The sequence below is a fragment of the Budorcas taxicolor genome, chromosome 22, assembly GCF_023091745.1.
Source record: "Budorcas taxicolor isolate Tak-1 chromosome 22, Takin1.1, whole genome shotgun sequence".
Classification (NCBI taxonomy): Eukaryota; Metazoa; Chordata; class Mammalia; order Artiodactyla; family Bovidae; genus Budorcas; species Budorcas taxicolor.
Window position 1 is genome coordinate 51,158,590 of NC_068931.1, and position 60,511 is coordinate 51,219,100.

General features: G+C 42.0%; 1 protein-coding gene across 1 annotated transcript; it reads right to left on the bottom strand.

Annotated features, from left to right (window-relative positions):
• Nucleotides 1-1,164: 1,164 nt before the first annotated feature.
• Nucleotides 1,165-19,575, bottom strand: MEX3C (mex-3 RNA binding family member C). The gene is made up of 2 exons (XM_052660500.1): nucleotides 18,810-19,575; nucleotides 1,165-2,423 (listed from the first exon to the last, which is right to left on the bottom strand). The coding sequence occupies exons 1-2, from the start codon at nucleotides 19,573-19,575 to the stop codon at nucleotides 1,198-1,200; spliced, it is 1,992 nt and encodes a 663-aa protein (XP_052516460.1). The 3' UTR covers nucleotides 1,165-1,197.
• Between the last annotated feature and the right edge of the window lie 40,936 nt (nucleotides 19,576-60,511).

Consider the following 60,511-nt stretch of genomic DNA (forward strand, 5'->3'; position numbering starts at 1 on the left):
AAGCTCTTTTTTGTTGGGAAAATAACGCTTCAAAAAATAATTAGTAGAAAAACCCACCAGTATAATGTTTTATCCATTCAATGCCAGCAGATTTGGGAACATACTGAGGATGAAAAGTCACAGACATCCACAGGTGAAATGTAAAAAGTGTATCTTAAAGAAATCTTTCCTTGTGATTGGAAACAAGTTTTGAAATGAAGTAAACTGATTGGAGGTCGTCACAGCTGCTTCTGTAAATATGCTAAGGGCATTGTTACCCCGCTCTCCCTCCCCCTCCCCTAAATTACTAAAAAATAAAAATACATTTATAATGTGCAAGACAAATATGGATTGAACATAAAATGTTTCACATTTTGATCTATAGTCTAAAAATTAATCAATAGCTTGATCAGACTAATGAATGGAATGTTCGTATCCTCAATTATTAGCCAATGCAGGTGCACCCCAAAGCCTTTCCTGGAATGGAAAAACCCAGGTGGCCATTTCCACATTCACCGAGGGAGGCAATGGGTAGAATTCACGATCGATACAACTGCATTCCTGCTCCACTGATCAGACCAGCCGGGAGCACTCTGGGCGAGATGAAGGTCAATGTAGCAGTTTTTGTCCCAAATTATAACCAGTGATCGAGTAAACTGCCATCAGCCCTACTATTACCAATAAGTAACCACAATGCATTAAAAAGTTACTTGCAATCCTGCAGAATTAGGCATAAGTTGTTGTAAAATAAAAAACAAACGGACCTGTTTTGTCAAAACTGGCAGTGTAAAGAAGGCAGCCCTGGAAGTGTCTGAGTCATCTGTAATGCCGCGTACCCTCCATAAACTCTTAATGTGGTTAGGCTTTGGGACCCATCATTTGGAAATCTTAGACGCATACACTTTTCTCATAGGTTCACACAACCTACGATTATCTTCACTCAGCCGAGTTGAACGTCAGCTTTAGCAATTCTTACACAAGCTATGTCTCTGGGTCTACAGGATAAGATTAATAATTCAAACCAAACTAAGACAAGAGACCACTTAGGTTTAGTGTTACCATAGCAGCCTTTTATAAGTTTACTAACAACTTTAGCCTAATCCCAATAAAGCCTGATAACAGTCATAAGAATTCATTAGGAAGTTTACTGGGGGTACCATTATACCCATGCCTTTACGAGTCCATATAGAGATATAGTATTTATGTATATATATATAGTTAAGAGTGAATTTGGATTGCCTGAGTAACAGCTGTCTGGCAAACTGGACATGATGGTGTTCTCTTTTCACAGATCTTGTTGGCACATTCCATGCAGAAGAGGTTGTGGCCACATGGAACTAGGGCAGCAATAACTTCGTTCTCAAAGCAAATCACACAGTCGTGCTTTCGTCTTGATTCTGGAGGTGAGCTAGAGGTGGAACCACCGTTGGAAGAGGAGTAACTATTGGTACCATTAGAAAAAGCAGGGATGTATATTGGAAGGCCAGCATGGCTGCCTGTACTAGGTGGGTCGCTCCTAACCCTCCGAGCAAGTGGGTGTTCAATGCTCTCAGGAAAGGTAGGAGACAGACGAGGAGTAGATGGCTGACTTCCTCTACGCTGAGTCTTCATGTTACCAGGAGGATCACTCCCAAAGCCAGAGAGTGGGTTAACTGGTTCAAACGGAGTCCAGATAGTTTGAGCGGATGTTGGTAGAGAGTCAAAGGCAGGAGAATCAACCGCAAGGTCTTCTGAGCCTACAGAAGGTAGTGTATCTCCAAACCAAAAGTTTCCTGTGCTAAATGGGCTTGTTGGACTAAAGTCAGCCAGCCTATTGCTTCCAAAGTAGGAATCTGTGGAACCGCTTCCCAGGGAACTGGAACTATCATTTCGATAATTGGAGATCATTCTGGCGCGGCTAGGAGGAACGGGATTGGAGGAGAGCCACGCAGAGCCCAGAGTGCCACCTTCAAAGCTGACATCGGTACCGTTGTAATGGAAGTCATTCTCTTCGTTGAGCTCAATGTAGTTTCCCGTGCGCATGGCAATATGCATCTCAATCTCTTCTCGGGCTCGGTCAACATTCTCGGGCATCCCTGTCACTTCAAAGACGGGCTCCTTGTCCCTGCTCGGAGTCACTATGTACGTGTGGGTCTGCTGCTGGATTCTTTTGATGGTTGCTCCTTTGGGTCCGACCACCAGCCCTACGACGCGATAGGGCACTCGGACTTGAACGGTGGTCTGACCCGGCAGATTAGGGCTGCAGGACAGCCCGCCCAGGGCAGGGCCATTTTTGTTTCGAGATGCACGAATCATGGAGAAGTGCTCTGCAGCTGACAGGATTTCTCGTTTGGCCATGGCAACATCTTCTTTCCGTCCAGTGACAACAAAAATGGGCTCTTCACCACGAACCGGTGTTTTGATATACGTGTTCGTCTTGGCTCTCAGCGCTTTAATTTTACAACCTGTTAGAAAGAAAATATTTTTTAAGTATCAACATCTACTTCAACAATATTGATAAAGACAAATTACAGAAAGCTCCTTTCAGGATAACAGTCTGGTTTGGGGCAGTTTTTCCGTCCCTCTTTAAGTCTGAGCGTATTTCTTATCACTAAATGCTGATAAAGCTTTCCTAGTTCCACTATGACTCCTGGGTCCTGAGGGTACTTTCCTGTGACCTCTCATTCTCAGCAAAGAGGAGACGCCTCCACTGAAGGCCTTTAACTCAGAGGACAGGCTTATAGTTTTCCTCCTCTTGTTATTAGTCATTGCGAATGATGCATGAAATACATGAAATAAGCCAGCTACACTATGAGTGGATTTGACTTTCAGAACACTGATAGTTTACTACCTTGCAGGGTGTTGGTGGCAAATAAAAAATATTAATGTACAATGTGAGACGATACCTATCATCTTATTTAATCTACATAACAACCCTAAGGACGAGACTGTTACACTCCTCTTATTGCTAAGGAAAATAAAGCGCAGAAATATTGTGTAACATGCCTGAGTTCACTCAGCAAGTAAGGGGCAGAGCCAGAGTTAAACCTAGTCTGACTTCATAGTCTATAGTCTTTTTTATTGGTCCTAGAACCTCAAATTCCACAGAACTATACTGATGATAAAAGTTCTCCAACTGACTTCCACTTAACTGTCTTGTCATTTTACTTCAACATCATTCTCTCCTCTGTAAAACTCAATTGATGACAATAGGAAAGTGCTCAAAGTTAGCACATCATCTCATTTCTGTTCCATCAGTTGGATTTCAGGCTTAACTAAGAATCAGTTGTCTTTATCCCCATCTGTTTATGCTAACTGAACTCATGCATTAACTAAATTAATAATTACATAAAGCAGTGATATATAAATACAAGACATGGAATTTGTATCAAAATTGATTATTTTTAAAAATTTCAATAATGATGAGTACTTAAAGAAAAAAAAAGATGCTGTTGAACGATGGGTGAGACAACTGTAAAATCTTGGGGTAAAAAAACTGACCCAGAGTAATTCTGTGTTCATTGTGAAGTTCTTGCTAAATTCAAAAGAAACATATTGGAAATTGTATGGAGTATGGTCATTGGATGTGGTTTTATTGAAGGACTATAATGGCTGGCAGTCCCATTCTCAAATAAAAGGCTCTGGTTCTAAATCCTAAGTATATTTAAGTTAAATAAATAAAATATCTGAGATACATATGTATAACTACCCAAAGATTACTTTTTGGAGTAATCAGCCATTACCAGTGCCAACTGTGTAACATTGGAGGGTTTCGAACAGTAACTTAAGATGCCAGATATACGCTAAGGCGTAAGACTCTGGGGTTATGCTTTTCAAAGATCTCAATGTGAAGCTTGCCAGAACAGATTTCTTCTTGTGACTGTATCATGCTATTTCTAGTTTCTCAAAATAAAGCAGTTAGATGCTACTGAAAAACACACGCCACAACCTGAGCAGATGGTTTTCTTAAAACTTTTTTTTCCTGTCCTCAACAAACCCGTAATGTACAAAAGCTAATTCTTTCTGGACATCATTCCTAACTTGTGTGACTGCACTAGTACCCTCGACCCCACCTGAAATAGGTCTCCTTTCCTCCATTCTCGCCTCACTCCAATCAGCTCTCTACCTACACTTTAGGTAGATGATGCTTCCTGAAAAGCGCTGATCAAAGGCTCACTTCTTTGCATAAGGCTTTAATGACTCCCTCTTACCATAAGGATAAAGTCCAGACAGTGCGGCACGCAGAAGCTGGCCCTGTGCCTGGACCTACCTCTCTATCGCCTTATCCCCTACCCCTCCTTTCCCCTTCCTCACTCCTTAAACTCTGTGGTGTGCTTCCACCATATTCATCGCCTATCCATGCTCCTTGCTTCCATGATCAGCCCCTTTGCTACCAGCTCTGCTTAATTCCTGATGGCCCTTCAGATTTTCGTTTATTAGGTGCCTTATTCTCCGTGAAGCTTTCGCTCCTTTCCCTGAGTCAGGTTTACTTTAACCTGAAGGTTGTATCTGAGAAGACCAGGGGGGTGGGGGTGGGTCGGGTGGTACAGCTTAAAGCGAAACTGCAAGAAATGCACTTAGTGGAGGAACTGGAGGAGCTGAGAAGGGCAGAGGGACAGGGTGGGCTGGTGGCTAGCAAGAAGTTACTACAGTTAGTCTAAGTTATACTACTGTAAAACACAAGTTATTACAGAGTGCCGCTATAAGTTTATATCTACAATGAACTACAAGATTAAATCGACAGTGTGACTTCTGAGTATAGGAAAATCTATTCCTACTCTGCTCCACCACAGAAAGTGACTTAGAAGACCATAAAACTTCCACATTCACTTATCATTCACGCAGGCTGAATCTAGGAAACTCTCTCATGTAGCAGAGGTGGTGTTGCTTGAGGCCGAGAACTACAATCATTTCCATTGGCCAGTGTGTGACTGATGGAGAGACTCCTAGGAAAGTCTGAAGGGGTGGTGAGAACGCCTAATTCTTCCTATTGCACCCTCAGAAGAGTTACTATCATTATTTGGATACATGAGATTCTTCTCTGCACTATAACCTAACAAGAAGGCAGTCTGCTAGAATCACACATTTCTAACAAAGAGGGTCCTGGTCATCCTAGAGAAAAATACTTGGCAAACTCTATTAAGGACCAACCGAGAGTTAGCTTGAGGGTCTAGGGTTGGCCCTTCTCAACCCTTACTATAGTGGACATTAGAAAGCTAAATTAAGAAACTTCTCAAAATGCTTCTGAGACAATAAGCAACTGTCAGATGAACCTTAGTAGAATACTTTGTTTGATACCCAGTAGGTATAATATTGGAGGAGGGCATGGCAACCCACTCCAGTATTCTTGCCTGGAGAATCCCCATGGACAGAGAAGCTTGGCAGGCTACAGTCCATGGGGTTGCAGAGCTGGACACAACTGAGCGACAAATACGCACACGCCTAAATCGGATACTACTGAGCCTATGGTTGTTACTAATGAAAATGTGTTTGATAGTCTCATTAGGAAGCCAGAGAAGACAGAATGTGGACTACCTCTGAGATAGGGATGTAAGATAGCCCACCCTGCCCAAAAGGCCTACTTAGCAAAAACAAGCTAAAAAAAAAGATTATTTACAATTCACATCACAAATGGCTAATTTCTCTTACACAGGTACCCATATACTTGCCCTTTTATCTCAAAACACCAAAAACCACAGAAAAAATAGGTAAAATAGCTCATAGAAAAGGAAACATAAATGGCTCTGAACACGAATTGAGGTGTCATTTCCCACCTAATAAGACTGTCAAATATCAAAAACAAACTGTGCCAGTAAGAATGGGGGGAAAGCCCTCATACTTAGCTGCAGAGTACAAACTGCATGAGGGCAGTATGCACTACCCATCAAAATCACAACTTCCTGCATCCTTCTGCCCCTGCAATCCCACTCAGAATCAAGTCTGTAGGAATACTTGCCCAGGCACGAATAACCTCTGTATTCCTGTTTGTATTAGTGGGAAGTTGGTACAGCTATGTAAGGGAATACTTCGCGGTCACAAAACTGGGAGACTAAGGGAAACAGGGTAGGAAGGTGACTTAATTTCCCTGATACTTTTAAATTCTTACAAATTTTGGAACCATACAAATGCATTATTTTTTTTTAAGAAATGTTGTTAAATTAGAAAATTTTAAAAATCAGAGATGAAGAAGTGACAAGATTTTACTAGATTAAATAAGCACGTCAATCAGACTTTTGATTAGTTCTGAGATTTAGAAAAAAAAAAATGAACAGCAGGGTAAATGATTTCATAACCTCAAAGTTGAATAAAGCATTTTAAGTCTAAGAGGTAGGGACTAACAATTGTTTTCTCATAGCTACAAATAAATATATGGCAAGCTGTATACCAGACTGTATAGAGATTAAGAACCAGGACAGCACTAATGACTTTCATGGTTACCATTTTATTTTGATTTGGAAGTAAATTCCCCCAATAAAGTCTCTAACTTACCTCCCTCCTGAAGGAACCCATTTCCCCTTTCTGCATCACTGTGGCTAGGGCTGTGATTCACCTTAAAACTCTTTAGCTGCAGCCAGAATTCTGGTCTTCTCACTTCCTGGTATAGCAAAAGGTTGGGTCTGGCTTCCCCAGGGTAGAGTGTCTCCTACCAGCTGCCTGAGCAGTTAAAAGGGAGAGGGCCTTTGTTGCTGGGAGACGAGTTTAAAGAAAAGGAATTGAAATGGTCTTCAGTGTTTCTCAAATCATGGTTTGCATTAATAGGCTCCAAATGTTTTGATGAAATATGTTGTCATTGACTGCAAAATAAAATGTTCTTTTGATGGGGAAGGGGGAGTGTCACAGAAAAGCTTAAAAGCACTAGACTAGACCTTTAAGGCCGCTTTTTAATTCCATGAAACATGTGGAATGATATACTTAGAAGAATCAGATACAAAATTACAGTCTGCAATGTCGATATAATTACAGTCCAAATCAATTCACCTTAAAACAGGAAGATGATCCAGATCACAGGGGTGGGCCTTACCTAATCACAAGTTCTTTGGAAGAGCTTTCTCCAGTGGGCTGCAGAAGTCGTCAGATGTGCTCTGGCTTTTTTGGAAGAAAGCAACCTACGCTTGACCTGCCCGTGGAGGCCTCATGGCAAGGAACTGTAGGTGGCCTGAGAGCTAGGAGGACAATGGAGGCCTCAATCCAGAAACCTTGTTCTGTTCTTTACTTTTATTATCTGCTTTAGTTTTCTAATGCTGCCAATAACAAGTTACCTCACACAGTGCTTTCAATGTCACAAATTTTTTATTTTACACTTCTGATGTGGTTTCTGACAAGGGTTTCAACAGGGCTAAAATCAAGGTGTTTGCAGGACTGCGTTCCTCTCTGGAAGCTCCAGGGAAGAGCTTGCTCACTTGGCTTACTGGTAGAATTGCGTTGCTTATCATCACAGGGCTGAGCTCCCTGTGTTCTCGCTGTCTGTCTGCTCAAGGCCATTCCCTGCCTCAGGAGGCCACCAACACAGCTTGTGGCTCTGTCTCTCCATCTTCAGAGTCAGCAATGGGGACCGAACCCTTCTTGTACTTCAAATCTCTCCCAATCTCGTTTCTGACCCAGCTGGGAAAGTTGTGCTGAAGGACTCATGTGATTACACTGGACCCACCCAGCTGATCTCAGATAACCTTTTCACCTCAAGGTCCATCTCTCCATCTACATAGAGTTTCCGGGGATATAGGGTGTAGGCATCTTCAGGGAAAGGGGATTTATTCTGCCTACCACAACACCAATTTCCTGTTCCTCCAATTATTTCTCCATTCTCCCAGGGCCCTGGCTTTTGAGCAAAGGAAAGTATTGGATTCAGAAAAATCTTAAACCCTAACCCAAGAATAGTGACCCACTGTCCAGAGCAGTAGCGAGATACAAGTACAAGAAAAGTTTGGGGATCACAGGCACTGAAGTAGGGTGAAGGGATAAACCACTGATAAAAATCAAAATAGGTAGAAAAGAAATATATAAGCCAGGGTGATGATGAAGACAGGGTGTTGAGAGATGAGTGATTTGGTAAGAAATGGACAAGTAAACCTCATTTCCACGTGTCCTGTGGGATGTGACTAAGTGTTCCTAGCTAAACCACTCCTCCTTCAGCCTAGAACATCCACCAGCCTGATGCTTCAACTTACCAATTCAAGAATCAAGTGCCCTATAAAGGTGCAGGTGGCTAATTCCAGGTGATATACAGAAACTACAATAATTTCTGCTCTCCAGGAGCTGACAGTGTAGAAAGGAAACAGTCATGAAAACAATACTGAGACAAGGTAATGAACAGGCATACAAAGCAGTGGCAGCACAGACCAGGACAGGGCTCTACTGCTTACGGAAGGCGAGAGAAGGCCTCAAACACATTTGAACTTAGGTGTGAAGAAGGTGGTTCTGTCAGGTGGAAAGGAGAGTCAAGAGAACTGGAAGTGCCAAAGCAGGAATCGAGAGCCCAAGATGGCAGTCTGGATACCACACCCGGCTCAGTGCTATGGGAGCTTTAAGTAACTGGAGGGCAGAATGCTAGGGGAGCAAGTCAGATGGGGGATGATTTAGTCTAACAAAGGCAGGGGAGTTTAAACTCTATCTGGTAGGTGCAAAGAACTTGTTTTGTTTTTTGAAGAAAGGAACCCCAAATGCTATGTGAAGTGTTGCTGATTTTCAACAGAGCGTTTTGTTTTCCAGAAATAAAATTCACTTTATTTTCCACTCATTTCATAAATTAGCTACAAATATAAAGTGATTTAAGAAAGCTAAAACCCTTATAAACACACCAAAGCTAAGGTCTGTATATTTTCACTATGGGTCATCCTCAGGTATATCTTTCTTCAGAAATTCTCCCCAAGAGGTTTTATTTTAAAAGGGAAATCAATGTACACACACATACACAAACATACCTGCTTTAATAAAAATAGGGAGGGGAGAGTGAAGTAGTTCTTTTTACCTTCAAGAAAATTAGAATGCTGGGCTTGATATTAAAAATTACCTCCCCATCCCACCTCCCTGTCCCCATCCTTCTCCTAATTAAGTGGCCATCACCTATCTTCTCCCAGACTTCATCATCCCCTAAACATGGCTGGTTCCTCCTGTCTCTACTCAGATATTTCCCTAAATAACCTGGAAAATCCTCCTAGCACTGCCCCCTCACCGTGTACCTTCTGAGTGACAAACACCGTCATTGGAAAAGATGAGACTGTGTGTTGAAGGCTCTAAGAACTCAAGAGTAATACAAATATAGATATGACTATTACTATCACAGCTACAGCTTACTAATACTATTCCAAGGTCTAGTTTAAAGGAAATGTAAGGATCAAAACACTGATTATCTGCTGGACTGGGCTCTAATCTACCACCAGTTTGCTTGTGGTTTTAATGTTAGGTCATTCAACCTCTACGTCCTTTCCAATGCTTTTATTTTTGACCAAGTCCCTCTTCTCCTGGGACATACAAAATCACTTATTTCTGAAAGCTATAAAGCACGTGGGACAATCTCACATGTATACACATCTAGCCTTGCTTTCCTCAAGAAAAGCAGGTAAGAGCTGGAAGCACAAGACTTTGAATAGACCATCACGAACCACCTTTGTGAACTCTTAACAGGCCACTAAACCTCTCTCTCTCCTTCTTGGGTGTGTGCTAAGTTGCTTCAGTCACGTCTGATTCTTGGCGATCATAGCAGGCCAGGCCCTCTGTCCATGGGATGCCCCAAGCAAGAGTACTGGCGTGGGCTGCCCTGCCCTCCTCCAGGGGATCTTTCTGGCCTACGGATTGAATCTATGTCTCTTAAATGCTCTCCTGCACTGGCAGGTGGGTTTTCTTTACCACCTGCCCTGAAGACCACCTGAGTGTCACCTGGAAAGCCCAGAAACTGTAATGAAAGTTACTTCTCTCACTTGGTTGTTGCAAAGATTAAATGAAATAACATATTAAAATACTCATCTCAGTGACCGTTATTCAAGTAGGTGCTCAGTAAAGGAGAGCTTTTTAGGCTCTCTAGCCCCTCTCCCCACTCCACCCCCACCAGTTCAAGTATTTCATAAGTAAAATGAGCCAACAGGCTTGCCTTTGAAATAATAAACGTGTAGAGCACTTTTCAGTTTTCAAAACTCTCCTATATTTTCATTTAATCATCGCAACAGAGTGATGACTAGCTTGATAGCTTTAGGAAGGATGGGAAACAAACTGAAAGAGGTTGGAAAGATCTCCCAGCTGGAAAGCCCAACCTCAAACACAAGTTGTCTCCACACTCCTCTCACTACTCCATACTATTTTTCTCTAAAAGCATTAGAGAAACACATTATTTTATATGTATATTTCATGATATATTAGAATTAATGACAGGGGATCATATTCTTTAATGATTGTACATATAAGTAAGACCCTTTCCTCTTGGAATAATCTTGACAGGCTATTCAAAAGCTCCTACAATTTTATAAGGACTCAATTTTTCAGTATTATTAGCTTCAAAGACTGGTGAATATCAGATAAACCCAGTAAGAGAGTGTTTCTTACACACACAACTTAACATTTAAATAAACTGTTTAGATTAACAACGTAATAGATTCTTAAATGTACAATACAGAAATAGCTTTCCTTTCCCTGCTCAAGGGTCCTTCTTGTAGCTCCAGTCAAAAATTGATGAAATTTTGTTAAGAATACGGTTTCACATTAGATATCACTTCGTCAACACTTCAAACAGTTTTATGTGACTTTTTAGTTTTGCTTATTACCAGTATTCATACAGACATGTAATACCCTAAATCAAGGAGCATCTAGAACAAACAGATCCGAACAACTTTTGATTGACTGACTCCTCAGGTAAAGGGTTGGAGATAAAGGCAAGAGGAAAGAAAACCTCACAATATGAAAACTATAGTGATAAATACTAAAATGGCAAGTCTCTAGTCCAACAGTTCAGTTCAAAAAAATAAACAGCAAGTATCTGCTACATTTCAGGTAATTTAACTGAGATTAAGAGGACTGAGATTCAGTTCTGCCCTCACTGACCTGTATCCAACTTCAAGCATCAAAAGGATTTGTCGTCTATACGTGTTCATGTACAGATACTGATCTATCATTTTCTTTTCTTATACCACTGGCTTGTGGCGGTGTTCCAGTCCTTTATATCCTCGCCGCTTTGTCTGCTTGTTTACCACTTACAGAGTTGAGAGCACTGAAGTCTCTAATTTTGTTAGCTTGAGACCCTGGGTAAGTTACTTACGTCTCCACAGACCTGTTTCCTTATCTGTATGGTTGCAATAAGAATGGATCAAATGAGATGACATACTACTGACACATTTAAATGTTATTATTTTTAAAGAAAAACTCAAATGAGTCGATTTTCTCTAGGAAGTTAAAAACATTAAATCCTTAAATCCTAAAGATAAAACTTATATTTAGATTATGAAAAATATGTTTAAGATATTAATTTTACAAAACTGGGAGGAGATATGTTGAAGTCAATCTAATTGGTAATTTTAAATCTGGTTTTCATGATTTTAGGAACTTTTCTTGGGCAAAGATAATATAAGGGTTACAAGAGATAATCTAGTCCAATCTCACTTTATTTGTGGAGAAAACTGAAGCCAAGAATTGCCCAAAGTTACAAACTAACGACTGAAATGCGCCAATTCCCTAAAGCCGCCACTTTCTCAACCTGCCCTTCTTTTCCCAGTTGATTCTTACAAGTGGAGAATTCCTAAAATATATGAAGTATTTTTAAAAACAGAGGTTAAACTAAATTTAAAATCCACCCCCCACTTTTTCACTTAATTTAGACAAGAGGATCCACATACGCAACAAAAAAGGGTTCCACTTGGCCTTTCACTAAACCTGTGACACCTAGAAGTGGGTGTCAATTAAGAGATGAGAGATTGAACAATTTTCCTAACTGGGGATTTTAAAATTATGTTCATGTCCATTAGAGGATGTTAATAGAAACTCAGAATTACTTCTGTTTGGGAACTATATAATGGAATCAGATTCATGTGTAAATGATTCTCTTTCAGACTATAGATGGAACAAGTTTTTCCCCCAAGAGGAAACTGAGACTCAGTGAGCTTAAGTGATTTGTCCATGGTCACAGGCAACAAATGGTAAAACCATGTCTCTAAACAAGTTTAACTCCAAGTTCAATGTCCTTGCTGCAGGTACTGGTGGAAAGGTAGAAGATAAGCCAAAGGCGAGGGGACAGCGGTATAGAAAGGAGGTCAGCCCAAAGGGCAAACATTTTACACTGGTAACCTTCTAGAAGTTTGCAACTAGTCCCTCTCCACTCTTCTCTAACTGTGTTTAAGATGAAGCTTTATGCTTATCTTCAACTATATCTGCAGTTCGTTAAATAATTTTCTTTATTATTTTAAGGCCTAGTCTTATTTTATTGCATGATACCACTTTACTTATGGTCAAACCAGGCATACAATGAACTGCAGTTTCTGCTTATTGGACAAAGGCAACAAGCCATGCCCACATGAATTGTTCTTAAATCCTGAACCCTGGCATGAAAGAGGTGGTACAACTATGTAGTGTAACTTAGAATTCTTAGAATCAATCACTGAAATAAAGACTCAAAAGGATTCAAAATAACACTGCGCTGTACATATTCAATTTAGTATAGTTTGGCTTGGTATTACTAATGTTAGAAAATAATTTAAAAAGCTTAAATATCATGTGTAATCACTATAAATGTCTATAGGGTACCTAATGGTAGTATGGGGAGAAGAGTTAAAGACTAAACATGCATCATGGTATATAAGCCATTTGGGAAGGATTAAGATGCAGTTTGATAAACATATCATTTTAGAATCACCTGAAGATCAATGAGGTTTTAAAATAGATTATTCATAATCTCTTCGGAGTTTCCTAAAGGAGTTTGTGTTCGTTTTTTTTTTTTTCTTTTGACCACAGCATGTGGGTTGTGGGATCAGATGAGCCCTCTGTAGTGGAAGCCCAGAGTCTTAACCAGTGGATTGCCAGGGAAGTTCCTCAAGGAGTTTTAAATTGCAAACACACTTTCCTATTTAGTATCTTAAGAACATTTTTATCTCTCTCTTTTTGAGTTGAAATTACAAATGCTATTAAGGCATAAATTACACTAAAAAAATTCAGCCACAATACCATAGACTTAATACTGTGATAGTCATCATGGCTGTTCATGAACATTCTGGCTCTCTCCTGTGGGCACATGATTGTAATGCAATTTCTCACCCACTTGAAGTTAGGAGTGGCCAGATAACTTGTTCTGATTAATGAAACATGAGTGGATGTGATCACCACGCTACTTCAGGTCTAACATTTAAAGACCAATGTGTGCTACGCCACCGTCTCATCCTTCAGGCAAAGAGAGGAAGACCAGCCACACTTGAAATGGTGGCTGCTTTGCTGGTCTAAGACCCTGAATGACCAAAATGAGCACAGCCCCTGTGAAAAAGAAATAAATCACTGGTCATTTTAATACTGAGATGTTGGGGTTCTTTGTTATTACAGCATCATTTATGCCTATCTGGATAGAAGTGCCATGTGTCTAACAGGCATTTAGATATCAGTTCCTTTCAGTTCTGTCACATTAGAAGGATACAGTAATGTGTTAAACTGTCTGCTAAAGCAGAGAAAAGGTGAACGAGACGAACAATTAATTTCAGATTTAACTTAACAACAGTAGTATGCGCTTATCATTTAGTTTCATATATGTCAATTTATTTGTGTACAATTCACAGTCCCTAGAGGTACTGTAGATACGCCTATACCCAGCTGAAGAAGGGGAATCTGAATCCTAGGGAGTGATTTGTCCAACGCCACAAAGTGACTTACTGGCACAGAGTAATCAGAATTTAGGAAATTTAACTTCTGATTGCTATCTCTTTCCAACATATCACAGCTGAGCAAGGACTGCTAAGGGCAATTTGGGACAGCTTTCAACACATATTTTTATAGTAAAACATATATTCTAAAATAATTTGTCTTCAGTTTAAGACACAAGCAACAAATTCTTCCATCTGTGCAAATATTAAATTGATTCAAAACCAGACCCACAAACTATTAAGCACAATCTTATAACTAAATTCCACCTTTCTTTGAAAATGTAAGATGTAAGAACTATCTAGAATCCCAACCCATAGACATTGCTGGAAATATTCCTTGAGGAAATCTCTATAGGTCTCAAATACTTGACTCCCTGCATCAGTTTTAGGTCACTGGCATTTCTACCAGGGGACGGAAAACACACCGTTGAATTACCACTTAATTTTCCATTTCCTCCTTAGTGAATCAAAATAGTTCATTAGCTGAATAAGGCAGGAAGAAAAGGCAGTGGATTCCCCACCCATCTGCAAAACAATTAAGGTTCCAGAGCTAATATAAACTATAATTTGGATCTTAAAGTCTAAAAAAATGACAATGTTTAATTTTTTAGCATGTATATACATACAAATTAACTTTCTGAATTATAAATGATAGCGAATATCTAGTTAGACATAATAGAAATAGAATGTTAGAACGATGCGTGTGCCTTCTGGACACCAAAATTTTATTAAGTAAATTAATTTGGACAGTGATGATATTTTAAGCTATGCATATTAGAAACAGCATCCTAAATCACGTTTAGGACTGAAATTGACCCAAAATATTCTTCCTGAGCAAGATGCTTACTGAGGCAGCAATGCAGAATTGAGAACTTTATCCCCATTATCAAACAATTGGTCTAACCCCAAGTTCCACTACCTGAGCAAGGTATCTATTAGCCCCTCAGTTTCTATGTCTGTAAAATGGGGATAACCACCTACCAGAGTTAAATGGCAGGTAGTATAGTACCTGGAAGAGTGAATGCCAACAACCCTCCCCTCAAAAGAAAAAGACACTGTGCTTTAGTATTATTCGGAAACTATTTCTCCTCATGAAATAGATGTTTCTTCTTAAACAGGGAATTTATGTACAATACCAAACTTTCTCTTTTTAGAACCTGAAAACTTGTTCCACTGTAGGAAACTGGGGAAAATTTTCCCAAGGATGTATTTAAGACAACAATGTGTCATATTGTCTGTTTGAAAAAGTGGCAATATACACAATCACTGGGGATCAGTGGAAACAGAAGTAGCTCAATTAAGAAAAAAAATTTATAAGGTCTAGCTCAGTAATAGCCAAAACAGGGTACAAGAAAAGTCACTGAGGTGCAGGAAAAAAAATCAAAACACTCCAATTTCCATCTTTAATTCATCCTTTTAAACTGTTTACATGTTTAAAAAATGTATAGTATATCAGCATATGTATTATTCATAAATATTCACATATTGAGATTATTAGCTTAAATATTTTTTGACAGAGTGTACAACAAAAAAAGAGGCTTCTGCAATGGTTCAGCAACAAAGAATCTGCCTGCAAGGAAACGTGGGTTCCATCCCACGTTGGGTCAGGAAGATCCTCTGGTATAGGGAATGGCAACCTATCCAGTATTCTTGCCTGAAAAATACCATGGACAGGTGCGCCCGCGCGCACACAGACACACACACGCAGAGCCAGAAATAGCTTTTCTCAACTAGGTTAGAGAACACACATATACCATCAAGGAAATCACTCATGAAAATAGTTTAAGATGTACACTGATCTTAAACTGTACTATAAAACCTTTACAAGTCTTTAAAACAACTGAACTTACGACATTCAATATTTATTTATACCATTGTTAAGTAGGATTGTACTTTAATTCATTTTTCAGTCTAAGTGCTTCTCAATGATTATACAAATTGGAGCAAAGTCCACTGATTTAAATTAAATGTCCTGTTAACCGCTGTGGCTCTATCTCGCAGGTCCTACATTTTTTAAAAGTTAGGTCTTAAATCTGTTGTCAGGTTTACTTTTGATGTCTACATTCCAGAGCTTCTTTGATTATCAACAAGCCTCTTTAGTTCCTGGTTTTATTTTCCAGGACTGCTGGTTTCAAAATGAGATGCAAACTTAAAAAGGGGGACCAATTTAACATTTGCAAATGACCGTATGCTGCTGGGGAGTGTAAATATGAGGTCAACACTGCCAACTTTCATGGCTATCAGAAGCAGTCGCTTGTTTTTCTGAAAGACACTGGAACTGGAGGCCGTCGACATGAGCTGGTAGTCTATATGACTCAGAATTCCATTTGTCCTACTCTGCTTCAGAGCTGAAGTCACAGAAGTCTCCATCTGTGACATAATTATCTCCAAAACCAACTAAAAGATGTCAAACAGAAAATTATGACTTCAGGTAATGAATAAAAACGGCAGGAAGGGATAATTCTTAAGGAAGAAAATTTTGTTACAAAGCAAGAAGTAAATTAAATGATATGCCCTGTTTATTGGCTTAGGGAAAGGGGACATTATCACACTGTAAAAGGATGCAAACATTAGAAGTTGCCTGGTTCTGTGCGAGTGGGAAAGTAACTTTCCAGGTTTTATAGTGGTGCTGCTGAGGGTGGGGTGGCAAAGGGGTCAATGATCCACTAGTTGAATGGGTCGGAACAGGAAAAGGGTAAAACTTTTTGCTCTTAAGATAAGATAATCTTGAGAATGATGACATACTTTTAACAGTACTGTCAACTCTGGGAAAATATTAAGTGCAAAAGAAACAGTCAGCAACTTGTCTCTATGTCCTAAGACATAAATAGATTCACGTTTCCTTATTAACTAATAAGCTCTGCCCTAAGAGGAAAAACTAAAAACTTTATTTCATTGCTATAATTTGCTGCAAGATAAAAACCTGGAATTCAGTTTACTTTTAGATAATAGAGTGGTAAAAAGGTAACAGTCTGCCTAATGAAGGGCCATTTTACCATGCTTTATAGGGTATAATACAGAAGACAAAAATTCGTATTAAATTAAACAAAAGCTATCAGTATCTCGTCCCTTAGTAAAACGCCTCTAAGCGTTCTTTTCCTTTGTTATCCTGAACTGTCACCATAAGCAAACTTGAAGCAACTTGTGCTGAGGAAATACCAGCCTAGAAGCGCCTGAACACACCTTGCCATCGCCTTTTCCCCACTCTGCTAAGTATCAGACTCTAAGTATCAAAACAAACAGTCCCCCTCACAACTTTCCAACCGTACCTAGAGATTATTTCTCCACCTCTCCTCACCGTGTCCCTCAGTCTTTCTTCCACCTTCCATTTGTTAAAGTCCTATCCATTCTCCAAGGCCCCCCACAGCTGATACATGTACGACTTTGTCACACACTATAGTTAATGACATTAATTACAGATTAGATTAGTGCCACTCCGTTGTTTATATTAGACTGTTGGCTTCTTAAGGGCAGCAAGTTAGTTGGAACAAACCTCACATTCCCAACTGCCATAAACTCAAATGCCTGGCAGAATGTAAGCTTGATATACAGCAATTCCCGGATGCTGTTAATGGAATAACCAACTCATTCTGGATCTATAATTTGAGATGTTATAATTTTATCCTATGTGAGGTGAAATAGTTCTCTCCTGACTAGCATCTTCAGTACTGGAAAAACAAAACAAAAGCAAACCAAACAAACAAAAAAGGCAGGCAAAATTTATTCACCAAACTATGGGAATAAACTCTAAAGGGAATGGCAGCAGCTTTGAACACTGTCTTTAAGTACCAGGCAGTCTGAAATAGGCTTCTCCATCCAGATTTCAGATGGATGGATTTTTCATATTAAAATCCTAGAGTTAAGAAATGAGCCAACTCTGATATTTGAAACCACCATTTCGACAGACCTTATTTATGTGTACTTTAGACCACTTGGGAAAGATGAGATCATTTAAGCAGCAGCGCCATCATTTCTTTTTATTTGACCCCAACAATGCTCTCAACCTAACAGTAGACAGACATGCATCAACCAGGTTCAATCATATTGTAATAAGTCAGCTGCAGAGAATATTCACTCCTTTAATAAGTGGGGGGGGGGGGGGGGGGGAGCTACACTAAAGAGCATAGGACCTTCCCTAAAAATGTCGGATAGAGAGGTACTCTGGGCATCCCCTTCCCCCACCTTCACAAATCTACTCCTGGAATCTGAGACATAGGTCCTTTGTCTGAACAATGTGGGAGGAGTCTGTCTGCAGTACTGGTGTGCGGGCAAGAGGAGAATCTACTAAAAACTGTATAAACGTAGAAAGTTCCTTAACTGAATTACTTTATTGTCCAATTTTCCTTCATCGTGTTACCCTAAAGCGTTCTAAAAGGTAGCCACTCGGTCTTTTCGAGTTAAAATGTATTGGAATACCGTTAAGATCGATCAACAGAGTTAGCTAAGAAGCTAAGTTTCTGAACAGCGAAGAGGTGGAGGGGGGGTGGCGGTAAGAACGACCACTTGAACATCCCCTCTTCCCTCGCGAATGAGCTTCGTCCCCCCTCCAAGCCTCCATTTCTGTCAGTTTCTTCTTCCCAGAAAGCCGTCGTAGGGCAGGCTGAGAGCGTTTTACAAAGACAGTAGTCGGCTGCGCAAACTTGCGATCTCGAAGCTTTTCGTGCACGACACCGAATCCACAACCGACCCGACCTTTTACCACCTCAGGTTGTTTCTGGTGCCACGCCAGCCGGGGTGTTCCAGGAATACAGCCCGAGTCAAGGGGACACCGCCGGGCTGGGTGGCTCGAGAAACTTATCGCCTTGTATCGTGCAGGAGGAGAGGGACACCGTTGGGGGCGGGGGGTTCGCAAGGTGACCCATCTTCTCGTCTGGCAGCCCCTCGGGTTCCTCCCACACCCCTTCCCGGTGGACCTAGGGGCCTCGCCAGGTTCGCCTTTGCAGCCCCAAGCTCCTTTCTTTCGTCTCCCCACCCACGCCCGGGGCCCAGCCCGGCTGGACACCCCCCCGCCAACCCCCCACTCGCACTCACCCTGGCGACCGACAATCTCGGCGACATGCTCGGAGCTGGGCACCGGGACGCACTCGGTGGTGTTAACGCTCTTCCTCCGGAGCAGGGCCGCCTGCTCCCCGTTCAGGGCTGCCGCCGCCGCCGCCGCCCCGCAGCCGCCGGGTCCGTAGGCGTGGGACAGCATCGCCGCCATCATGCCCTGGGCATCGTCCCCTCCGTAGAGCACCCCCGCCGCCGCCGCCGCCGCGGCCGCCTCCCGGGCATCGAAGCCGGCAGCGGGCAGCAGCACCGACCCCAGGGACCCGCCCGGGATCGGCTGGGTCTGAGAGGCGGCGGCCGCGGGCGGCGACAGCAGCAGCAGGGACGGCCGGCCCTCCTCCTCTGCCTCCTCCAGCTCCTCCTCCTCCAGCAGGTCTCCGTCCAGCTCCGCGTCCTCCCCCTCCTCGTCGTCGTCGTCGTCGTCCTCCTCCAGCTCCAGCTCGGCCGCCTCCGAGACCCCGGGTCGGCCGGGCGGCGCCCGCTCGTCGGGTGATGGCCCCGCCGCCCGCCGGGCCGGGCCCTGCGCCGCCGCGGCCCGGATCGCCGGGGCGCCGGGTTCCGCCGGGCTGGGGTCGTCGAGGCCCAGCGCGGCCAGGCGTTCCCTCAGCAGGAGCCCGTCCCCCTCGAGCTCCGGGCCGCCCGCGGGGGGCGGCGGCGGCGGAGGCAGCGGCGGCGGCGGCGGGGGCGGCTGCGGCAGCGGGGCCGGGGCCGCCGCCAGGGCCAGGGCCGCGGAGCTGCCGCTCGGCATCGCGGCGGCGCGCTGTCAATGGCGGCGGCGGCGGCGGCGGCGGCCGCGTCAGGCGCGGCGGGCGGCGAGCCCCATGGCGGACGGGGCCCCGGCCCTGCTCAGCGCGCAAACACTTTTCCTCAGAGGAGGTGGCGGGGCCGAGCGACCCGGGCCGAGCAGCGCCAGGGCCGCCCGGAAAGCGGAGAGGGCGGGGTGGAGGGGCAAGGGAAGGAGGCAGAGGCAGGTAACTAGGTGGGTGGGTGGGGACGGCAGCGGGGCGGGCAGAAGGAGGCTCGGCCGCGGCGCCCCTCTCAGGGATTCTTTTGTTTCATGGCCTCAACCAGCCCCCGGCGCGCGCGGCGGCGGCGGCGGCGGCGACGCCCCACGCCGCTCTCCTAAGGAAGCCGGCGCGCTCTGATTGGCCGCTTTTAATCTCCGGGAGCCCGCCCTCTCCTCCCCGCGGCCTTCTAACTCCTGTCCCTAGCCCCACCCCACCCACCCGCTTCTTGGGCCCCGCCCCGCTCCTCCCCAGAGCTTTCTGATTGGGTGACCGGGACGAGCCTGCCCCTCAAAGCCTTCTCCGGCCGTCCTCTGCCCTCCCCCCCCACCCCGCCCTCCCCGTTCCCTACTGGCTCACTAGGAGAGGGACTGTGATTGTTCGCTTTACATGTCACTCTTTGTGACGTAGCCAGGTGGAGGCGGGGCGAAAGCAAGGCCGCAGAGGGCTGAAACTGGGAGCCTTCTGGAGGGAGTTCTCGCGCAGGCGCGTGCAGTCCAAGCGCACACCTGGCCGTCTGCGGTCCTGGGCATCCTTGGGGCCCACCTGGGTGGGGTCTTTCAGTTCCCAGTGGGGGCGGCTTTGGAGGTGTAGCGTAGGCATGGGCCCAGAGGGCATGGTTGAAAGAGGTGCTTTCCCTCTTTATAGGGCCTAGGGAGAGAGTCATCCCAGGAGGGGCCAGTGAGGTGTCCTCCTATCCCGCCGCGGGGGTGGTTTCCTGAGCCGCGTGGCTCCTGGGCCTTCCCTGCACCACCCCGGGAAGCTCCTCCTTCCCGGGCGGGGCCCTCCCACGCCCTGCCGGCTCGCCTTCCAATACCAGCCCGGTTGGTTCCATCAGGAACCTTCAATGCTGAACTCCAGTTCTTTGGGGGCTTTTCTTCCTCCAAGACGTTCTTCCCACAGTATTGTCCGGGTGGTACCACACAGTGGGTATATTTTAGAGGGATTTATTTTTAAATAATTTGTTAAAAACAAATCTTATTACTTTCCTTCATCTCGGGCTGTGACTGTCATCCCCCACTCCCTTGCTCCCCTTTCCCTCCGCCCCTGTTAGAATGTCCTCAGGGAATCATCCCCAGGTTAGTCTTAATCACTAGCGTCGTCTTACGAAGGTGAACAGCGTAATGTAATTTTAAGGTTTCTAGTGTCACCGTTATAAAGGAAGCAATTTTAATAAATATAAAGAGTTCAATATATTCCAAATATCATTTCACGATGCAATCAATATGAAGTTACTAATATATTTTATAGATTATTTTCACGCTGAATCTTTGGAAATGGTATTTTGCTTTAGGATAGCTCAATATTCACTTCACGCTGGCCATATTTCAAGGACAAAATAGTAGTGTTAGACTTCTTGAATTCTGAGTTATAAATTGATACCCTAATTTGAATTTATTATATCTTGCTCCCTGAAACTTGTTTCTTATGATGAACTTGAATATGAGTGCCTAATTTTCTAAATTGCCTGAGGTGCTACAGATACACTCTAACAGAAGGCTAAGGTATGTCTTCCCTTGCTCTATTTCATGCCCTTGTAGCCGTGCAACAATTCTACTTAAATTTATCCACCCCTCTGAGAAATTGAGTATTTCCTGCCATATCAATAAGCCAGGGTGTCATCAGTTCAGTTCAGTTCAGTCGCTCAGTCGTGTCCTACTCTTTGCGACCCCATGAATTGCAGCTCGCCAGGCCTCCCTGTCCATCACCATCTCCCGGAGTTCACTCAGACTCACGTCCATTGCGTCCATTGAGTCTGCAATGCCATTCGGCCATCTCACCCTCTGTCGTCCCTTTCTCCTCCTGTCCCCAAACCCTCCCAGCATCAGACTCTTTTCCAGTGAGTCAACTCTTCGCATGAGGTGGCCAAAGTACTGGAGTTTCAGCTTTAGCATCATTCCTTCCAAAGAACACCCAGGACTGATCTTTAGGATGGACTGGTTGGATCTCCTTGCAGTCCATGAGACTCTCAAGAGTCTTCTCCAACACCACAGTTCAAAAGTATCAATTCTTTGGCACTCAGCCTTCTTCACAGTCCAACTCTCACATCCATACATGACCACTGGAAAAACCATAGCCTTGACTAGACGGACCTTCGTCGGCAAAGTAATGTCTCTGCTTTTTGAATATACTATCTAGGTTGGTCATAACTTTCCTTCCAAGGAGTAAGCGTCTTTTAATTTCATGGCCGCAGTCACCAACTGCAGTGATTTTGAAGCCCCCCAAAATAAAGTCTGACGCTGTTTCCACTGTTTCCCTATCTATTTCCCATGAAGTGATGGGACCAGATGCCATGATCTTCGTTTTCTGAATGTAGAGCTTAAAGCCAACTTTTTCACTCTCCTCTTTTACTTTCATCAAGAGGCTTTTGAGTTCCTCTTCCCTTTCTGCCAGAAGGGTGGTGTCATCTGCATATCTGAGGTGATTGATATTTCTCCCGGCAATCTTGATTCCAGCTTGTGCTTCTTCCAGCCCAGCGTTTCTCATGATGTACTCTGCATATAAGTTAAATAAGCAGGGTGACAATAGACAGCCTTGACGTACTCCTTGGAACCAGTCTGTTGTTCCATGTCCAGTTCTAACTGTTGCTTCCTGACCTGCATATAGGTTTCTCAAGAGGCAGGTCAAGTGGTCTGGTATTCCCATCTCTTTCAGAATTTTCCACAGTTATTGTGATCCACACAGTCAAAGGCTTTGGCATAGTCAATAAAGCAGAAATAGATGTTTTTCTGGAACTCTCTTGCTTTTCGATGATTCAGCGGATGTTGGCAATTTGATTTCTGGTTCCTCTGCCTTTTCTAAAACCAGTTTGAACATCAGGGAGTTCACGGTTCACATATTGCTGAAGCCTGGCTTGGAGAATTTTGAGCATTACTTTACTAGCGTGTGAGATGAGTGCAATTGTGTGGTAGTTTGAGCATTCTTTGGCATTGCCTTTCTTTGGGATTGGAATGAAAACTGACCTTTTCCAGGCCTGTGGCCACTGCTGAGTTTTCCAAATTTGCTGGCATATTGAGTGCAGCACTTTCACAGCTTCATTTTCCAGGATTTGAAATAGCTCCATCGGAATTCCATCACCTCCACTAGCTTTGTTAGTAGTGATGCTTTCTAAAGGCCCACTTGCCTTCACATTCCAGGATGTCTGGCTCTAGGTGAGTGATCACACCATCGTGATTATCTTGGTCGTGAAGATCTTTTTTGTACAGTTCTTCTGTGTATTCTTGCCACCTCTTCTTAATGTCTTCTGCTTCTGTTAGGTCCATACCATTTCTGTCCTTTATTGAGCCCATCTTTGCATGAAATGTTCCCTTGGTATCTCTAATTTTCTTGAAGACATCTCTAGTCTTTCCTGTTGTGTTGTTTTCCTCTATTTCTTTGCGTTGATCACTGAGGAAGGCTTTCTTATCTCTCCTTGCTATTCTTTGGAACTCTTTATTCAAGTGGGTATATCTTTCCTTTTCTCCTTTGCTTTTCGCCTCTCTTCTTTTCACAGCTATTTGTAAGGCCTCCCCAGACAGCCATTTTGCTTTTTTGCATTTCTTTTCCATGGGGATGGTCTTGATCCCTGTCTCCTGTACAATGTCACGAACCTCAGTCCATAGTTCATCAGGCACTCTATCTATCAGATCTAGTCCCTTAAATCTATTTCTCTCTTCCGCATCAGCAATTCCAGCTCTCCAGGGCAAGCAGGAAGCAGAACAATACCTGCCATCTGGCAACTGTTAGGCTGCAACCACTCCCTATGGTGAGCACTGAGGAAGAGCTCAGGATACTAGCTCCAGATAGGTAAGATGCATGAATGGAATGATTTCAGTGAGCCCAGACTCTTGCATTTTCCTATACATAGAAAAGTGCTAAATTCCTTAACTTGAGGTATCTGGTTTTCTTTAATTCACAAAAATACTTTTGATGTTCAGACTACCTGCCCTTCGTTGCAAACTTCTATATAAGCTGACTCCTCCCTGGCCCTCTCCCGCCTCCCTGGAGCAGTTCTCTCAGGGTCGCTTGAGATGACCTGTCTCCTAGGCTTGAAGCCCTAAAATTTCCCACTGAATAAAATATAACTCCCAACTTTTAGGTTGTGACTATTTTTCAGGTTGACACTTCCAGTCATAGACATAGAGCATTTTATCTAGCACCAACCTTTTCTGTTACTCCACTGTCCTTCTATAACCCTATAAAGTTGCCTCTCTGACAACTCATTTATAGCAGTGGCCTCTGCTTGGCAAAGTGGCCTCTCAGTCTTGGTTATATAACAAAGTCAAGAAGGGCTTTTAAAAATGGCAAATGAAGAGCAGGAAGAGGAAAGTCTTGGATTTTGTTATTAAGTGCATCTAGAGTGGGAACCTGGACATGCTTTTTTTAAAACTACACAGAGTTGAGCATACTGATCCGGGGTGTGAGTTTGAGGTTTACAGTAGAAAATCTTGCTATTTACTGAAAAGTGATCTTTTTCTCCCCTACCTTCCCAATTTGGAGACGGAAATGGCAACCCACTCTAGTATTCTTGCCTGGAGAATTTCTTGGACAGAGGAGCCTGGTGGACCACAGTCCACAGGGTCACAAAGAGTCTGACACAACTGAAGCGACTTAGCCATGCACACACCTTCCCAATTAGGTACTATTTTCATGGATTTACTGTGTTTATACCCTTTGGGTGATATATCCCAAGGACATAATATTTTGTGGCATCTTAATGAAGGTACTGAATATATTTTTAAAAAATTTACCAGTGAATAGCTTGTGTAACTAGACATTTACTTATAGACTATGCAACTATGTTTGCTGTCTGATATTTCTGTATAAGCAATAAACACTATTTGAAGGATAGATTTTTCTAGCAGAGCAAATCTCATTTCAAGGGAGAAACTAAAACTCATAGTGGCTACTCCCAGGATATTTTTGTCAGGAGGAAATGCATAGCAGAATTACAAATGAAACTCAGAAGTTCCTTTCCCTACCTCTTTTCATGACTTGTCATTTATTGCTCACCCCTTGGCCCTACATTCACTTCCCAAGAACTCCAAGCAAAAGCTGTAGCAAAAGTGAGTTCCTCATATAGCTTTCTTTCAAGAGGGCGGAGTTGTAGATAAGATCCACTCAGCTAAGATTTTTTTAAAAATGCTAAGTGGTTTAATTTATGTGTTTTTAACATAAAAATTGCTTCCTGCTTCAGTCTCATGTAATAAATGAGGTTTCCTAAGTTCCTATACACAAATGTATACATTCATGCATTACTTTATATTTGATCAATATTGTGATTTATGAGCAAAGTAGGAATTATTGAAGTTCAGAGACCTTCCCATTTGGGTCTAAATGTATTGTCTTGTATTAAATTTTGTTTATGAAGCAAATTTAAGATTTGGTTTTGCTCTAAATACATGACTAAGTTTCTTTCATTTAAATCCACTTAACACGCTGTTCCTCTCCACCCTTCCACAACCACACAGCATTAATTTGTACCTGATTTAGTTTTCCCTTTCATTGTCTGTTGTTTAGGACATAGGTTCACACACTGGGACAAAGGGATTGCTTTAAAGATCCCGGGACTAAAAGAAAGTACAGAAATGGCTACATTTTATCAGCTAGCAGGCTGACTGCTAAAACCTGATTGTAAGGATGTTAAGGTTGGAACAACTGCAAACTAAACAGACCTCCACAAAGATGTTTGTCCTAGTAAGGAGAAATTTAGATAATAACTTTGAAGCCATGTTGTAAAAACAACCACAGAAGTGTGGTGAAAGACTTGGCTGACACTGTCACCTAGAACCCCCAAAGAAACATCTGCTTTGTTTTAATCAGAATGAGTTTCTTTAGGGTAGAATGTCCCCTAAAGAGCCTCTTCATGAAAGTGAAAGAGGAGAGTGAAAAAGCTGACTTAAAATTCAACATTCAAATAACTCAGATCATGGCATCTGGTCCCATCACTTCATGGCAAATAGGTGGGAAAACAATGGAAACAGTGACAGACTTTATTTTCTTGAGCTCCAAAATCACTGAAGTTGGTGATTGCAGCCACGAAATTTAAAGACGCTTGCTCCTTGGAAGAAAAGCTATGGCAAATCTAGACAGCATGATTAAAAAGCAGAGACATGACTTTACTAACAAAGGTCCATCTAGTCAAAGCTATGGTTTTTCCAGTAGTCATGTATATGGGTGTGAGAGTTGGACCATAAAGGAAGCTGAGCGCCAGAGAATTGATGCTTTTGAACTGCAGTGTTGGAGAAGACTCTTGAGAGTCCCTTGGACAGCAAGGAGATGAAACCAGCCCATCCTAAGGGAAATCAGCCCTGAATATTCATTGGAAGGACTGATGCTGAAGCTGAAGTTCCAATACTTTGGCCACTTGATGAGAAGAATTGACTCATTTGAAAAGACCCTGATGCTGGGACAGATTGAAGGCAAAAGGAGAAGGGGATGACAGAGGATAGTTGGATGGCATTGCTGACTCGATGAGCATGAGTTTGAGCAAGCTCCGGGAGTTGCTGATGGACAGGGAAGCCTGGTGTGCTACAGTCCATGGGGTCACAAAGAGTCGGACATGACTGAGCGACTGAACTGAACTGAACTGAGGATGTCCCCTGGGAACAGGAATACTCAGGTCCATGGTAAATCTTACTCAATGAACATGTCTTTCTCCTGCTTCAATAGCTTCCAACTATTTGGGAATAAAGTTTCCTACTTGAAATTCCTAGGCCTTCCACATGCTGGGACATTCTTCTAAGTGCTTCAAATTGTTATATAAATGCACTCAAATCTCTCCTATATCAAGGAAACTCTTCCTTGATATTGCATCTGCCTCTTGTGACCACTTGGTTCTCTCCTCCAAATCAACTTCTCCAGTAGCTGCCTGCTCTCCTTTACTGCACAATGCAGAGTGCTTGTGGCCTCTTGCTGCTTCATTGAAATTATCCTCATATTGTCATGTACCCAATGAGCACTTGTTGTCCTTATTTTGCTTCACCTTTCCAAGTCAGGATTGGACACCAATGACTGTTCCTCAAAGCACTGTCTTCCTTTGCCTGCCTTCTGCCTTCCTTCGCCTGCCTGCTGCCTTCCTTCCTGCTCCATATTCCTGCTTCAGCCTTCACAGGCTTAGTGTCCCAATCTCTCTTGAGGTATTTATCGAGGATTTGTCTTGGGCTGGCTTTCTGCTTACACCATACTCTCCACCTAAACATCTTATCCTTTCCTAAGATTTCTGCCACCTTATTGACAAATTCCAGACTTCTTGTCACTCCTGATCTCTCCATTGAGCATCAGACCTAGAAATCCAGTGTTTTAGATATGTTTCCAGTTGGCAATTAGAATTCAACTCAACTTTCCAAACTGAAACCTCAGTTAAAATGCTTTTTAGCTTCATTTTGGATAGTACAACTCATCTACTCATTTCTTCTGGCCCTGAGCCTGGTGGCCATTCTTGACTTCTCTTTCAACCTCCATAGCCAGTCAGGCCAGATCTTGTGATTCATACCTCTCAACTCTCAAATACATCTATCTTTCTCCATCTTTACCACTATTACCATGGTCTAGGCCACTATCATTTAAACCATGAACTATTGCAATAGTCCCCCAAACAATATCCTTACAGCCATCCTTGCTTTCCTCCAACATATCTTTCATGCTGCAGCTGGAATGATTTTAATGCAAGTTTACTCCACCCCCTTCTCTGTTGTTGTCCTTAGGATTAACACACCAGTTTCTTAACATCACTTAGAAAATTTTCTGCATCTGGGCCCTGTTTAACTCTTTAGCCTCATTTCCTGCTATTCTTCCTCTTGCGTTCTTGGCCTCATCCATAGAGGCATTCGAGGAGCCATTCATGTATTCTGTATACATACTCTTATTTTGCCTCAGGGCCTTGAGTATGGCTCTCTTCTGCCCACTCTCAGCTTAGCTAACTCCTACTTGTCTTTCAGAGCTCAGCTTATGTATCACTTCCTTTACGATGTCCTCCTTAACCATCTAGGTAAGATTCGGTGGCCTTGCAATAGGCACCAATTGCATCCTGCATGTCCCTAGCCACACTCTGCATACCTTGCTTAATTGTCTCTTTTCCATTTTCATCCTAATAAAGCCAGTACCTACATCATCCCTGGTGCATAAGAGAGGCCAGTATGTACTTACTAATTGAAATAGTAAGTATTTGGAAGTAAGTTTATTTGGAAGAATATCTTCCAAATAAACTCAGTACTTTAGCTACTTTGAGCTTTTGACCGTTTTTCAAAGACTCTGTGTGGTCTCCCATCTTTGGACCTTTGCTTGTGCTATTTTTTCTGCCCTGATTGCTTTCACCTTTTATCTCTACTCTCCCCATCTCTACCTGTTTTAAGGCCTCAGCTTAAAATGTTGACTTCTTTTGACATATTTTCCTAATCACTACAATCCAGGGTAGTACTTCCCTCCCTCTCCCCTGGAAAATGCACATGAAGGTGACGTTTTGCTTATATCTTCGGAATGCTTAAGTAACTCCCTTTACAGTCTATCCATGGATCTTTTGGGGTTGCATAGACCTGTGACTCAGACTAGCTAGCTATTCACTAACCCACTTCCTCTTCTTCCTGAGCACACAGCCGGACTACATTTCCTGGCTGCTATTGCAAACTGGGGCAGCCATAGACTCAGTTTTACATAGGGTGTGACAATTGCAGACCTAGCCCTGAAGAATCCCTCACTCAGTATCTTCCACATCCTCTTCCCATCTGTGATATAGATGAGCATGATGACCACATGTTAAAAATGGCAGAGTCACAAGACAAAAGGTACATCACCACATGGGGGGAAAGATGCCCTGCAATCTGATTTGGTGTTTTAAACTTTGTGTGAAATAAAAAAAAAATTTTTATTGAGTTTGCGGTATTATACATTTTTGTGTACATTTGTTACACTGGTTAACCTATCTTAACTTATATAAAATGCTAGGTTAACAGGGAACTCAGCTCAATATTCTATAATAACCTAAATGGGAAAAGGATTTGAAAAAGAATAAATACTTGTATGGGTATAACTGAATCACTTTGCTGTACTCCTGTAGCTAACGCATCATTGATGATCAACTATAGTCCAATATGAGACAAAAATTAAAAACCAACACTGGGTTGAAAACCTGTGGTTTGCTGTATACCATGGAGCTCAACCTGGTGCTCTGTGACAACCTAGAGGGGTGGGATGGTGTGGGAGGGAGGCTCAAGAGGGAGGGGATATGTGTATACTTATGACTGATTCGTGATGTTGTACGGCAGAAATCAACATAACATTGTAAAGTGATTATTCTCTAATTTAAAAAAATCAGAAAAAACCCCTGTGGTTTGTAAGGAAAAAGTAAAATGATCAGTGATTAAGGGGTTAAGAGGGGAAAAGGATAAATATGTGGGGCACAGAGGATTTTTAAGGCAGTGAAACTATTCTGTATGTGATCACAATGGTAGATACATGTCATAATACATTTGTCAAGATGCATAGAAGATACAGTCCCAAGAGAAAACCACTGGCTTTGGGTGATGACCATGTGTCAATGCAGGCTGCAGATTGTAACAAATGTCCTTCTGGTGCAGACTGTTGATAGTGGGGGAGGTTATGCTCTGTGAAGCCAGGGCATGCACGGAACTCTTTGTACTTTCTGCTCAGTTTTGCTGTGATCCTAAAACTGATTTTAAACAATAAAATCTATTAAAGCAAAAAATGCACAAAAACATAAATGTTTTGTACATTTATGGTACTTAATTTGAGCTATTCATTTGCTCTGATCACAAACTGCCTGGGGCTATCCCACTTTGTAGCCTTTGTGTGTGTGCGCTAAGTCACTTCAGTTGTGTTCAACTCTTTGCGACCCTATGGACTGTAGCCTGCCAGACTCCTCTGTCCATGGGATTCTCTAGGCAGGAATACTGGAGTGGGTTACCATGCCCTCCTCCAGGGAATCTTCCCCACCCAGGGATCAAATTTGAGTCTTTTATGTCTCCTGCATTGGGAGGCAAGTTCTTTACCACTAGGACCACCTGGGAAGCCACTTTGTAGCCTAGAGCCTGATAATATTTATTGTCAATCCACAAAGATGACATAGCAATCCTAAATGTATATGTACTAAATAACAGAGCTTAAAAGTATATGGAAAACAAATGAATCAACAAAAACAGAAAAACTGATCAGGCTAAAAGGAGAAATAGACAAATTTACAACTGTAATTGGGGTCTTCCCTTTCCAGCAATTGATAGTGCTATTAGACAAAATTATCAAAAATATAGAAGGACTGAGTATTACCACCAGCCAACAGAATCTAATTAATATTTGTAGATTGCTGCATACAACAGTATGATATGCATTGCTTTCAAGTGCCTATACAACATAGACTATATCCTAGTCTGTAAAACTAATTTCAGGAGATTTAAAAGAAATGAAATCATATATAGCATGCTCTCTGACAATAAGAGAATCAAACTAGAAATCAACAACAAAGAAAACAAAATAATATCAAAATACCTAGAAATTATACACTTCTAAAAGTGCATTGAACTGGAGGAAAATGAAAAGAAAACATACCAAAATTCGTGGGACACAGCCAAAGCAGAGATGAGAGGATAATGTATGGCACCAAATGGTTGTATTAGAAAAGAAAAAGATCTAGAATCAGTAATTTAAATTCTTATCTAAAAAAAAGAACAAAATAAACCGAAAGGCAGAAAGAAGGAACTAGTGCATAGCTGGAATCAATTACATTGAAAATAGGAAAACAGAAAAATCAATGCAAAAACTGGATTCTTGCCCCAAATTCAATAAAACTGATAAATCTTTGGTAAGAATGACAAATCTGAGAGAAAACACAAATCAACAATATCATTAATGAAACAGACAATAGCACTATAGATTCTGCAACCACCAACAGGATAAAGGAGAATACTGAAAATAATTTTATATTTAAAAATTTGACAACTTGGAAGAAGTGGGCCAGTTCCTCAAAATCCACCAACTATCAAAATGCAACCAAGACAATTAAGGTAACTGAACTCTTGAAAAGGAAAGGAAAAGCTCCTTTCAGGAAATTTCCCAAACCTAATGGTTTCACCGGAAAATCCTGCTAAATACTTGAAGAGGAATATAAGACCATGTTACACAATATCATCTAGAAAACAGAAGGGGAGGGAATACTTTGCAATCATTTATGAGGTCAGTAGAGATGCTAAAACCAAAGACAATGCAAAGAAAACAAAGCTACTGACAAAATCTCTCATGAACAAGGACACAAAAGTCTCAACAAAGTATTATCAAATAAAATTTAACAACAACACATAAGAAGAATAATATACCAGCACCAAGTGGCATTTCTTTCATGTATTTATGGCTGTTTCAATATTTAATGGAGTAGTAAGGGTGGCTCAGTGGTAAAAAATCAGGCTGTCAGTGCAGGAGACTTGGGTTCAATCCTTGGGTCAGGAGGATCCCTTGAAGGAGGAAATGGCTACCTACTCCAGTGTTCTTGCCAGGGAAATCCTGTGGACAGAGGAGCCTGGCTGGCTACAGTCCATGGAGTTGTATAAGAGTCGGACATGGCTTAGCGACTGAACAACAGCAAACATATGTTCACACAAAAACTTGTAAAGCACAAAGAGAATAAAATATAAAAAAAAATGTGTACAGGAATGTTTGTTGCAGCATTATTCATAATGGCCAAAGAGCAGAAACAACCCAAACATTCTCAACTGATGGGTGGACAGAGTGTGGTATATTCATACAATGGAATAGTATCCAGCCATGAAAAAGAATGAAGTACTGAGATATGCTATGACGCACATGAACCTTATAAACATTGGGCCAAGTTCAAGAAGTCAGTTGCAAAAGGCCACATATTGTATAGATCTATTTATATAAATACTCAGGATAGGCAAATACATAAAAATCAGAAAGCAGATTAGTGGCTACCAGGCACTAGAGAAAGAGAAAGGGAGTGACTGTTGAGGAGTCTATTTTTGGAGTAATTAAAATATTCTGAGATTAGTGGTGATGGTTCAAAAACCTTGTGATTGTACTAAAAACCATGAACTTATATGTTTAAATGTGTGGATTATCATACTGCAATTTATATCTTGAAAAGTCAGTCAATGTAATCTACCATATCAACTGTCCAAAGAAGAAAAATCATATTATCCTGTCAATTGGTGCAGAAAAAGCGTATCACAAAATCCCATATCCATTCATGATAAAAAAAGTCTCAGAAAACAAAGAATGGAGGGAAACTTCCCCTTGATTTACAAAAAGCCTTTAGCCACCATCATAATTAATGACAAAAGACTGAATACTTTTGCCCTAAAATAAAAAATGAGGCAAAAATGTCCACTCTCATTTGCCATAGTACTAGGAGTTTTAATCAGAGGAATAAAGCAAGAAGAGATTTCAAAAATATACAGACTGGAAAGGAACAAATATTTATTTATATGTTTGAATGATCAAATATAAATAAAAAGTAGAAGAGAAATTTCAGTGAAAAATTTCAAGTTTCAAAATAAAAGGAGAAAAACCACCAGAATTGATCTCCAAATTATATGGAGCTGATTCTGAAAAGCTCAATGTAAAAGAGTAGCTATCACAAAAAAGTACAGTCAAGAAAAGCAAAAAAAAAAAAAAAAAAAAAAGATGCCGAAAAACCCCCCAAACCAGGGGCTTCCCTGGTGGTCCAGTGGTTAAGACTTCACCTTCCAATGCAGGTGGTGTGATTTCAGTCCCTGGTTGGGGAACTAAGATTCCCACATGGTTGGAGGTGGTGGGGTGGAGGGGGAAGGAACATAAACAATAGAAGCAATATTGTAACACATTCAATAAAGATTTTAAAAATGAAAGTGAAAGTTGCTCAGTCGCGTCTGACTCTTTGCGACCCCACGGACTATACAGTCCATGGAATTTTCCAGGCCAGAATACTGGAGTGGGTAGCCTTTCCCTTTTCCAGGGGATCTTCCCAACCCAGGGATTAAACTGAAGTCTCCCACATTGCTGGTGGATTCTCTACTAACTGAGGTATGAGAAAAAATGATCCACATCAAAAAACAAACAAAAAAATAGCCAAAGAAGAAGAAAAAAGGCACAACATATAGGCACCAAAAAGTTGAGAAAAGTAGAGAAGAATCTAATTGGCCAAATAGTTAAGCCCATTGAAACAGAATGATATGCTATGGCATATAGAGTACAAAAATATGTAAAACAGTAAAAATTCATTAGCAAAGTAAAACTAGAGAAACTAAAGAAGAAAATGAAGTCCAAATTGTATAAAACAGGGAAAGAGAAAAATAATGAGATGAATCTGGAATCAATAAATAAATATTAGTTGATCGAGAAGCTAAGGAAAATGTCTATAAGATTAAAAAAATCTGATAGTACATTGCAAATTAACCACATGATTTGAATACATCTTAAATTTATGTTTAATAATAAACTATATACAGAAATTTGATTAATAAATATACAAGTATTCTTTTTTCTTAAATTTCTTCTCTTAGTTTGGATGGCATCAACATGACTTAAGAGTCTTTACTGTCTTGTGGCCTTCACTTTTGATTATCTATTTTAAAAGTGAAATCATTCTGAAAGGATGGTTTTTCTAACTTCCGCAGTTTGTCAATTCAGAATTCAGCATCTCACCACTAAGTTCTAACCCACTGGAGCACAATGCAGTTTTGAATAGGGTGGTCAGGGTAGATCAGTTGAGAAGGTGAATGTCTGAGCAAAGACTTAGAGGTTAAAGAGTTAGCCAAGTGGAAATCTGGGGGCAGCATGTTCCAGGAAGAGTCTCACATCTAGTGCAAAGGTCTGAATTGGGAGTAGATCACACAGACCTTTGTAGGCTGTTTAATAGGCTTTAGTTTTATATGTGAAATGAGAAGCCATTGGTGAATTTGCAGCAAAGAAGTGATATTTTCAAAGGTGTGGAGGATCCTTACTGTAGGAGGCGTGAATAGGAGTGGAGTCATAAGGAACCATAGGATTTGGGACGTATTTTTGAAGAAAGTGCAAACTGACTCCAAGATCTTGACCTGAGAAACCAGAAAGATGGCGATGCCATCAGAAGGGGTTGTTGCAGGCAGACCAAACCTGGGCTGAGTGTAGGGTTTCATGACCTGCGTGGCCTCTCTTGCAGCTTGCGTCCAAAGGCCTGTTTTCTGATTTGATGTTTCTCATGATCCCTCCTGCCAGCTTTCCTCTTCAGCTTTGCAACCTTCAAAGTCTTAGCTTTAGGGAGGAGAAGCCTAGTGTTCTAGGCAGCCTATTGGCTGGTTCCTCTTCCTCAGTATTTCATTATAAATCTGCTAAACATTCTCCCTCTGGGACAGTGGTCCTAGAGAGGATGTAAATGACTCCTAGTTGGAAAAGAAAAAACCCTACTAATGCTTTCAAATTTTCCTTAAAATTTTTTCATAAGATTAATTTAAAAATATTTTTCTTAAAATTTAACTTTTATTTTTAATGTTTTTACATATATTTTTGGCTGTGCTGGGTCTCCATTGCTGCACACGGGCTTTTTTCTAGTTGCGGCGAGCAGGGGGTCTACTCTCTAGTTGCAACGAGCAGGCCTCTCATTGCAGTGGCTTCTCTTGTTGCAGAGCATAAGCTCTAGGGTGTGCTAGCTTAAGCATTTGCAGCTTCTCGGCTTCTAGAGCACCAGCTCAGTAGTTGCGGTGCATGGGCTTCGTTGCTCTATGGCACATGGGATCTTCCCAGATCAGGGATTGAACTGGTGTCTCCTGCATTGGCAGGCGGATTCTTTGCCACTGAGCCACCAGGGAAGCCCCTAATTTAACCTTTAGAAGCAATTTAAAGCTCATTTTGCAGTACTAGAGGATTACATTTCTGTAGATAAAGAGAATATGGAAGCTTCACTTCTTCCAGTTCTTAGCAGAATATTTGAATCTTGACCATGAAAAATTCCTCTTAAAGATGAGCAGGAAATACACTTTTCTTATCAATCTAATCTCTGACTTCTTTTTAAAAAACGTTTTGCCAAAATGAGATGTTTAATAAAAATTAATATATTTAATAAGATAAAAATATTCATTTTACTTTTCTGTTTTTTCCTTTAAAAACATTTAATTTATATATTTTTAATTGAAGGATAATTGCTTTACAGTATTGTGTTGATTTCTGCCAAACATCAAGATGAATCAGTCATAGGTTTTAGCCAAAGGTCCGTAGCCAAAGGTTCATAGCATAAGGTCCATCTAGTCAAAACTATGGTTTTTCCGGTGGTCATGTATACGGATATACGAGCTGAACCATAAAAGAAGGCTGAGTGCCAAAGAATTGATGCTTTTGAACTGTGGTGTTGGAGAAGACTCTTGAGTGTCCCTTGGACTGCAAGGAGATCCAGCCAGTCCATCCTAAAGAAAATCAGTCCTGAATATTTATTGGAAAGACTGATGCTGAAGCTGAAACTCCAATACTTTGGCCACCTGATGTGAAGAACTGACTCATTGGAAAAGACCCTGATGCTGGGAGGGACTGAAAGCAGGAGAAGGGCACAACAGAGGATGAGATGATTGGATGGCATCACCGACTCGATGGACATGAGTTTGAGCAAGCTCCGGGAGTTGGTGATGGACAGGGAGCCCTGGGTGCTGCAGTCCATGGAGTTGCAGAGTCAGACATGAGTGAGCAACTGAACTGAACTGATTGCATTGATTTCTACCAAACATCAAGATGAATCAGCCATAGGTTTACCCGTGTCCCCATTGGCTTCTTTATTTTAGGTCATGTGCAGGAGTTGTTGAGTTTACAGTGGACAGAATGAATTTTGAAATACACCAACTGTCCACTAGGACCTGGGTTGAAGCCATGAACTTAATTTTATTCAGGTCCCTGTGTAATCATGATCGAGGCATTGGTCCCTACAGTCAAATTTGCACTGAAGTCATTACACAGCAAAATCTTCCCAAGGCTACATTTTTATGTTTCATTTTCAGACTGTTGGTACCAATGGAGCAATTAAAATTTGTGAATAATGTCTGTTTCTCCCTTGATAAATAATGTGGATGGCCTGCAGTCTGTTCATATTCATGGCAAGGGATTTAACAGGCTATTGTGTTAGTAACAATGTGGATGCAAATTATAAACATTTATCATCCGAAAGTTTCATACAGTTTTCAAAGCAATATCAGTTGAAACAGATGCTCTAACCCCCCTAAATAAAACAATCTTTAGATGATTTTCCCATACTCTCCAAAACCATTTTGTCTCTCACTGACTTCTATTTATTATATCAAATGAAATTGTAAAATCTACTAAAAAGTGATGATTAATGGATAAAAAGTTTAATGCAATGTCCTCTATAATTGATTTCCTATCTCTGTAGATGCTATGAGCTATTACTATATCAATAACACCATCCATATGCTGGAATATAATATGTTCCCTCTGCCTATTTATCAGCGTGTTTATTAGGAGGTGAACTACTTATAGCTAGTGAAAATTTCCTGATATAATTATCTATTTATTTCAGAAATTTACAACTGATACTATCTTCACTCCTGAAAATCACTGATCCTAACAGGAAATTCCAAAGATTTGGAAATCTTAAAACTGAATGGATATTTTTCCAAGAGGGGAAAACTCTTCAAGAATCATTATTTAAGTCTCCTAACACAGCAGGTTGGAGGAGACAGACATGGATCAAAAAATATATTTTTTTTAATTTAAAAATTTTTATTATTGGCCGTGCTGTGACTTGTGGGATTTTAGTTCTCTGACTAAGGATTGAACTTGCGCCCCCTGCCATGGAAGTGCAGAGTCCTAACTACTGGACCACCAGGAAATTCCTGACTAATTTCTTCTTATGAGGACTTGGACTGAGCATGTGGGAATACAAAGAAACGTAAACTGTGGACTTGACCTCAAGAGGCTCAGAATCTAGTCAGGATAGTCAAAAGTTAAAAATCTGGCAAGACAGTCAAAAGTTGAAACGTGCGTGGGCAGAGAAGATGGTAATCTATTAAATAATAATTAAATGGATGTTGGAGAAGCATATTTTAGGTATTTTGAAAAGGAATATTATTTTTGTGATAGTCAAGAAAGACTTTATGGAAGAAGTGGAATTAGGTAGCGATTCAGGAGATGAACTCTGAAGAGTTTTAAAGGAGCAGGTAGGCAGCATGTTGGTGAGAAACACCCCACGTGAAGGAATAAGAGAAGCCTGAAGTCTTGGGAGTAGGGGTGGCAGGACTGTGAGGTGAGTAGACAAGTCTGATTAACGTGAGGGATAAATCTGTGGCTGTGAGAAGAAGCACAGCCTGGTCACATGGAGAAGGTGAAGGCATTTAGGCTCCACTGTGAGGCCCTTCTACCGTGGGGAGGTTGGTTTCTTGTGTTAAGTTTCAGGCAGAATGGAGATAAAGTCCCAGCTCCACCATATATGAACAGTGTTTTACTTAGTGATTTAACTTTTTTGAACTTCAGTTTGCCTTCTTGCCAACGGAGATTATATCCACCACACAGAGTTACCACGGCTGCATAAATAACATTTCACCATCACATTGGCCGTCATCCCTCCCTAGTAAGTGGGTGGGGCGGGGAGACCGCAATAAGTGCTTGTGAGGAGGAAAATGACATCATTAAAGGGATGGACGTGGTGTTAGGGAAATGCCAGTTTTGTGATGGTGTGCAGGGTGAACTGAAGGAGAGGCGCGTGTGTGTATTGAAGGTGAGAGGAGGCAGGAAACCAAGCTTATCAGGCTATACACAAAGAGACAGGGTCCTAACTAGCCATCCTGGCTGTGGCCAAGCCAGTAGAAATGATGAAGGGACTGTCAGAAGGGAGGAATGAAGGGATTTGGTGAAAATAGGGCCAAAGGTAAAAAATGAAATCCAGAAGAAAAATTGATTTCAGGATGAAGACAGAAGTATCAAACTAGTAGCAGAAAGCATTGTTTTAAAACCTTCCAGTGGATGTTTGTTTTTGCTTTGTTTTGCTTTGTCTGCCCAGTACCTGCTCTTTCCTTCGGGTTAGCTGCTATCTTCTCTCTCTAAACACGTCTTTATCTGGAAAATCGGAGCCCTTTATTGTCTTGGCACAATGGTTGGTCTGGAGATCAGGCCAGCCAGAATCCTTCCTTAGGATTTTTCTACCTGAAGATAAATCCACTTGACCTCTCTGAGTATAGAAACTAGCAGGATTTCTAGAGAAAGCTGATGGTAGGAATGCAGGAAGCCAAATGGAAAGCATAGGAAATCAGAGGAGAAGCAGAAGGAGGAATTGGAGGTTTGGTAATGTTGATAGTAGTTTCATTTCCCAAGATCCACAGGGTTGCCCTGATTTTGGTAGGATCTTCTTAAAAATTTCTGTGAACTACAATCCTTCTAACAAACCCCTTTCTGTTTAAGCTAAGTTATACAACAGAAACACCAATAGATGTGACTGTGCAAAAGTTAATGCTTCTGCAAGCCAAAGTACTTTAAACAAAATCAAGTCAAATAAACTAGACAACATTTGCAACAAATACAATATATCAGAAAAGGTAACTATTCTTATTGCATGGAGAGAGATTACATATCAGTAAGAAAATGTTACTGTTCCAGGAAAAAAGTGAGCAGAAGTCATGAACAGACCTTTTGCAGAAGAAGAAATACAAAAGGTCAATAAGTAAAAATCTGCCCCAATAACAAGCACAGAAATATAAATCAAATCAGCATCCACTGACAGATGACTAGATGATGTTGCAGAGACAGGGCAAAAATAGAGACGCGAAGTAGAGAATGGGCTTGGGGACACGGGGAGAAGGAGAGGGTGGGCTGAACTGAGAGAGTGGCATTGACATATATGAAAGTGAAAGTGTTAGTCACTCAGTCGAGCTGGATTCTTTGTGACCCCATAGACTGTAGCCCTCCAGGCTCTTCTGTCCATGGAATTCTCCAGGCAAGAATCCTGGAGTGCACTGCCATTGCCTTCTCCAGGGGATCTTCCTGACCCAGGGATTGAACCCGGGTCTTCTACATTGCAGGCAGATTCTTTACCACTGAGCCACCAGAGAAGCCCGTATATACTTGTTTACACCACCATGTATAAAACAGATAACTAGTGGGAAGATGCTGTATACACAGGGAGCTCAGTGCGGTGCTCTGTGATGACCTAGAAAGGTGGGATGCGGGGTGGAAGGGAGGTTCAGGAGGGAGGGGATGTATGCACATTTATAGCTGATTCTCATTGTTGTACACCAGAAACTAACACAACATACAAGGGGACATATATATACCTATGGCTGATTCATGCTGATATTTGGCAGAAACCAACAAAATTCTGTAAAGCAATTATCCTTCAATTAAAAAATAAATCAAAAGAGCAACATATGCTCTTCATTAATCAAATTGCAAGGTGAAAAATATGGTAAAAATGCTTGCATACAATGTATGTGTTTGTATTATTCTACTTTTCTTGAGGGCTTTTCTGCTTTATGTGTTAAGAGCCTTAAAAATGTTCATAACTTTTGTTTGAAATATTCTTCTAGGAATGATCCTAAGGGTATACTCAAAGGTATACACAAAGATATACATATCCAGGTGGTTAATTGGAGTGATATTAGCCTAGCTGTAAATGCCTAATTGGGTGATGGTTTGATAAATAATGAGGAATGGGAAGTCATATGATGAAAAATTACGAGCCAATGTAAATCCCATTTTTGGAAAATGTTCCTTGACATGGGAAATGCTCATTATATAACATTAACGGAAATCAAGTAGAATGCAAAATGATGATATGGTCCCAATTATTATTATTTTATGTATATGTGTATGTATATATGTTTTAGGATGTGAAATGGGACTTTTTCTATTATCTGGAACTTTCTTGGCCAAAGCCCAAAGCTGAGTAATTGATACAAAGTATCCTTACATTCTCAAGAAGGGGGTTAGATACAGTCCCACAGTATTTACATTAAAAACAAAAGCAAAATGGAATGAAATGTAGTAGTCACTGTTACTATAAGGAACAGTCTATATGAGATTTCTCACAAAGGATTATTTGAAGTGAATTTTTTAGGGTAGCATGTGCTTTTTGGCATAGACCCTGGTGCCTGATGCTGCCTTGGAGGTATCTGAAGGTGGGAAGTTCGTTGGAGCAGTCCGCAATCATAGGCTAAGAGAGAGGAGTAGCAGCATCCACAGGCCATCCTTTCCCCCTTGGATTCTTCCATGGGGTGAGTGGGGTGGGGTGAGGAGAATGAATGATCAGACCGCTCATTACCTCCTTCTCCACTCCAAGTCTCTGAACTACAGAGAGGCCTGGGCTTAGGGAAGAGAGAAGCATTGACTTGATCGAGAGTGAACGAGACCTTTTCATTCCTGCACAAGAAAAACAGTTCCCCTACCTGAAGGTGACAGAAAGAAAAGCTATGGCTGTGTTTGAATCATGGCTAAAGGCAGAGAATGGAGAAGTGCAAACTGGAAGGAAACGGTAGGAAAAAATGTCAAGCCGCTTCATCTTTGTACTCCGCCGTGTCCGTCCTGTGAAGTCATCACTCCTGATCACTTCCATCCATCTTGAAAAAAAAATTTGTCAATATGTTGTCTGAAATCATCTCTGAGTGGTGAGAGCACTTAAATGCTTTCTTTATATTTTCTTCTGTATTTTTCAAATTTTCCAAAATAAAACATGTATACTTTTATAAGAATAAGAAAAGACATAAAAAAAGATGGAAATGGCTCAAAAGAGAAGAACCAAAACCAAAGGTTTAAAAGATGAATTATCTCCTACTTAGTCTAATGAGTATGTTATTTCTGGATTTCTCTTGAGATGTCTTCATATCTCTCTCTCTTTTCACAGTCATGTCACCACATGAGTGCTGAACCTTCCTCCTCCATGTTAGAAGATTGCAGTGACTTCATAATTGCTGTGTTTTCCTCCTAGCAACCACCACATGACTGATGGAGCAAAATCTTAAAACATTTTCAACTCTTGGATTCTCTCATTGCTTCCTGCAATAGCAACCCATTTCAGTACTCTTGCCTGGAAAATCCCATGGGCGGAGGAATCCGGTAGGCTGCAGTCCATGGGGTCGCTAAGAGTCGGACACAACCGAGTGACTTCACTTTCACACTTCACTTTCATGCATTGGAGAAGGAAATGGCAACCCACTCCAGTGTTCTTGCCTGGAGTATCCCAGGGATGGAGGAGCCTGGTAGGCTGCCATCTATGGGGTTGCAGAGTCAGACACGACTGAAGCGACTTCGCAGCAGCGGCATTGCTTTCTGACTGTTCCAAGATGGCCCTCTAGCTTCAATCAAGAACAGTTTATTTACACTCCCTTTACAGTAGGACAGTTTCTTTACAGTACGCTAAGCTGATCCCTACTTGGGCTTTTGTCAATTTCTGACATCCAAAGTATCCTTTCAATGTATTTAAATTACAACTGTTTCCTGGAACTCATCTTAGTTCCCACCCTTTCAGTCATTTCAGGAGGCAAGAGGCACTTGCTTTGGAGGCTGGTTAAGTGGTAAATAGAATTCTCTACTTTTCTGTGCGGTAAATTGGATTTACCGGAAGACAGAAATTCTACAGGTGATGGGGCCATGCAGTGTGCTTTTGTGTGTATGTCCTTATGTCATTCACTGCATTGTTTAGCACATGATAATTTCAGAAAATATTGTTGCATTGATTGAATTTAAGTAGTCATCACAAAACTAATCTATTAGTTCATCACCAGAACTACTAGAATTTGGGTACTTAAAATAGCCCATTCAGTTCCTTTCTTGAATTTTGAAAACAAGTTTCTAAATAATCTTTCTTTTCATCTGTGGTATATGGTCATGTAAAAGTAATTTGACACCATAATATCTAAAATATAAAATAAGAGAGTGGATTTAGAGAAAATAACCCATATTAGACCCATTCGTATTTGTATTTGAAATTTAAAATGAATTAGTACGTTCATATTACAGTTGTCATTTAAAAATTACTTTTTTTGAGCCTCCTAACAATAGTCACTAAAAACGTAGAAAACTTTTTCGCCCTTTTCCTTCCTTGATCACCTAGGAAAAGATTTTTCTTTTGACCTTTCTGAACAGATCCAAAGGAAAAAAATAGAGGCTCCTACTTGTTTTCTCCACACTTACTGTTTTGTTTGTAAGTAAGTTTACCCTTGGATTCCCAGGTGCCTCAGTGGTAAAGAGTCCATCTGCCAGTGCAGGAGATGCAGGATACATGGGTTCAATCCCTGGGTAGGGGAGATCCCCTGGATAAGGAAATGGCCACCCACTCCAGTATTCTTACCTGGAAAATGCCACGGACAGAGGAGCCTGGAAGTCTACAGTCTGTGGGGTCCCAAAGCCTCAGATGTGACTGAACAGCTTAGCACACACATTTACCCTTACTCAGTGCAAGGCAAGGGCTAAATAGCTTGCAAAAAAGAAAACGAAATTGGACAAAGACAAAGGTCAAGTTTCCTCTTAAGTCTATAAGACAGCCATGTCCAATGGGACTGACACACACGATGCTTTTTGTGGGCTGAGTATTTCGGAAGCCATGACATAGTATTAAATTTGATTTAACTTCATTAATAAACATAGTACTGATCACAATACTGATCTACGTTAGCTTTTTCAAGGTTTTGTTTTTAATTCCTTATTTGACCTCACATTGAAACCCATGGACACATTTTCTTTAGTTCCCACCCCCTTCTGCTGGAATGCCCAACTCCATCGTCCTCAGCAGTGGCAGTGCAGTAGATCAGGCCTGTCGGCCGGGTTGGAGATCCCTGGAGGGCCCTAAACCCAGAGGCAGCTTGTCCCCCCCCCCCCCCCCCCCCCACCCCCGCTCCAACTCTGAACTCTCCTCCCTGTACAGCCTGGTTTTACCTCCCAGAGTCACATCCTTTCTACTCCCTTTTCTTAAAAGTGAAGCACGCTAGACTTCCGTCGTATCCCTACCATGGGGTTGGCAGGCTGCAGAAGGTGAAAGCCTGGCTGTTGCTCCTGATGGCAGAGGCAGAGGTATGTTCACAGCTGGAACTCAGAACTCATTTAACCATAGAAACCATGGAAACCAAGGCATTTTGTTAGCTAGGTTCTAGAGTACACACAGAGCTCCGGATGAAGTATGGAAGTGAAATGCACTTGTGTGAGTTCTCCTGGGCATCTACTGACTCCTTTAGAGTGTTTCCTTAGGAGAGTGGCTTTGCATTCCAAGTCATTGACTGTAAACTCTCTTTGTGTAGAGGGAGCCCAAGGGGCAGAGGTTGAAATTGTTAGCTGGCTGTGAACCCAGGCAGGGGTGGGTCCCTCTGAGGGACTCAGCCCTCTTTACCACGACTCCAGGCCCAAGACTTCTGAGCAACTAGGGAAATGAGGAGGCGATTTAGAAGGAGCACAAGAAAGGGAAATAACAGAGTTGAGTGGGGAGAGGGTGCCCAAGAACGTGGTGCAAGAACCATGGGCAGGAGGGGCAGGCGGTTTGGGAAAAGTATTGGCGAAGGTTTCCAGAAGGGCTTTTGGCCCAGTCCCTAGAGATGGTAACAGTGTTATATTGTTAAGTTAGTTTTTATGGACTTGAGTCAGACACTGGTGGGAAGCTTATCACAAAAACACAAGTGGAGCAAAGAATTGTATCTTTAGTTCTGTAAGAAATGGAGGCCAAGGGTAGAATTATCTTGTGTATGGCAGGCATTCTGCTGTTCAGTTGGAACAAAATAAATTTGCAGCTACAGTTAAGGCCACCCCAACCTGGAGGCAATAGGAGGTGAAAGCAGGAATCCTTATAAAATGATGAAAGAACTAGAGCCGCCGTAAAGTAGGGGGAAGAGTCCTCACGGCCATTTATGACTCTGACCTCCCCCATAGGAGGAAGAGAGAGCCGGGCCACTGGCATCCAGACATTGAGATGCAGGTCTCTGATCTAGGTGTAGCAAATAATTTACTGATCTGGTGACTCTTTTGATTGTGTCCTGGGGGAACCTGGGTGCTTTGATATACCCCTTGGTGTTTAGGAGAGGCAGAGATATGTTTATGTTAGTGGTAAAAAACCTGCCTGCCAACGCAGGGGAAACGCAAGAGACACAGGTTCTGTCCCTGAGTCGGGAAGATCCCCTGGAGAAGGAAATGGCAACCCAGCCCAAAATTCTTGCCTGGAAAATTCCGTGGACAGAGAAGCCTGGTGGGCTACAGTCTATGGGGTTTCAGAAGAGTCAGACACAACTGAGCGCGCACACACATGCATGGTGTATCAGCCCTCAGTGAGTGTTACTGATAGCCTAAATAAAACTAAATAAAATAGAATTAATATATAATGAGACTATACTTTGAGGTTCGGACAAAAGGCAGAAAGAATTGTTGCTGTAAAACTGAAGACACACTGTGTTGGTTTTGAAGCTGATTTTAGCCTTTGTTTATCATCATAGCTGTTGAATGTTCCCATCCAGTCTTTTCCTTCAGGGGAACTGAATAGAATCAGGAAGAGACACCAACCTTTGCGGTGACATTTAACATTTATTTTATGGTCTTTCAAAGTGGTCTTCTGGGGGCTTCCCTAGTGGTCCAGTGTTAAAAATCTGCCTTGCAGTACAGAGGATACTGGTTCGAACCCCAGTCTGGGAAGATCCTACATGTTGCGGGGCAACTAAGCCCGTGAGCCACAACTACAGAAGCCCGTGAGCCCCAGGGCCCGTGCTCCACAACAAGAGAAGCCGCTGCGATGAGGAGCCTGCACATCACGACTAGAGAGTAGCCCCTGCTCACTGCAACTAGAGAAAGCCTGTGGGCAGCAAAGAAGACCCAGCACAGCCAAAAATAGTAAAAATGTTTTAAAAGTGGCCTCCTGGGGCTCTGAGCCTTCTCTCCTAACCGAGAGTGTGGTGGGTATTAAGGTAGAGGATGAGTAGATGCCAGAATCTCGAAAGTGATGGAGATAGTGGTGGTATTGGTGGTGGTGATGGGTGTGTGCATCCATGCGTGCTAAGTCAGGAGGGATGTTTAAGGAGAGATGTTTCTTCTAGCCATTGACTCCTATAGCTGGAAGGAGTTTTCCCAAGTGTTGGGAGTGGAGTATGGCTGCAGAAATTGGCCTGACTATCCCCTCCAAAATTCAGCCTATGTGTTAACCTTTCGGCACGTGAGTTGGAGGTGGAAGGCAGACTAGCTTGCTCTAGTTTAGGTGGATTATAACAGACAAAAATGTATGCAAACAAAGTATGTACTTCATAAATGCCAAATGCTCTTACTGAAAGCACCACTTATCACCGTTTGTTTATTTGTTTCTGGCTGCGCTGGTTTCCGTTGCTGCACGTGGGTCTTCTCCAGTTGCACTGAGTGGGGACTACTCTCTAGTTGCCGTGCGCAGACTTCTCATGGTGGCTTCTTGTTTGCGAGCCTGGGCTTCAGTAGTTGTGACCCACGAGCGTAGTTGCTCCATGGCCTGTGGGATGTTCCTGGACCAGGGATGGAAACTGTGTCCCTTGCATTGGCAAGCAGATTCTTAACCGTTGGACCACCCAAGAAGTCCCTCCTTTTCTTCATTTCTACTGTTGCTACCTTAGTACAGGCCCACGTGAACTTCTGCCTGGGATTTTGCAGTGGCCTTCTGCCTGAGCTCATTCCAGCTTCATCCTTGTAAAATCTATCTTCCCTGTGGCAACTATGTAAGATATTCATAGTGCAAGCCTAGCTGTATTAGTACAATAAGTTCCACCGACCCTGCCCTCCAGTTTCTCACTTTTCTTTTTCCACTGCCTTGGTCAACAAAAGCTTTTTGTTTCACTCACAGACCAAGTCCAGGCACTTGCATCAGTAGCTAAGACAGCTTTGATAATGAGAAAGAGAGATGGTCAGTGTCCACTGATTTAATCTTTAAGATCATCTTCAACACTTTATTTCCTACAAGATGAAGCAAAGTTTTGCAGGTTGTCATTCACTGCCCTCCTAACCTTTTAAACTCCACCCTCCCCTCCCCTATCCCCCACAACTAAAACTCCATAAAAAGAATTACTGCTTCAGCCAGATTTTTCTATAATATAGTTACCTGCAAATCTTTCTCCAATGGCGGCTTTTTTGCACAGATCTTTCTGCCTACAGAGCCCTTCACTTCTTTTCTGTCCATTCACTCGAACCAACCCTCAAGGGATTCTAATTTACACTGATGTTTTGCTCTTCTAGCATCTAAGTCTTTGCACAACTTAAAAAAAATCGCTTATCACTAATTGCTTTATATTGATATTTGATTCTTCATAAGTAGGTCCTACCTCTGTTACTAGATTTTAAGCTCTGTGGGGAACGAGGTTCAAGCTTCAAGCCTCTGAGTGCACCTAGCTCATTGTTTTGCCTTAGGTGGGTCCTCTGCATGTGTTTGTAGATTTCTTTTTACAGGATCCATCTCTTGAATCATGATAGCCCCACATTTTGGTGAATTTTCAATAAAAGGGTTCAAAGAAGACAAAGTCAATAAATTTAAGTTTCCAAATGTAAAAGTTAATTGAGGTTAGATTCCTCAATCCTCACAAAGGGGATAATCACTTTTCTAAGGTGCCTAGCAATAGTCTTAAGTTCTCCTGAGCAAGTCCAGGGAAATTGTAACTTTTGTGTCAATGAAAATTATAATTACTCAGTACAATAGCAATGCCATGGAAATCATGAATATTACAATTCATACATCTGTGAAATTGCTATTTCAAGGTGCATGAAAGATACAAACTCAGAACAAAGGAGAACAAGAAAAAATTTGAACCTAGATTTCTGGTGGCAATAAAGAAGTTACTGAAATTCCCTGGAGTTCCAGTGGTTAGGACTCTGCACTCCCACACTGCAGGGAGCACAGATTTGATCCCTGGTCAGGGATCCTACATGCTGTATGGTTTGGCCAAAAAGGAAAGGAAAAAAAAAAAAATCAGTTACTTTAAAAGTCTGGGATTTAAAGTTTTCTTTCTCTATATAGTCTTATTTATTTTTGAGTGTTTCACCTTAAATTGGAGTTCATGAACAAGGAAACTTCTGTTATTTTCATATATTTTATCTTTCTGCTTCCAAGATTCTGTCTCTATTTTCATGGTTTTATTATGATTTTAATGAACATTTCAGTCAATCCCCTGATCATCTTGACCCATTAGCCTTTTTTCTTCTAGAGGTTTTAGACGAAAGTTCCATTTCATTTATCTTCTCATAAAATTTAGTATTCTTTCCATTGTAGGTGGTGTTTTGTACTTGACTTATACAAAAAAGGAATTTATTGGTTCATCTTAATTGAAAGTGTAAGGCTAGATCAAGTTTCGGGCACAGCTGAAGTAAGTGGCAAAGAGATGTCATAACTGGTTTCTCACCATCTTTGTCTTCTGCCAAGTGCTCCCTTTACTCCTGTGTTTAGTCTCTCAGTCGTGTCTGACTCTTTGTGACCCCATGGACTGTCGTAGCCTGCCAGACTCCTCTGTCCATGAGGATTCTCCAGGCAAGAGTACTGGAGTGGGTTTCCATGCCCTCCTCCAGGGGATCTTCCCAACCCACGGATTGAACCCCAGGTCTCCCGCATTGCGGGCAGGGTCTTTACCATCTGAGCCACCAGGGAAGCCCTTACTCCTAAGCTTAATGTAGTAGCAAGGGAGGAGCAACGGTTTGGGGTCCTATATCTTCTCTAGTTTTAAGACAGTGGGAACGAGTGATGCTCTCCTAGATATCCCATGGATGGATCTCATTGGCTTTCAGGGGTTTTGTACCCACCCATAAATCAACCATCATGACCTTGATTTACTTAAATGGGATAAAGAGGCATGATAGGCACCACCTGGTCTCAAGGGTGTAAACTGCTCCGCTAGAATCTGATGGACTGACAATGTGGGTGAATTGGCATTAATCTTTGTAGAAACCCATCTACTGAGCTGTCAGGAGCCGTCAACCTTGGTGACCACTTCTTCTCTAAATCATTGATTTCTTCGACTTTCATGATGCTTCGGTCTCCTGGTCCCTCTTTTATCTTGTCACACTCTCTCTGGCTGTTAAATGTTCAAGCCTCTCAAGGGTGGATCCTAGACACTCTTCTAACTGGCTTCTATTTGAGTTGATTTCATTCATAAGCAAGGCTTCAATGACCACCCAAGACCTGAGGATTTGAAATTTCCTCTGAAACCCAGAGGAAACTGCAACCTCTTCTATGTCCAACTGCCCACTGAATTTTCTATTTGATTCTCTTAAAGTCATTTCAAACCACAGTGTGCAAAACCACATCCCCTGTTCCCCAAATAAACCTGTCCTGGGCACAGGTTTTCTGTTGTGGTGAACTGAATCTATCCAGTTGAGCAAGTCAGAAATCTTTAACACGGCCCTCAACCTCACTCCTTGTTCCTTAGCTGATCTATCACTAAATCCTACAAGTTTTGCTTCCTCAGTATCTCTCAAATTCTTCCACTTTTCTCCATCGTTATTGCCACCTCCTTAGTCCACGCCGTTATCTTCAATCATCTAATTACTGTGCATTTTCTTAGCTCACTTTCAGTGTGTTTCTGCCTCGTTTCTGTCTATGGTTTTATTTTGTAGTTGCAGTGCATTTCTTCAAAGTGCAAGCTCAGTGACTTTGCATTGTCTCAAGATACAGAACAAAACCCTTACTCTGGTCTACAAACCTTTGCCGGTACGCTTCCTTCCTAGCTCCTCATCACCTGACTCTCCATACTCCCCTCTTGCCCTTTCCATGCCATCATAGTAGCATTCTTTTACTTTCTTGACACATCGTGGTAGACACAATAACGGTCCTCCAGAGATGTGCATAGCCTACTCACCAAGACATCCGAATGTGACTTTATATGGAAAAGGAACTTTGCAGATGTGATCAAGTTAGGGGTCTTGAGACAGGAAAATTACCCTCTATTATCCAGGTAGTCCCAGGATAATCAGAAGGGTCCTTATAAGAGCAAAGGAGGAGAACTGAAGGCAGAGAAGGACATGTGCCGGTGGAAGCAGAGGTCAGAGTGGTATAAGCAGGGGACTGTGCATCAAGGAACACCGGTGGGGACTTCCCTGATGGTTCAGTTGTTAAGACTCTGTGCTTCCAATACAGGGGTCGTGGGTTCTATCCCTGGTCAGGAAACTAAGATCCCATATGCCCTGTAAGCACAGCCAAAAAATAAATATAATTACAATAAGAATAATAAAATAATTTTTAAAAAAGGAACACAGGTAGTCTTTGGTAACTGGAAGAGGCAGAAGATAATACTTCCTCTAGTAGGCAGACAACCTTATTGACTCCTCAATTTTAAGGCTTCAGAACTGTAAAATAAATTTGATTCATTTGAAGCGACTGGAACAGTGATAATTTGTTACAGCACCAAGAATAAACTGATATACACACCCCTGAGCTGAAGATTTTCCATTTGTCCTTCCAGATTGTTCTCCACCTTTCTTTGTGCGCCTCTGTGCCCCAAGGCTGACCTGCATGTTCTGCCTCAATGAGATTTCTTAACTTCTGCTGTGGCTGGGCTTGACCAATGGGAGATACCCCCAGGAAGCTGGAGGGCAGAAGGAATGTGAAGTTGGGCTGTTTGTCTCCTTTCCTACCGCCCTGTCGGGTCTCTGTGGGCTGGTTGTATCCCCTCTACTGAAGGCCACAGCTCCTGTTACATGGCCCTCCCACGTGTCTGTCTATTCTAGATTAAAATAACTGCCAATAACTGCCTTATTCTCTTGTGCCTTTAAGCTGGGGTGGTGGTGGCATGGTGGTTGCTAACAGTTGGCTGCAAGTGGCTAGCCTAGGGTACCGTACCATTCTGTACCATCTTCCCTATACCCTGGCCTCATCTTGTAAACACTCCTTAAATTTCCTGGTCCAGAGAAGCTGTGTCTTTCCGCACAGGAGGCTGACTAAAACAGGCCTTATTTTCTTCTGCTATGCCTCAGGGCCTTGGTACATGCTTGTGTCTTTGCCAGGAAAGCCTTTCTTCCTATCTGTGGTCTCGTGCTGGGTTAATCTTCAGAATCTTAAACAGCAGTTCCCCTAGACAAAGTCAGATATTACACCATCACCTAACACTATGTATCTATACTTCTGATCACTTACAGTTGCTTATGAGTTCTTTTGATTACTGTTTCTCTTTCCTTCTGGAGCCACATTATCCTATATGGTGGCCACTAGCTGCATGTGGTTATGGAGCACTTGGAAGTGGGTAGCTTCACTGACTAATTGAATTTTAATGATTAACTTTGATTAAATTTTCAGATGGTAAAGAATTTGCCTGCAATGAATACCTCAGTTTGATCCACGAGTATGGGAGATCCCTTGGAGAAGACAGTGGCAACCCATTCCAGTATACTTGCCTAGAGAATTTCACGGACGGACCATAGGGTTGCAAATAGTCGGACATGACTGAGCTACTAACACTTTGATTAATTTAAACTTAAGAACTATTAATAAAGTTATCAGAAAGCTTTTAAGAATATTTATAAAATCTTAAGGCATGGGAACCTACTTTATCAATGAATATTTATGAAATATAAATATAGATACAGTTTTTCCTAACAAAAATTTAGTGTCTAAATAGATATGGGACATAAAAAAACCCCACTAGATTTCAAAGACTTAATACAAAACAGTGTAAAATATATAATTAATAATTTTAAATATTGATTACATACTGAAATGACATCATTGGGATCTGTTGAATCAAATCAAATATATTACCAAAATCAATGTCCCTTGTTTCTTATTACCTTTTCTAAACATGGCAACTAAAAAATTTGGAATTCCGTATGCGACTCACATTGTTATTTCTCTTGGTAAGTGCTTCTCCAGACTAGAGCATGAAGTTCAAGAGGGCCATTTTCTCTTTCTCTTTCTCTTTGCATACTGCCTGATGCTTCTTAGATGATGCTCCTCAAATATTTAATGCACAAGTGAACAAATGGAAACATGTCCTTAGGCTAACAGTGCAGAGTAGCCTTAGGGAGCACCTCACCTTGAGTAGCAACAGATTTCTGGTCTGCATCCCTATGTAGCTTAAGAGTCAAAGTTTTAGGGATGATGCTGGCAAGACCTATACATTTTTCTGTCTTCTGGAAGTTAAGATCCTACAGCTTGATAAGGATAGCTTTTGCAAAATGGACCTTATCTAGTGATGAGATGGTGTGTGAATTAGTAGCAGTGGAACAAACTTTGCTGCACATGACAGGAAGCCAAGTTTTAAGGTGATTTTGAGAGAGATGATTTTGAGTTTGAGATCAAGATCATCACGATGGTGTGATCACTCACCTGGAGCCAGACATCCTGGAATGTGAAGGCAAGTCGGCCTTAGAAAGCATCACTACGAACAAAGCTAGTGCAGGTGATGGAATTCCAGTGGAGCTATTTCAAATCCTGAAAGATGATGCTGTGAAAGTGCTGCACTCAATATGCCAGCAAATTTGGAAAACTCAGCAGTGGCCACAGGACTGGAAGAGGTCAGTTTGCATTCCAATCCCAAAGAAAGGCAATGCCAAAGAATGCTCAAACTACCACACAATTGCAATCATCTCACACGCTAGTAAAGTAATGCTCAAAATTCTCCAAGCCAGGCTTCAGAAATACGTGAACTGTGAACTTCCAGATGGTCAAGCTGGTTTTAGAGAAGGCAGAGGAACCAGAGATCAAATTGCCAACATCCGCTGGATCAGGGAAAAAGCAAGAGAGTTCCAGAAAAATATCTATTTCTGCTTTCTTGACTATGCCAAAGCCTTTGACTGACCTGCCTCTTGAGAAACCTATATGCAGGTCAGGAAGCAACAGTTAGAACTGGACATGGAACAACAGACTGGTTCCAAATAGGAAAAGGAGTACATCAAGGCTGTCTACTGTCACCCTGCTTATTTAACTTATATGCAGAGTACATCATAAGAAACGCTGGGCTGGAAGAAGCACAAGCTGGAATCAAAATTGCTGGGAGAAATATCAATCACCTCAGATATGCAGATGACACCACCCTTAAGGCAGAAAGGGAAGAGGAACTAAAAAGCCTCTTGATGAAAGTGAAAGAGGAGGGTGAAAAAGTTGGCTTAAAACTCAACATTCAGAAAACAAAGATCACGGCATCCGGTCCCATCACTTCATGGGAAATAGATGGGGAAACAGTGGAAACAGTGTCAGACTTTATTTTTGGGGGCTCCAAAATCACTGCAGATGGTGACTGCAGCCATGAAATTCAAAGATGCTTACTCCTTGGAAGGAAAGTTATGACCAACCTAGATAGCATATTAAGGAGCAGAGACATTACTTTGCCAACAAAGGTCCATCTAGTCTGGCTATTATTTTTGCAGTGGTCATGTATGGTTGTGAGAGTTGGACTGTGAAGAAAGCTGAGTGCTGAAGAATTGATGCTTTTGAACTGTGGTGTTGGAGAAGACTCTTGAGAGTCCCTTGAACTGCAAGGAGATCCAACCAGTCCATTCTAAAGGAGACCAGTCCTGGGTGTTCATTGGAAGGAATGGTGCTAAAGCTGAAACTCCAGTACTTTGGCCACCTCGTGCGATGAGTTGACTCATTGGAAAAGAGTCTGATGCTGGGAGGGATTGAGGGCAGGAGGAGAAGGGGATGACAGAGGATGAGATGGCTGGATAGCATCACCGACTCGATGAATGTGAGTTTAAGTGAACTCTGGGAGTTGGTGATGGACAGGGAGGCCTGGCGTGCTGCGATTCATGGGGTCGCAAAGAGTTGGACACGACTGACTGACTGAACTGAACTGAGAGAGATGAGAGTGAACTGTACCAAAGTCTCCTGGCATTCATATTCAGGAATAAACCAGGGACTTCTCTGGTGGTCCAATGGTTAAGCATCTGCCTGCCAGTGCCGGGAACATAGGTTCTATACCTGGTCCAGGAAGATCCCATGTGCTTGTGGAGCAACTAAGCCCACGCGCTTCAACTATGGAGGTCCACGCTCTGGAGCCTGGGCTCTGCAAGAAGAGAAATCACCAAAATAAGAAGCCTGAGCACCACAACGGGAGAGGAGCCCCCGGCTGCCACAACTTTGTTGCCAATGCATGGCAGCAAAGACCCTGCAGAGCCTAAATAAATGAATAAGTTTAAAAAAAGAATAAACCAGGCCTGCTCCCTGCCAGCCGTGCTCCCTTCCCCACAGGGGCCGTGTTTCCTTTTTGTGATTCTCCTTACTTTTCCCACAAGTGTCATCCTTATCACTTTACTCTGGTTTCTCCCCACCTAATCTCATAGGGTATCTTACCCAAGAGCCTGCTTCCAACCAGGGTTGCTTATTTTGTGGACAGTAAACTTTTACTTCTCTGAATGGACTCTTCAAAGGGAGATGTGGCAACTTGCTGGGGCAAGAAATAGACCATTTGATTTTCGTTGGAAGGACATCAATCATGTTAATCAGACCTCCGCACTGTGGGTCACACATCTCCATCTTTTCAGCCCCAACCACCTCTTTTCAACTGGAAAAATGTCATCCTGCCAGGCAAGCTGGTCTCTGATGTTGAGTCCTTCTATCTTTGAGAAGATAGACAGAGACAAGATAGAAACTTCATGTCTTTATGATTAAGGTCCCTTGAATGTTCACTCTGCCTGTCTGACTGGGTATTTTGTAAGTTCTGAGTCATAGGAAGGTTTGGAAGGGGACTTTCTTGCTGGTCCAGCCCTGCTGCTCTGCCATCTCCCTGCATTTTTCACAGATCTCACACAAGCTGAATTCATCAGCTTATTTTCATTCATTCCGTCTTTACGCTTCCTTCAGAGCAATGACCTACTTAAGTTAAAGGGAAATACAAACCTCCAAGGAGATTTGCTGACAGCTGTTTCCTGGGTAGAATTAGGTTGGGCATGTGTCTGAGAGAAGCTTATGAACTCTAAGAATCATCTTGGCTGAGGATGGAAGTGGGAAAGAAGGAATTGAAGGTTTTAAAGAAAAATGTTAGACACAAGTATTTCTGGGGAGGTGATGGGAGACTGGCGATGGCAGGGAGGGTTGGGTAAGAGCTTCTCAAGGACAAGTCTAAGCTGGAGTCTCCACATTCACTTTAGTTCCCTCCCTCAGTTTCTTGCTCAAAAGTTCTATCTACTCCTCAGGTCACAGAACTTCAGTGTCCAGACAGCAGATAGAGCCAAGCCAGTATCAGACATAAAACACACTTTTGGAAGGCAGTAAATCATACAGCAGTTTGGAAGGTGATTTAAAGACAAAAGATCACAACTGGAAACAGCTTTGGATCAAGAGTGGAAACACTGGAATTTTTACCATGAATTTGCCAGGGACCAGCTGTGTACAGTAAACAAGTCATTTTGACTCCTCTAAGCCTCACTTTTCTCATCTGTGAACTCTGTGGTTCAGACTAGATCATGACTAAGATGTCTTTAGTTACTAAATTCCTTGAGACATATAAAATGATTTACCTACTGGCTCATGTAGCTAATAACCACTTTCACTTAGTAAAGTTGTTAAAAAGTAGACTGACTTATGTTTCATCCTCTTTCTTTTTTTCGATGGAGGTATTTAAAGGATGGCCAAAAGATCAAAGATCCACATAAGCCCCAAACTGGACACTGGGCTCTGATTCATGGATGGCTGATAGGCTGTGGATGTACGCTGCCCTCTGGTATGAGTCTTCAGCCTTATCATCCCAAGCAGCCGATGCCATGAGGTGATCCTTTTCTCAAATGTTTGATGCATGAGAGAACCAACTAACAGCCCAGAATCTCCTGGCTGAAACCTAAGATGCAGTCTGCACGTTGTTTTCGTTCAATTGTAATTGCATGAGTAGAGTAATCTCTGTATAATATTTGATATTAAATTCCACACCAAATCATCTGGTGTATATTAGAGCAGCTGGCAAAACTGCTTATAGAAGATCAAAGTAGTCTTAGGTCAGTTTAGAAGCTTAAAATTAAGTGTTACAGAATTTAGCTTTAAAAGAGACTCAATTCAGTCGCTCAGTCGTATCCAACTCTGCGACCTCGTGAACCGCAGCACGCCAGGCCTCCCTGTCCATCACCAACTCCCGGAGTTCACCCAGCCTCATGTCCATTGAGTCGGTGATGCCATCCAGCCATCTCATCCTCTGTCGTCCCCTTCTCCTCTTGCACCCAGTCCCTCCCAGCATCAGGGTTTTTTCCAATGAGTCAACTCTTCACATCAGGTGGCCATAGTATTGGGGTTTCAGCTTCAACATCAGTCCTTCCAATGAACACTCAGGACTGATCTCTTTTAGGATGGACTGGTTGGATCTCCTTGCAGTCCAAGTGACTCTCAAGAGTCTTCTCCAACACCACAGTTCAAAAGCATCAGTTCTTTGGTGCTCAGCTTTCTTCACAGTCCAACTCTCACATCCATACATGACTACTGGGAAAACCATAGCCTTGACTAGACGGACCTGTGTTGGCAAAGTAATGTCTCTGCTTTTGAATATGCTATCTAGGTTGGTCATAACTTTCCTTCCAAGGAGTAAGCGTCTTTTAATTTCATGACTGCAATCACCACCTGCAGTGATTTTGGAACCCCCCAAAATAAAGTCTGACACTGTTTCTACTGTTTCCCTGAATCCACCTAATCTAATACTCACACTTTAGAGATAAAGTGAAGATGCAATGACTTGCCCAAGGTTCCAAGTGAATAGTATAAAATCAGGACTTGATTCTCAAGTCTGGATTCTTTCTACTATAATCTATTGTTTGCGTAAGAACCTGAGTATATGTTAAATACAATTAATCTTTTGTAAGATGAGTATTTTAAACACATTTTTGTTAATTTTAAATATGCAGTGCAGGCACCACAAAATTTAAAAGACACAGAGGGTTTACAATGAAAATTCAGTCTCCTGTCCATTACCATCTCTAACCACTAAGTCTCTTCCCTCTTTGATCAATCTGGAGTTTATTTTAGTATAAGGTGTGAGGTAGGGATCTAACTTTATTTTCTTTCAGATTATGATCCAGTTATCTTAATGCTGATAAGGTATGTTTCCTTAATTTGTGCTTATGTTTTAGAATTTTCATGTTTATTCTTACTTGTTTTTTTTCTTGTGTATGAACTTGAGAGTCAGTTCTCAAGTTTAGTTTAGTTTGAGAATCAGTTTAGTTTGCACACTAAAAAAAAATACTGCTTTTTAAAAAATGGGACCCTATTAAATTTACAGATTAATTTAAGGGAGATTTCATAGTGTTACACAGTCTGCTGTAGAGCTTCAAGACATGTTTTCCTCTCTGATAAAAAGAAACATGGTAAGAGATACTTTTCTTTCTGCCTTTTGAGGTGGTTCTGTGAGGGTGTGGTGGTCACACCTCTAAACAACACATGTTACCTCACAGTTTATACTCAAATAAGTGCCAGTTATACTGGCCTCCTTGCTATTTCTTCAACTCAACTGGCATGTTCTCTCTGCTTGGAACACGTCCTTAGTTCAGATATCTGCATGCCTCACTCACCTCCCTCAGGTGTTTGTGCAAATGTCAACACCTCATTGGGCCTACCCCTGGACTACTCCATTTAAAATCACTGTTGCCTACATTCCCAGCTCTTCCAATTTTCTATTCCACTTATCACCTTCTAACATCCTAGGTGATTTTTGTGTATGCTCAGTTGATCAGTCGTGTCTGATTCTTAGCAACCCCATGGACTGTAGCCCACTGGGCTTCTCTGTCCATGGAATTTTCTAGGCAAGAATTATGGAGTGGGTGCCGTTTCCTTTTCCAGGGGACCTTCCTGACCCAAGGACTGAGCCCAAGTCTCCTGCCTCTCCTGCATTGGCAGGTGGATTCTTTACTGCTGTGCCACCTGGAAGGCCCTTAATTTACTTAATCATTATGCTTATTACTTATTGTCTGTCTTCATTACTAAAGTGTAAGCCTCAAGAGGGCAGAGATTTTTGCCTATCATATTCACTGCCATATTCCAAATGCCTAAAACTGTGCCTGGCATATAGCAAGTGTTCAATAAATATTAATTAAAGAAGGTATCTATCTAGTAAGTGATTTTATTAAGACTAGACATTACATTTTTATCAGTATGAAATATTTTTTCAGCTTCTATGGAAATAATAAGACTCTTTTCTCTTTTCATTCCCAGACAAGGTAAATTATATATTGCATTTCCTAATAGTAGACTATCTTTGCATTCCTGAAATCAGTCCCAGTTAGTCATGGAGACCCAGGGATTGAACCCAGGACTCCTGCTTGGCAGGTGGATTTTTTTTACTACTGTGCTGCAATGTTTTGAAGAATAACTGAGTTAATAAAAACATGCTAAGTGCCCATTTGAATGCAGAGTTCCAAAGAATAACAAGAAGAGATAAGAAAAACTTCCTCAGTGATCAACGCAAAGAAATAGAAGAAAACAATAGAATGGGAAAGACTAGAGATCTCTTCAAGAAAATTAGAGATACCAAGGGAACATTTCATGCAAAGATGGGCTCAATAAAGGACAGAAATGGTATGGACCTAACAGAAGCAGAAGCTATTAAGAAGAGGTGATAAGAATATGAAGAAGAACTATACAAAAAAGATCTTTATGACCCAGATAACCATGATGGTGTGATCACTCACCTAGCCAGATGTCCTGGAATGTGAAGCCTTAAGTGGGCCTTAGGAAGCATCACTATGAACAAAGCTAGTGCAGGTGATGGAATTCCAGTTGAGCTATTTCAGATCCTACAAGATGATGCTGTGAAAGTGCTGCACTCAATATGCCAGCAAATTTGGAAAACTCAGCAGTGGCCCCAAGACTGGAAAAAGCCAGTTTTAATTCCAATCCTAAAGAAGGGCAATGCCAAATAATGCTCAAACTACCGCATGATTGCACTTATTTCACATGCTAGCAAAGTAATGCTCAAAATCCTCCAAGCCAGGCTTCAACAGTTCATGAATCATGAGCTTCCAGATGTTCAAGCTGGTTTTAGAAAAGGCAGAGGAACCAGAGATCAAATTGCCAACATCCTCTGGATCATCGAAAAAGCAAGAGAGTTCCAGAAAAACATCTACTTCTGCTTTATTGACTATGCCAAAGCCTTTGACTGTGTGGTCACAACAAACTGGAAAATTCTGAAAGAGATGGGAATACCAGACCACCTGACCTGCCTCCAGAGAAATCTGTATGCAGGTCAGTAAGTAATAGTTAGAACTGGACATGGAACAACAGACTGCTTCCAAATAGGAAAAGGAGTACGTCAAGGCTGTCTATTGTCACCCTGCTTATTTAACTTATATGCAGAGTACATCATGTGAAATGCGGGGCTAGATGAAGCAGAAGCTGGAATCAAGATTGCTGGGAGAAATATCAGTAACCTCAGATATGCAGATGACACCACCCTTATGGCAGAAAGTGAAGAGGAACTAAAACGCCTCTTGATGAAAGTGAAAGAGCAGAGTGAAAAAGTTGGCTTTAAGCTCAACATTCAGAAAACTAAGATCATGGTATCCAGTCCCATCACTTCATGGCAAATAGATGGAGAAACAGTGGAAACAATGTCAGACTTTATTTTTGGGGGCTCCAAAATCACTGCAGATGGTGACTGCAGCCATGAGATTAAAAGGTGCTTGCTCCTTGGAAGAAAAGCTATGACTGATCTAGATAGCATATTCAAGAGCAGAGACATTACTTTGCCAACAAAGTTCTGTCTAGTCAAAGCTATGGTTTTTCCAGTGGTCATGTATGGATGTGAGAGTTGGGCTATAAAGAAAGCTGAGTGCCGAAGAATTGATGCTTTTGAACTCAGGTGTTGGAGAAGACTCTTGAGAGTCCCTTGGACTGGAGGAGATCCAACCAGTCCATCCTAAAGGAAATCAGTCCTGAATATTCACTGGAAGCACTGACACTGATACTCCAATACTTTGGCCACCTGATGCGAAGAACTGACTCATTTGAAAAGACCCTGATGTTGGGAAAGACTGATGGCAGGAGGAGAAGGGGACAATAGAGGATGAGATGGTTGGATGGCATCACCAACTGGATGGACATGAATTTGAGTAGGCTCTGGGAGTTAGTGACGGACAGGGAAGCTTGGTTTGCTGCAGTTCGTGGGGTCACAAAGAGTCGACATGACTGAGTGACTGAAGTGAACTGAAGTGCTTTGAACAGCTCCTGGCATGCAGTAAGCACTCAATATATAAAGAAGACTGAGCTCTGAAGAACTGAAGCTTTTGAATTGTGGTGATAGAGAAGTTTTTTGAGAGTCCCTTGGACTGCAAGGAGATCAAACCAGTCAATCCTAAGGGAAATCAATCCTGAATATTCATTGGAAGGACTGATGCTGAAATTGAAGCTCCAATACTTTGACTACCTGATGTGAAGAGATCACTGGGAAAAAACCTTGATGCTGGGAAAGATTGAAGGCAGGAGGAGAAGCGGGTGACAGAGGATGAGATGGTTGGATGGCATTGCCAGCTCAATGGACATGAGTTTGAGCAAGCTCTGGGAGATAGTGAAGGACAGGGAAGCCTGGCGTGCTGCAGTCCATGGGGTTGCAAAGAGTCAGACATGACTGAGTGAATGAACAGCAACAACAATAGCAGCAACATGCTAGCTATCTTTATTATGACTTTATACCACATGCTCTGTGCCTGGATTTGTAGAAACAATGAGTATCACACCAATGATAAGTATTATTCCTTAAGTTATTCATGGTCTGTTTGGAGTGTCAGAGAAACAAGTAGACAGTTCTATCTGCGTGCTGGGAATGTGGTTGGTGGTGTGCTTGGGGCCATAGGCGGTTCAGGGGAGCCCAGTGTTGGTGCTGAGAACCCTGAGTGATCGGGACCAGGAAAATCCATGTACCCCCATGAAGGCAGAGGGAATGACCCTTGGGGAGGTGGGAAGCTGAGACACTGTGTATCCAAGAACTGTTTGCCTGAAGTGAAGGGTGTGAGGCTGAACTGACGTGAGATGAGGCAGATTAGGCTGGGTCTGGATGTTGGAGGCCTTTGTTGGCCAGAATAAGAGATGATCTGATCTGTATCTTTCTTAAAGTTAAGAACCCCATTTCCCCAAGGTTTAAAGCCTTTTGAGGTATTCTAGAAGGGGAAGCCACATAGCGAAACCAACACATACACGCATGAATGAGTGAGTAAACAAACGCCTTAAAAATCTTACTTTAATGGGAGAATGATGAATTGACCTGAGTTTCCTGAGAGTGGTGGCTCTCAGCTGGGTGAGTCTGCCCTCCCTGGGGACATTACTCAGTGTCAAGAGACATGCTTGGTTGTTGTAATCGGGGTGGGAAGTGCTACTGGCACATAGTGGGTCCAAGAAAGGGATGTTGCTAAAAGTTCAAGGACATACACAGGACAGTCCCCAATGACACAAAACCACCAGGTCCAAAGTGTCAATAATGCTGATACTGAGAAACCTTGCTTAAAACCTGAGGAATAAGGCTGGAGGAGAAGGAGGTCCTGAGCACCTTCATGCATACCTTTAATAACATGGCAAGTATTTTGGAACTCATTGCACAGGCCATTAGGAAGCTAATGAAGGTTTTTGAGTAGAGAGCGATGGTGAAGGTTGTGTTCTGGAGGATTAATGTCTGTGTGGAGGGAACTCAAGGATTTCAGGACACTTAGGTGTACTGATTATTTTGAGCTGAAGGTACTTGAAAAAACATCAAGTGCAGGGAGAGGTTTGCTCTGAACTCCTCTTAGCTTCCTCAAGACAGATCCTCCAAGAGACTCTCAATAGTGATAGATCCCCTGCGGGGAGTTTTGTCCTCCAGGGAAGGCTGAGTCATTGCAAGAGAGGAAACAAGAAGTTGAGGCCACACCTAGACAAACTTTATCCCAAACTGC

Bases quoted from the DNA above. Each gene is read 5' to 3' on its own strand.
- MEX3C (XM_052660500.1), bottom strand. From the start codon at position 19,575: ATGCCGAGCGGCAGCTCCGCGGCCCTGGCCCTGGCGGCGGCCCCGGCC. The intron at 2,424-18,809 runs GTGAGTGCGAGT...TCTTTCTAACAG, and splicing joins CGAGATTGTCGGTCGCCAGG to GTTGTAAAATTAAAGCGCTG.